The sequence below is a fragment of the Platalea leucorodia genome, assembly GCF_965183815.1.
Source record: "Platalea leucorodia genome assembly, chromosome: 14".
NCBI lineage: Eukaryota > Metazoa > Chordata > Aves > Pelecaniformes > Threskiornithidae > Platalea > Platalea leucorodia.
In genome coordinates, this window is record NC_138836.1 from 11429473 (window position 1) to 11501561 (window position 72089).

Here is a 72089-nt window from a genome sequence, read left to right on the forward strand (position 1 = left end):
TATCCTCTGAAAGGATTATGATGGTTTAATCTTCTTGGGAGAAATGAAACTCCAACTGGAAATGCCCTGAATGAATGGTCCAGGACCCAGGAATTGTGTGTCCAAGCGCAGAGCTCTTCTGTGCACAACTGCCTTTTAAAGAAACACCCAGCTATTGTGGTCTGGTGCGCAGAGCCCACTCCTTTTCTCATGAGTTAGACACACTGCGCAAATGCCTCGTGGATTAAGTTCCCCTGGCACGGGAACTTGGAATTTGTGGGTCCTGTCGCAGGTTATGTGCATGGTAGCCTTTCAGCTGCCTGGCCCTTCCACACTGGGGTTTTTGCTGCACAGGCAGGAGGACAAGTTTCAGGCTCTGTGGGGACATTATACTCACAAACTATAGTTTAGAAGCCCCTTAGGTTAAACTCCAACTAAAAGGGGTTTTCAAGATGGCAATTTTAGATTTAGAAGCCTGAACACCACCTACAATATGATTTTTTAATTGGGTCCAGATCCTCAACACCTCTGCAAACCCAGCCTTTAGCAATAAAAATCCAATTACCCAAGACTGGAAAAAATTTTTACACTTAAGCACACATATACTATAAAGCACACACTCCACCCTTTTGACTCAGTGGCACCTCAGTAGGTGCTTAGAGTTACAGTTGGGCATGTGATCTTCTAAACAAGCTAAATCTAGGGGTGCTTGAAGACTTGGCTGCACACAGTCCTGCATGCTGGCTGTCTCTCAGCTTCTTCCCCCTGGAAAATGCGCTGCTGTGTCAAAGCTCTAATCTATGTTGCCCTGGCAGTCATGAGGTCAGCATCTATCTCCAAGCACACGATAGCAATGCATTCAGACTGCTGCATTTCCCTCTCCTGCCAAATACTACCTTTTTTTGTTTTTCCTTCCTGCAACAGAAGGTGGAAGATGAAATGTAAGAGATGGGAGAAAAATTGAAAATTGCTAATCTCTAATTTCAGCTCGATAATTTGCTTTGGCCTTTGGGATATTAAAATTATAACACTTTCAGACGGTATTAAAAAAGGCATCAACTCTTTGACAACTTTCTTAATAACTTTTTTCTTTTCAGAAGGCATTTTATTCAGTTAATCTTTAAATGAAGTCAATTACGGCTTCTATCTTTAGGATCAAGTGCTCTCTTAATCATACAGGGGAGAAAAAGACCCCGTTTGTGTGTACTTTCTGTCCACGTTTGGTAATCAATGATACAAAACAGCAAGGAAGAACGTCATGCCTAATCACCCAAGACGCTGTGATCAAAACCTTTGGGCTACCTTTTCTTCATACAGCAAACCCCATACTGCCAACATGTTTCTTTAGTGAAAGACTTCAGAAGTTGCACAGACCAATCAGTCACGTTCGTATCGCAAAGGTTCCCTTTTCATTTCAAGTGACACAGTCAGGCTGCACAACCAGACCTCTGTCTGAAACGGTTTTCTTTGCTGTTGTAACAACTAACACCTACAATGCCTGCAGCTAAACAAGAGATTGCCGACACATGGAGTGCTCTCCACATTTTTTGTCTGCTTTCCATATGTGACAGGGCTTTGTACCAGCCACTTTCACTAGGGCTGTTTGAAGGATTTTCCTAGAGATTATTTTTTCTTCCAAGAAAGGGCTGATTTAATGAAATTAAGCCACTTTGCAAGACTATAAATTCACTTCACTTTTTGATGGGAAATCACCGAAGCATTTTGGTCTGATAAACTCAAAATGCCTTGTCTGGACTTTGATATCACAGCAAACAAAGTACACAGGAAGAACGAAATCCAGTTGTTTTTTTTAAAAAAACTGTATCAAAACTAAATGTTTTCACTACACTCAAATGAAATACCACAATACTGTAAAAACTCAGTAGCTCAAGAATATGTTGACTTTTTTTTTTTTTAAAAAAAAAAAAAGCCTGATCAAACAAAATTCCAGTTTTTCATCCCAGTTCAGGCCAAAATAAAATCTCACTATCCCTCAGGGAGCTGCTTGGCCTATACTAAGGCACTCCGAGAGGACTCTGAGCACCACTGATCTGGGAAGGCATCAAACCACAACTTCTCAATCCCTGAATGAGGGCTCAGCATTTATGGGCTGAGTCCAAGAAGCAACCATGCTAATGCACCTTTCCAAGACAGGAGCTGAATGGAGGTGAATTTTTTTGAAACCTGCTTTCAAGCAGCTCTCAGGCACAGGAAGAGTTTCTTCCAAGATCTTCCACTGAACACATGCCTGCTCTGAGATTAGCTCTCTCTTAGTTGTACCAAAGAAAACCTAACATCCTACCATGAGAGCTGTGCAAAAGGATTCTCACCAGGGCAAAGCAAAACCTTGGTTTGTTGGGACCAGTCATTTCCCACGCTCCCAAACTCCCTCCAAAGGTGGGTTGAGGCCACCGCCCCTCCCCAGAGCAACTTGTGAAGCAGAGCTCAGTAGCCAGCATCCCCCTCGACCCCCAGCATTTGCAGTCAATGCCGCAGGTGAAAGGATGAGGATCTGCAGCCATATCAATTTGCAATCAGACGCTTCAGCGCAGCCCCTCTCTGCGGCACTTTGTTTTACTTTCCAGTAATGGTATCTGATTGGGAACAGGCAGGGCAGCACCTAGGATTAAGGGGGCCCATATTAGCTGTTCCCTTCCCTGCTGTTTCAGTGGGGTTTGGAGCAGGTGCCTCATACTGCATTCCCGCAGGCTCTTGCCTGGCCGCCAGCCAGTCTGAGGACAGCTCGGAGCAGCTGTCCAGTCTGATGGGAGGGCCTGGACATTTGAGTGTGAGGCCACATGTCACCAGGAAGGGCAAACGCCACCATTGCCTTCACTCTAATCTGGGATAATTCCCCCTTAGAAACACGATCAGGCTTGTATACCCCTGGCGTCAAGATCCTGGGTGACCCCAGGTGGGGAAGGCTACTTTTTTTTCCTTTCTTTGTTAAATCATGATGGAGTGGGGTATGTTTTCTTTTCTTCTTCTTAGCTGCCAGGCTGGTAAGAAAACAGATGACAGAAGTCCATGAACTATTGCAGTCTGTTCTGTTTTCCCAGCACCTCACTTGAAGAAGCTTGAAAGCATCTGAGCACCTGGTGTGGACACTTGTGCATGCAAGTGCCACCTCCTGAGCAGAAACATGGACATGAGAGAAGAAACAAGCTTTTAAAGCACGTTCCTCAGTTCACTTGCATGAGGCTCATTTGTATCCTAACCACCTCTGTGGATACTGTTGGGAATTTTGCAGCTGATGAGAGGGGACAAGAGAAAACAACCAGACCTAAAGTCAAAATTTAACCTTCCTTGAAACTGCTGGAAGCTGATAGAAAGCCATTTGGTCTATTAGACGTGAAATTATGTTTGTACACACATGAACCTTTTTCCAGAGTGAGTTATCTAACTGCTGCACTAGAGCCATGGGATGGAGTTAACATTCAAGCATTACAATGCTTTTCATAGATTATGTGTAAAATAACTCCTTTAGTCTAACCACAAGTCAGGGACTGATGCAGGAATCAATAGCAAGATCCTGGTGTGTTATAAGGAAGGTCAAATTAGTTCACCGCAGTGGTCTTTTCAGCTTCAAATTCTATTAGAGAATGTGAAAGGGAAAACATGAGTAGCGATTACAGAGAGAAACAGAGCATTTATCCTACTTTTGCCTCTGCAAATGTGAAGAACAAAAAAAAAAAAAATCAGTTAGTGCACCAGTACAGCAACATTAAGTGCTAGCCATGTAAATATCGCTCCCTTTAGGAGACAAACTAGCTATGGTAGAAAAGCTGCGTAATTCATCTAAGGTCAAAAACAAGACTAGTGTCAAGATCTGAATCTATCAAAGCCCTTACAGCTACTCTCCTGTGACAGGATTGGGAAGAGAGCACAGGTTAAGAAGTTAAGGCAGGGAAAACCCAAGTCCTGTGTCCCATTTGTGAAATCCAGGACAAAATAGTATTACAAAGAAAGTTTTCAGGACGCAGGGAGGGGCCCTGTATTCCAGACATTACATTAGTTTGGCAGACTCCACTCAACAGTTTTTACTCCATACTCTGCAGATCACTTCTGACCAACAGGAGAACAGCTGCTTTCTTATTTTTGAAAATAAAACACCAAAAGGCCAATGCAGCTTTCCACGTAAGAAATTTTTGTAGCTGCTAACTTATGCCATTTGATGGCTGGAGAGGAGGAGTGCAATCATGGAGCTGAGTATTGTTCCTGAAAATTTCTCTGGTGAGATGTCAATGTTTGGAGAATGCTCAATCAAGAAAATAAAAGGCAGGCAGCATTCCTTCTGCACCTTTAAACTTTGACCCCAAAGACAGTGAAAGTCTGTCATTGCAGAACTAAAGAAATGCTGGTTGGAAGGTTTCTAGCCCAACCTCCCACTCAAAGCAAAACTAATGCCAACAGCAGAGCAGGCCAGCCATAGCCTCATGTACCCAGAGTCAAATCTTCAAGGGTGGATAGTCCACTACTTCTCTAAGTACCTGTTCTAGCCTGCACTACCCAGTTATTCCCCCCCGCAATATCTATTCTGACATTTGGAAGCATCGGTTTTTGGCATTACCCCTTGTCACATCATCTCCCATTCCTGAGTGAAGAGCTGCCCTCGCAGTAGTTGTAGACTGCTATTAGCTCGCCCTTCAGTAGTCACCAGTAGATCACTGGCGTATAAACATACACTGGTGTTACGTCCTGACTCGCATCAGAGTCCTGGTTCTCCAGTTGTTCACAATGACTACAAGCCAGTGAGCACCAGCGTTTCCCTCTGGTGTATGAGAATGGACTTTCTCGATGAGAGAATTACAGTAATGATCTGCATGTCACGAGCGCAAGCAGGATATGGATGGGTTTGGGTCCCAGTGTGCAAGAAGTCACTTTATGCTTTATGAGCCTCTGAAATTATTGCCTTGCTTTGGACACTAGAAGCAAACACCTGAGTTACACCAAAGCTGGCCTGGGATCCCAGGAAAAGGGACCTTGGGCCGGGGGCTACAACAGGCTGCCTCCCAAGCCAGCTCTGGTGGGCTAAAGCTTTTCACCTTCCTGAGTCGGGGGAGATGAGGTCTCTATACCTAATATCTCTGCAATAGAAACCATTACAACAGCCCACAGGGAGTGATCGTATTTCCTCCTCCTTCTCCAGATCACCTTCCTAGCGACCTGATCCATTTATGCCTTCCTTCTTTTCACATGCCAATCCTCCCTCCCCTTCCTTTCTTCCCATATCGTAAGTTATTTGTTTACCTGCCTCTGCATAGCACCTTTCTCACATCAAGCAGCCTTACTGCATTTATTACATTTTTGGGGTGCAAGGGAGGAGTTGTGCTGTGTGGTGTGGTAGCCTGGAAGATGGCAGTAAAAAAAAAATAAAAAATCAGGGTACCATAAAGTTATCAACATCAACAAATTGAAGAGCTAAAAAACAGCAGCAATTTTCCAGCCTCCTCCAATGGTGTTCATTATGTATTCACCACACAGAAATTTTCACAAACTTTCTTTCAAATGGACCTGTTTAAATGTATAAAATGTGTAGCGGATTAGGTGATTCTTTAACCAAGCTCCCAATGGGACTTACTTAAGTGGAAACAGCTCTTTAGAGGAACATCCTGAAATTTGTTTTGACTTATCTCCTGAGCTGTCTAGAGATTTAAATCGTCACTCTTAGATGTGGTCTCCTAACTGTGCCTGCAGCTTAAAATAGCGTAGGAAATGGGTTTCTAAAAGGCTGTTAAATAACAGAAATGCTGGCAAAAAAAATAATGTTAATTTTTCTATTCCTCTCCAAATGGGGGAAAATGTTATTGACCTGTTCAAACTCAAAAGAAATTTTCTCACAAGTTTAAAGGACTTGTTGTTTGAGCAGATTACATTACCCAAATTGTCTCCTGTGGGAGACCTGATCATTTATTGTCTTTTATGAGAGCTGTTCTTTTTCCAGTATGTGCTCATGTCACCTCCTTTGAAACTGCAATAGAATAACTAAGGCCATCCCAAAAAAGTTCTATTTCCCAGAAAACTGGGCTTCAGGACAACAACAAATATTTAGTAAGAAAATGCAAGGGTTTTTTTGAAGTAATTTCTTTAAAAAATGGAATGCTCCCAACCAAAAATAAGGCTTATTTTTCATCCTAAGGCCCAAAGATTTCTCTTTTGAAATGCTATTGCACTCGTTCACAAAAGGAAACATTCAAGCACCTCCTATGTTTTGGGCTAGTTCTGTGGTCATGTGTCATGCCTTAAAATGCATTTTCGTGATGATGCCTTCCCTCACCAAAAGACTCTGATGCAATATGGGAGATGTAGTTCAAACTCTACCTGGTCTATAAAGAAGAAAGAGAGTATGAAGCGGCTAGAATGCACTTCCCGTAAAGTACCGTGGGAGCCCAGACTGTTAACAGGGGTAATGGAGGTGATGGATTTTCTTACCAGACCTAGCTACTGATAACCACCAGAATAATTAGCAAGCACCAAGGAGACTAGAGGGGCCTGACTAAATATAAGTCAGATTCAGTCTAGGTCATTTCCCCATCTGTAACATTAGGTTGGCCGTATCGCTTTTTCCTAACTTTTCTCTGCTTTGTCTCCTTAGACACCGATTCTTCAGGCTGTCTGCCAGGTGCAGGGGCAGGGTGCACATCCCTAGGGTCTATTGCCCTTGAGGTGCTCCCCATAGACATGAAATTGGTAGAAGTAGAGAGTAATGCTGTGAATTTTGACTCTATGAAATACCTCAATGAGGAATGGCTTGTAGCAGACCAGCTACAAGGGTCAAAGATCCAAATTAATCTTAATCTGTGTCAGAGGCACAATGCCTCCTGGAGACCCCCTGACAAGCTGGAAGAGAGGCACCAAGGCTGAACCTTACACCTTCACCCGCTTAGCTGAGGTGTAGCCTCAGATCCCTCCTCCTTCCCTCCCCTTACACTGGTTGACTTGTACCCAACTCTTAATGGTCTGGAGCCCCAACTCCCAGCTGTGCCCAGAGCATCTCCCCCTTCACAGTTCAGTTTTGCAGTATGGACACAGTCCTCACACCCTCGGAAGAAACACTGCCACCTCCCATGTCAGGCCTTTGTGTGGCCTTTGTGATCAGCTTCCTAGACAGAAATAATTTAGAGAAGACTTTGGCTCTCTCCCCACACCGTTGTGCACTGGGGCAGATCACAAGTGTATACTCTTTCCATCGTATTAATCATCCGTGTGCATTGCTGCCAAGGCAATAGCACAATGCACAGTCACCCATCTCATTCAGGACCCTCACGAGCTTGTCCCTGGTACCCAGAGTCTCACTGTCCACATGACACCAGCTGCCAGCTCCCATAGACCCCTTACGATAGCCACCTCCTTCAGAGACCACATCTGCCCAAGGGTGGGCACAGGGCCCTCCAAAATCTGCCGGTGTCAGAGTGAAAGCTGTAGCAAGGATAAATCACATGAAGAAGGGTCTTCAAACCATCTCAGCAATTCAGAGTCTGTTACCTGTTTTCAGACAGGGCTGAAGCACATAAGATGATTTTCAACAGACACAACTTCAGTTATCAAAAGCTGCATCTATATGGACAAGTTGGTATAATGGGGCAGACTGGAGCATCTGCACACCCGGAACTGCCGCTGGACCATCTACTCTATATGCATCTTGGGGGGATTGATTTTGCATAACGTTTAGTCTGGTCCCCCAGAATAAACATCCTGACCATGCTTGTGGTTCAGAGCTGTTGGAAAAATCAGTCTTTGATTTGGACCATTACATCTCCATCAAGGGATGGAGAGCATCTGGAGCACACCTGGAGACAAACTGGGGATTTGCTTCAAAATTGCACTCCTCCTCTGAACCAAAATACTCATCTATTCACAGGCAAAAAACTAGGCATCTAATCTAAAGCAGTTGCCAAGGTGCCATTTATAGTCACTGGAGAGAGAAGGCTTTCACAGGGTGACATTAAGAAAGCTTACTTTTTAAAAGGGTACTTCAATGCTTCAGTAAAGCTGCCTGGAAGTTTTTTGAAGATTTGATTAGAAAATGCCAATTAATCTGTTTCATCAAAAAACAACTTTTCCTGGGAAAGCATCTGTTTTGATGTTGAGTCTTCTGTTGTTTGGGTTGTTTTTTTTTTTTAATTTAAAAAAAAGAGACAAGTTATAAGCAAAAAAAGAATCCAGTTTTCTGGTTTTACATTACTTTGAAATTTAAACTAATTGGAGTAAAATAAATCTTTTAAAAATAAGAAACATTCAAAACCAAAATGAAACATGACCTTTGTGGGGATTTGCATCTTCAGAAGAAAAAGTGCACTTTCTGAGCTGTCATCTACACTGTGGGTAAAAATAAAAAAATAGGAGCTGTACTTTTTTTAATATTCTTAGTAAAATAGTAACAATCCATGGACTCTATTTGATGGCTCTTTGGCATCCCCAAGCCCCTTTAGGGGGAATATCAGGCTCTGACTGAATCATCTAGAGCTCAGCCCCATGCGTGGCGAGCACCCAACGGACTCCGTTATCTCAGATGTCCGTGGGAGATGCCTGCCCGCGTCTTGTAACGCGGTGCCTTTGCAGAACCCAACTCCCAAAGTTCCCAGCAACATCCTGGAATATCTCTGCTCGAGTTCAGATATTCAATATAAACAAACAGATAAATAAACACAAAACGACCCCATGTCGTGCTGCTGTCTCCCGTTCCCGCAGCCATCCGCACACCCTCCGAATGCTGCTCCACAGAGATAAGCCCCTGGCATTTTCCCTCCCAGCCTCCAATAAGCCATTATCATAAGAAAGTGCAAAGCATCTATCAGCCGCGCAGCCCAGTGATTTATGTTCAAAGTTAGGATTATCTATTCTGCTCAAATCCCTTCAAACAGGAAACCGGATAAAAGAGAATCGCGCTCTGCAGATAAAATTGGAATATAGGGTCATGCAACAGAATGACAGGCAGGTTTTTATCTCAGAATGGTTCCAACCACCTCATTTTGTCAGGAATTGTTCGTTATCTGCAGCCAGGGACTCACGGCATGACCTTAATGACATTCTTGCATCTTTCCCCCGCTGCACTGTGCATGGGGCACGGTTTGCAGAGCTCCTTACCAGGGAAGGGGTAATAACCCAGCAATAACGCGGGAGCTAAAGCATGAAACCAAGCCTCCTGGGGCATGGTGCCAGGTAGAGGAGCTCCCTCTGGACCATCCGTTCTCCTCGGCTGCGCAGCGATATGCACTTCTACCCCTTATAATGACCAATTGATCTTGTCATTACTCTGCCTCCGCCCCAATGTCCACAGTTTTGCTTTATTCATTAAGAAGAGTGGGGAAAAAAAAAATATCTGTTGAGGCAGTGCACAAATAAATACCAACCCGAGTTGGTTAATTTATCAAAAAGAAAAACAAGTTTCCATTGTCGGCTCTTTTTGACTACATCTTTTCCAGCATACCCGGACGCAGGACTCAGTAATTTATTACCTCTGTTTGACAAATAACTTCTCTATCCTGTAACCATTACGCTTCATCTCTCTTTATTCTGCTTAATTAGGCACTATTATTGCTGGCACAGTAATGAGACTTTTGCAAGCAGGATCACAACGGGCTAAGGTAGAATGCTTTCTTAATACAGTAGAAACCTTTCTGACAAGACACCCATTCATTACAACTGCAAAGCGAGGCACAAAGGCACTTTGTTGGGCTTTTAATTGATTGCCACTTTTTCTGCCTCGCTTGGACTACCTAGTTTTATTCATAAGTAACACTGGGTGGTTTAAGAAGTAGCAGAAAGCGAGGGAAGAGCAGATGACCGCTCTGAACAGAAACAAGGGATAGGAGGAGGAGAAAGCCCACTGAAAGCATCCTTTGGGGTGACAGCTGAGATGGGGGGGTCCTGCAGCCTGCACAACAACATGGCTGGTTTCCCACCACCCGCTGAGACAGGAGCAGGCAGAAGAGATGGGTTAATGATTGGACGCCTGATGAGCCCAGATGACTTTCAAGTCACGTGAGGTTACATTTCTCCTTCCTCCAGACACAGCTCAGGCATTGAAGAACCATGATTCTGTCAAAAAAATTTACACAATTTGAGTGTCTACATTTTTTTTTTATATTTTTGAGAATGCCCCAATTAACCACCTCCTGCCTTGTTTTCCCTTCTGGAAAACAGACCCAAGTAAGGATAAATCCTTCTGACAATTGAGAAGGCACTCAGACTCTGTAGGGATATGAAGGTACCATGGCCAAAATGGGTTCTGGCAGCTGATGTGTCTTTTTGTGGAGGACTGGAGGCCCATTAGGAGAGGGGACTGAGAAAACTCCAGGCTGATGCTAGCACTGTTTTCAGCAAAGAAGGAAGACTAGCTGCTGTGATCCTGGACCAGACAGACATACGAGAACACTGTGAAAACTCTTTCAAAAGAGGTGTTCATGAAAAAGGTAGGGTGATCATCAGCCAGACATGGGCCTGGACCCATCCTGGAACAGGGGGACAGACCAGCCAGTCCCCTCTGGTCCCACAGATGACTGCCTCCCTGCTCCTCTGCAGCACTGCCAGAGGGAGGAACGGTGGTGATGAAGAAGGGATGGTTTGCAAGAGATGTCACCGGACTTGGTGAGGGACATGCTGAGACGGTGACAGAAGTGGAGGTAGAGGACCTGAATCACCAGGAAGTCAGGCAGCAAAACCCTGTTTGGCAAAGCCAGGACAGCATACAGGGACTGGAGACCCTCTGTGAAGCCAGTGTCTGCAGAGCCAGCTCAGATCCATCACAAACCTCTCAGCTAGCACACAGCTCCTAACACAGAAGGCTGAGGTGCTGCTGGTATATGACGACTGGACAAATCCTAGCACCTTGGAGGTTTGGGACTGAAGAGGTGTCTCTCGGTGCAGTGTCCCACGCCTATCTGGTGTCCCCATGGATCTGTGTCACTGCATCTGTGTGCTCCTCCAGCCGATCCGAACCTTCCCTTGTCCCCTGGCTTAGACTGTAGGTATTCTTGGCGCAGAAAGATCCTTCTGATCTGCTTGCACAGCACCTAGCAGAACAGAGCCCAGGTCCATTCTTGGGTCTCCTAGTTATGACCACAGTAGAAATCAAATAGTCACAGTATGGCAGATTCTAGCAGCTGTGTCTCCTCCCACCTAAAAACAGTTTGTGACTCTTTTTCCTAGCTATATCTGTCAGTCTCATGACAGATATAAGCCTTACCTCTAGACCTCCTTAGATACTTCCAACTACAACTGTACTTTTCCTCCTCTCATACACTTTTCAAAGTTGGAACTAGAACTTAAAGTCTTCAAAACATAGGGAATCAGGAAAAATCTATTTCCCTCTTATCCTGGGTAAGTGAAAGAAGTCCACATCTGTTTATATTATTTTTAATAATATTTTAAATATTAATAACATTAATGTTATTCTTTAGCATTTGAGGTATTCAAGACAAGATTATGTTGAGTGAGGCTGTGAGACAGCCAGCTTTGAGTGAACAAAGCTGAAAGGACAAGTTCAGGGCAACGCAGTGTTATAAGTTATGTTGCACTACTTTACAGTGGGGAAGAAGCAAATCTGGATCCAAAGCAGAGCTGTCTGCAGCTGGGACTGTTTCTCATTTACTCCAGGATGAGGAGCCCATCAGGATGAAAGAAAGAAAGAAAGGGCCACGAAGACCTTTCGTTACCTTTCCTCATTTACTCAGAGGCTTCGTCTAAATATTCACAAAGGGCAGGAGATTAATTGTACCAGCTGCCATCTCTGTTGCGTATAACCACAGACTTAGGACCTTTCAGCTCTTTCTCTCTGGTGCCTGACACAGCTTTGGGAGATTTGTAGTCTGCCAGCCCTGGGCATCTTGAGGTTTTGTTCTCCCTGACCCTCTCTCAATGGCCTCCCCCTCATCTTGGGTCTGATTCCTACTTTAGATACCTCTTTGTTCATTTTATCCGAGAACTGCCCATTTTCTACCCTAAAAGTCTCACAAGCTGTGTCCAGACACCGCTTACTCTGCTCCTGGCCTCTCCATCAGGACAGTGCTGGTGGGTCCCCTTGGTCCCAGAGCAAGCTCCCCAGCCTTGGGCACATAGACAGGAGCCAGTGCGCAGACCCCAGAGCTGGGGAGCACCCTCTGCCCCACAATTTAGATACACAGGCTGTGTCAGAGCAGAGTTGAATATACAGCTCAAGCCCCAGAGCTCCCTGAGCTCAACTGGCCACCCTTGCACTTCCAGAAATTGAAGGGGAGATGAGATTGCCCAGACCACTTGGTGGGTGGGGGCATGGCCAGAGTGGCAGACTGGGTCTAAGCCAGAGCAGTGCCCCTGTGACTCTCCTGCATTCCCTGGCAGCAGCTGCTGCACCACATCCTTGGGTCTCTGGAAAGACATGGTTGTCCCAAAGGTCTCTCCTATCCTGGGAAATTCCTACTGAGCAGAATCACATTCTCTTCAGGGCTCCCTATCCATTGCCCCAGCACCGGTCCTCCATCCCTGCTCCTCCCAAGCAGGTTGTGGACATGCCCGGGACCGGCTGCACAACCCGTACAGCCTCCCAGGGGAAGGATGTGACCATTTAGCACAAGTCCCTGGCCCGGGGCATCAGGGGACTGACCTGCCTGCCACATGCCTGGGAATGCATGAGGACAGCACAAGAAACGGCTGCTGCTGGGCTGGCAGACCTTGGTGCAGGTACAGTAGACCCTGGCTGTCCCAGCTACGACAAATTGTTGTTTCACAAAGTTGAGGCAGGGACAAGTTTTCTTGCTCTTGGGTTAGACAAACAACTCACATGAAGTCTGGTTTCAGGGCATTAAAAAAAAAAAAAAAAAAAAAAGGGAGAAAGGAGAAAGGACGATTCTTAAGCTTTGCAGCAGGCTTTCTCCTGGTGCAAAAAACTCTTGATCTTGGGTGCCGTCACAGAGAGGAAAGCATCAGAGAAAGGAATCATCTAGTCTAATACACAGCTTTATTCTGTTGTTAATCTGAGCTGCAGTGACTTGTCTGGACCCAATCTATGACTCTCTTGGGTAAACAACCATTGCTCTGAACCAGCCCTGAGGAGAAACAGGAGCTCTGGTGCGGAGGTGCTACACATTGCAGCTTGTGAAGGCAGCGATGACCCGCTCAACTAAGTTTTGGTACCAGCCCTGGAGACAGCACCCTCAACACAGAGCTGCATTCAACCCAGTGTGGGTACATCCCCTGGAGCTGCAGCCACTGCAGTGGAGATATACCCTCAGTGCCATTAGACAAAGTGATCAAACTCCCAGCTCTCTGCTGCTGCTCCTGCTCCTTTCTCTGGCATCCCACACCACAGCCATGCAAGAATACATCCCAGAGCTGCAGCAGAGCAGGCCAGGAGTCTGGCAGGAGCAAACTGCCAGTGCAGCTTCAGCACCAAAGTTCGTGCATGTCGGCATGGTCAAATGCAGGTATTTCTGCAATGTCTGCGCTTTCATGGGATCTGGTTTTGAAGCTAACAGGTCTGCCATCATGCCATGGTGCAGACAAATGGTGAACCTGTCTGATGTAGACGTCAGATGTGAAAGCTTGCTGATGTCTGCCAGGAAGAGTTTTATATATTAAACCTTCACAAGACAAATGAGGATTGTATTAAGAGACTGACTTAAAACCATAAGAGACAGTGAAAAAAAAAAATCAGGTGAAAAAAATCATGACTCACATTTCTCACCGTAATTCACAGTGCTGGCAATATCAAATGAGCCATGGGAGTGAAGACCAGAGTTGTAAACTGGGATTCCTGTAGTAAATCTGAATTTCCAGTTTATGCTATTTTTACATCTCTACCTAATCCATCTCCATCTCACCATATCATAACTATCTCAGCAGCCTCTAATAGCTTCCCACTCCTCCAGCCATTACAGCTATCATGTATCATTTCATTTCTTTAGCATTCATTAACACATATTCAGGCCTGCCCTGGAGCAACACGTACACAGTGAAATCAGTGACGTTACCCTGCTGTGAACGGGAGCAGCCACAGTGTTTCTAGGAGTATTCAAGCCAGGCTGACCCAGCTCCGATGCAAACCTCTTCCTAAAACACCTAATCAATGTCTTGATTACAGTCATTTAGTTTTTTTATTAGGACATCACAGAAAACAGAGCCAAAAAGGAGGGTCCCAAAACAGGATCAAACCAAACCACTCAAAAAAGGTTGATCTGATCTCCTAAAAAGCTCCAGCTGTGCAGACTCTTGTGCCCCCCCCAGGCAATTTATCCCACTGACAGAAAACCAAAGTATAATACAGTTTATCCACAGTGGTTTAAACTCCTTGGGACAAATTGTGTCCCATCACCTCCTTCATGGGTGCCTATTGCTTCTCTGCAAAAACACCCCAAGGATCGGCAGGGCCAGCTGGGGAGGGGGGAATTCTCCCAGCGTCCCAGCCCCCCGCTGCACCATCAGTCCCAGCATCTCAAATATTTCTAAATCTGGGTTTGTCTTTACACCAGGGGTTTGCATGCCCACCTGCTTGTGGCATGGAGCCCAGAGCCGCACAGAGACCAGGTGGCCATGCAGAAGCAGGTCCGTGGGTTTGCTGACAGCTGCTTTCCAAATTACTAGTGGATCTAAGTCTTCTTTGTATTATTGTGGGACCACAAAATGGCCTTTAAAGAGGATTATGTTGTACTTCCCTGAAGCTATCTTGCACTATAGGAGAGATGCAAATCGATTTAAGGCTGAAGCCCTGAGCACCCAAAAGACTGTGGTCTCAGGGGTTGAAGTAGGATGCCACCCCCAGCAGCTTGAAGAACTGCCCTTGGAAACCCACACTGGGCAATAACGAAAGCTCTCCGATTTCTGACCACCCCATTCCAGCCTCTCCCAGGCTGGTTCTCCACTACTTGTTCACCATCGGTCCAGTTCACAGGGCAAGCTCGGACCCCTGAACACGCAGCAGTGCTCAGCTCTGTGGCTGAGATGGCTCCGTGCTCCTGTGGGGAACCGTACCGCAGCTCTCCCCCAGGACCTTCAGGTACGGATGAACAGTCTGGTCTGGTCTGGTCACAGACCCAGCGCTTGGACAAAATCAACACAGCAACATAGACAGCCTTGCAGTGAGCTGCCCCTGGTTGGTACCAATTCTGTGTGCATGCCCTGCCAGTGAGTACAGGATTTTAGCTGCCGAGTCTTGGTCCTAACAGCTTGCTTTGTGTCAGGGACAATGCACGCAGGGAGGCAGAAGACCAAAGCCTCTGGGCTCTTGTTCTTTTGCATGAAACAAGGCTTCTGAGCTATGTCAAAATGCTGAATGAATTGTTTTGGCAAGACTTTCTGGTGTCCCGGGATGTGAAGTATTCCAGTGGGGCAAAGCATTGCTGCTAGTAGAAATGCCAACATCAAAGTCTTTCTCTGCAATGGGCTGAAGTCCTGATTTGAAAATATTTCCAAAACATGTTTTGCATCTGGAGAAACCCAGTATTCTAGAAATAAGTGTGAGAGCATTCCTCTGCAAAATAACGTTTGCAAATATGCTAGCAAAATAGGTAAGAGTTCTTTGGAGACACAAGATTGGAAAAATCTCCCTGACCTTAACTCTACAAAAGCCATTTTCAGTAATGGAAAGAAAGGAAACAAACCCCATTTCCCTTCTGGAACATCAAACAGAATTTTAATGTTGCATTACTCCCCATATTCCATCCTCATCAATCCAATAACTTTTCCTACAGTGCTTTTCTGTACCTCAGTTGTTTATTTGATATTTTTTTTCCCCAGTAAAAACATTATTTATAAATCCCTGAACCTTTACGTTTGCCCTCGTAGGGGCAGACCATATCCTTGGCAGCCAGGAGCCCAGAAGGCTTTTACAGGTTCTTTGGTCAGAGTTCCTGAAACATTTTAACCACATTATAGCTCATCCACATCTTCCCCTTTATTGTACAGTCCCCAGTATATTTAGAAGCAGTTAATCATACATCTGAAATGAGAGATAAGCATTTTACATTTATTGCCACTCTCAGGTGCTGTATCGTTTTTATCCCTTTGGCTATTATCTGATGCATTTGATCTTTCTGTTTAATGCCTACTTCCCCCATTAACTTCTTAACTTCCGTAGGCTACTGTGCCTAACATAATAGGGAATAGCTTTGATAAGAGCACACATCAGTCACATTCCCTTACTTCAAGCTTTCACTTGAAAGGGACACAGCTAAGGTGTTTGCCATAATGTTTAAAGTACGTTCCCCGCCCCATCAATCTGTGTTTGCAATAAGCCTTTGAAAGCCAGCAACTGAGATCGCTTTCCTTAGCAGAAACTTTTCCACCAACTTGCACACTACGCTGTGAAGAGAAGGCGGCCAGACCGTGGTTAGAGCAGGAAACAGCGAGGCAAGCGTTCTGCTTTCTATTTCCAGCCCTGCCGCACAATGTGCTGAACCAGTCCTTTCAGATCTGTATGACTCAATTTCCCCATCCATAACTGATCGCTATCACATATCCCTGCAGAATTGTCAGGAGGCTGGATTAATTAATAGTTGTAGGATACTCCAAGATCCTTGAAAGGGGAAAAAAAAAAAAATAAATCTGTCTTGTGGCTAATGCGATATGACTACACAGTTTCTTCTAAATGTGTTGGTATTTATTTAATTAGAAGGAATAAGAGAGGCGGAAACCACTGGGGGATATTCGCCGTTATTAAGGAATCCCATATGCTGAAACAGAAGCCACCAGGCGAGAGCCCACACACCGTACATTTCTAGCTAAGTTTGCCCAGGAGGGCTGGGTGCTCGCACGGTGCCCGCTCACCGGCCGGGCAGCCCTGTCCTCAGCAGCTCATGGTGGGGCATCCCAGAAGCACTGGTACCCTCCCTACACTCCACTTCCAAACATGTAGAGCTTATCCTGCAGTCAGGGATTGCTGGGATGGGTGCAGAGGGCAGAAAACGGTATCCCAAGAGCATCGGGAATGAGACCATGGCTCAAAAGGCACAACCCCCTCCCAGCCACACTCCCTGTCCACTGGAACCCCCGGGGTTACCCTGGCCCCCGCACTGGCACTTAGGCCACATACAGAGGTATACACATTAAAGACTTGCTAATGGAAATGAGTCTTCTGCCTTTGGCAATTACTCACATTTCAAGGGTCAGAGGCCTCATCCAGTCCCCCTTGCCAGGTGTGATGCACCCTGCTCTTGGTCTGTTCCCTACTCACCCCTCCAAGGCAGACCATTTTGGCCAAAATTACCTTCTTTCTGTAGCAAGAAACTAACATAAAGTGCATGAAGGGTCTCAGCCCCTTCCCCAAGGAATGGGTCAACCAGGGCTGAAATTCCCAACATCCTCCTGCCCAACACATCTCCCTCCTTCCTGCACCATTCACCCCGCTAAGATTCCCAGTGACAGAACAGGTTTCTCCCTCCTGAGTAAAAGGAAGTTTCTATAGCTCATTTCAGAGCAGAAACCACTAGGCTCCCTGCCACAGGAAAATCCAAGAGATGAGATTGAATCCTCTTCATCTGGACACTGTGCCAGCTGCCCCACGAGGTGCTGTTACAGGTGATCCAGATGCAGACTTCAACCTGCACGCTCCCCTCACCTCCATCTCCCCTGCTCAAAGAGCCCGCTAGCTGCATGCTTATTATTTCCCTGCAAAGTGCTATGAATTTTGCTGTAGAAAGGGGAAACCAAGGCATAAGGCACCTTTAGCTAATCAAGAAGTCTCCTGTATAATGGAGAGAAGTTGAGTCTCCCACATCCCAATGGAATCCACATTCCCATCAAATACCCTCTGATGCTTTCTTACGAGTTTGCTTTTGCTCCTTCTTTTGAAGACATTCCTCTAATATCTTCCTTGCTGCTTGAAGTTTATGGAGGCCTCTCAACGTTGTAAAAGCTTTGAGGAGTGGGCTGGGAACTGCTCCATGCGTGTTGCCAGACAATGCAAGGAAACGCAAGATATTTATCCAGTCTGGCCATAATATTCCACCTTGAAGAAAACACCATTTCCCCAGTAAAACCGTGGCCTAGGCTCATACTGCTGCCAGATTATATGGAGAAGAGGTCGTGTTAAGTTATTGATGTGTATTTAAGGGAGGGAAGTTTCAGATTGGTGCTGGTTAGGATTCATCTGGAAGCAACAAAATACCATGATGGAGATAAATCTGTCCATCATGCAAGTCACCAACAGAATTTACTAAGACTTAACACCCCTGGGTCACAGTAAAACTCTGTATCTGTTTCACAAAACAAAATGGGTTGTTATTTTCTTTCTGACCTCCTGTAAGCTGGACTAAGTAATAAATTCTTGTGTCATATAAGCTTGGCATATCTAATCTGGGGACAGCTTCCCATTTCCCCCTTCCCCTGGTGATTCTGCATCGGATCTGAGCCCACTGAACTTCATTTGGCGACAGGGGGCAGGCAGCATGAGCAACTTGTCTTGACAGCTAATTATTTTCCAGCATATCGATCTTTCAGGGGATAATATCACTTGGAAACAGGCTTCTTTTTACTTTATTTGGGCATTCTGCAGAGCAAAGAGACCAACAGAGCTGGGGTTCTCCAGAGGGGGGATATATACTCCTTTTTATTAAAACCCCAGAGAAGTTGCTACATTAACAACAAGTGACATAATTCCATGACCTTGACAGGTCTCCTCCTTTCTCTTCCTTCAGTGAAGCTGATGCCAAAAATCACCCTTTGGAGGATGGCACAAGAAGCCCTGAACCAGAAGCACATGTAGTTACTCAAGTGACCCCCAGGCTGCAAAGGGGATGAGGAAGGTGTTGCTGGCACATGTAGCATCCCAGGTTTCACAGGGCGTTTCTCACTATCGGTACAAAACATTCACAGACAGGCCAATATCCATGCTCCAGGAGAGACTTTGTCCATGCTGTATGAAGCACAGGCAAGGTCAAAGCTGGGGTTTTGTTACAGGGTGGTTTGCAGCAAGTTGCAGTGTGTGAACAAAGCAAACATCAACGGAGGTGTGGAGAAACACAATGGTTGCTCAAGGGGTGAGCGCAGAAGCAGAGGCTCTGACCAAAACTTCTCTTCAAAACTTCAGTCTGAAAAAAGCCCACCCTACAGAGCAACATCTTGGAGACAAGAATCTGCTCGCATTCAAAAGTGTCATTAATTCAAAAAAAGATAATCAGGATAAGGATTTTTCATTACAAAAATGTCATTTTCCATTTTCCAGTGTCATAACCTTCTGTGAAGGTGAGAGGAGTGATTTATTGACCCATTTTAAGGGACAGCAGTGCTCAGGGAGGCTCTGTAGCCCAGCCACAGCCAACCATTGAGTTCTCCCAGTGCCATGGCAGGAAAAAATAAATCCAAAGGGACCCACTTAGAGGACCACATGAAAGAGATGATAGTGTGAAGGCACGAGGGATGCTGCCTGGGAAGTGGATCAACAAATCCAGATGTAATGATTTGTGAAGCCTTAGTAAGCACACAGGGCTTTCTGAAGATGCTGACTTCAGGATGTGGGGGAGAGAGAGGGATTAAGATTGGCATCACGCCATCTCCTCGTAATTGCTATTTATAAAATTCTGCACCTGCAGGACGAGGTGATTGATTAACATGCTTCATAAATCTCAGGCAGTGGAACAGCTACGACGTGGTTACAATTTTCTTCATAAAGTTCTAGCCATGGAAAATAAAACGGGTTTCCAAGGGAACCCAGGAGTTTCCACAAACATAGTTGATTTGGTTGAATTCTTTTTTTAATGAAAACTTTCAAAATGAAACAAAATGATAAACGTTCATTTTGAAAGGCGTCATTTTGGTTTTGTTCTCCAAATCTGGAAGGACTCTGGCTTTCCATTCCTTTCTTTCTCCCTTCTTTTTCTTCCGCTTTAAAGTTTTCTTCTTTTTCAAAATTTGGAAAAAAAAATCCACAGAACTTTCCCTGATATTTTTCCCTTCTTAACTTCTCTCATTCTTGCAAGCAGAAAATAAAATTAAAAACAAACCAAGAACAAAAAGAAAGAAGTCTAAATAAAACTTCAAATAAAAGTAAAACCTGCCTTCCATGGGATATATAATTAAACTCATCATCTTCTTCTAAGTATTTCACTTAAAATAAATGGCATTTCCCAAACAGACCTACTTTCTGTGCTTACTGCATTGTGTGACATTGGATCTCAAAGGGAATTGAGAAGATGTGCATGACTGTATCCACCTTAAAAAGGGAGATAATCAAGGTACAGGGCTGTGAAATTATTGCTGAGCGGGGGATTCACCTACATTCAGGTGAGAAGAGGTGCACTATAGAGATGACTACTAAAAACAGGGCTCCTGGTGATAGACTCTGATATAAACACTTCCAATTCAGCATGGGAATCCGATCTTTGCTGACAAGAACTCAGTGATAAGGCAGGAACTTTAAATAACAGATACTATCTCCAAGTCCACTAAGAATTTGGGGCAATAGATATTACAACAAACAGTCCAAATAGAAAGAAAGCCCAAAGTAGTCTCCACACCATTTCCATGCTCCAGAGACCTTTGTCCAGCAGGACTTTCGGCTGTGCCCAAATATATCTAGAGGATTTTTTTTTTTTAACATGAAAAACCTGTTCTACCAAAAAAAAACCAAAACAAACCAAAACAACACAAAAATCAAAATCCTCCCTTTTCCCCCCCTCTGTGAAAGTGTCTCCCTCAAGACAAATATTTTAGTTGCTCACATTCATGTTTAAGGGTCCCAAAGAAGCTGTAGGATAACAGTAAATAATACATCTTATAACTCAATATTAGCTTAATCCTTGCAGAAGACTTTCACCAGTGCAAAACAGCTGCTTTTGCACAGCACCTAAGGTAACACATCACGCATCTGGATAGCAGAGGACCGTACAGCCTGCATCCCCCTTCCCGTCCCCCAGCACTAGCCGCGAGCCACCTTCAGCAATGCCTCTCCCGGCTCCACCACTTTGCCCATTTTGTTGCATATCTCTCACCACAGAGACACTGTCATCATTGTGCCATTGCAGGAATATATCAGAAAATACCAGTTGCCATATGCCACCTAATATTTCAGAGCAGATGAATGAATGCAGCTTGGCAGAGAACTTCCTAGTTTGATCAAATTGGCCCCATCTGTCTGTCCCTTATGGAAATAACGAAGCCGCCAATGAAAAATTCTGTGTGCACTCTATGATTTTCCCTCTCTTTCCATTTTTATGGGTGCAATTGTGCAATCAATGCTATTTTTATGTTGCTGTACAAAGGCTTCATGCCCACATCAGAGCTTTTACACTTCATTCCTGGTGCCCACATTCTCCCATCGCTCAGTAAGAGAGGAAGCTTTCAGGGGAGATGATAATTTCAAGCAGCAGGAGCTAAAAGGGAGTTATTAGAGGCCAGTTCACCCAGAAAGGCTGCACACCAAGGAAGCAAAGCTCTGGTTAGCTACCCTGTAGCCCAAGGAAGCATGTCTGCTGCTTCTAGGTCCCAGCACAGGGAGCAGTTAAGTCTCAAATTCTGACTGCAGTCATTGCTGCAGCACCGCAGAACGATAGGGTGTTCGATGAACAGACCTTCTGCTGGGCAGAAGATCAGCCCTTCCATGCTAACACCGGTGCCTGGGCATTGCACAAGCACATGCATACGGAGAGAGGAAGGGCATGGTGAATGCTCTAAAGAAGAGAGGAGAGAGAGAGAGAGAGAGAGAAAGAAAAAAAAAAAAAGAAAAAAATCATTTTCCCCTCTGCTTTTGGGGGGACATTGATTTTATTCCCTGCTTTGAAGTACCTCTTGCTTTTTCCTTCTGCACATATATTGGATGAGAATTTTCAGCTGAAATGGAAATGTTATTCAGGAGTAATTTCTTTTTCTATTATTATTTGTGGCTAACTTCATTGGCTTTGCGAGGACTGCGCATTTCAGGCAGGCAAAGTTCCTTTTTCCAGCATCTGAGGCTTCAACCTTTCCCTGACCTCTTGCTCTGAAGGTTAACATGAGGTTAACACTGGAAAGGCAAATCAAAGCCAAAATGACACCAGTTACCTGTTCCGGTTTGTGTTGCTTTATGGCTCCGGGGACCACATGCCTGACCGCCTGCCATCTCCCCCGGGGGGCTATGAAGTAATAATGTCTCTTTATTTCCTGCCTGGGAGCACATTTCAACTCGTGCCTTTAAAAACAACTAAATAAATTTCTCTCTTTCAAGCTTTCATTGTGAACAGAGAAAATGAGAAGTGGAGATGATGATAACCTAATCACTGGACTCTTTTAATAAGTGGAATTTCCTCTGAAGTAACTGGTTTGAATATCTGCCAAACAACAAAGCTCCCAACATTTCTAATACCCAGCCAGCGTATCATGAAAGCAAATATGATGAATTGCTCTGGATTTGGTTCTTGCATGAAATGAAAGCACCAGTTGGTCATTAAACAGAAGGGTCACGTTCTCATCTCATTTGCACTCATGGAAATGTGGTGCAACTCTATGGAGATGCTGAGCTTTTGCTTGGAAGAAGTGACACGAAGTTAAAACCAGGAGCAAGCTAGCGAAAGAGGAAAATCTGGTGAGGTCAGAGTCTGATCTGCACCAGGAATATGTCTGCGTGGATGCTATATCTGGAGAGGTTTAGGGGACTTGCCCAAGGGTACAGAGGGAGTCTGTGGAGAGCAGGGTTTTACTCAGGACCTCCTGGATGCCAAGACAGTGCCTTTGGCAGCCAGACATCAGGTCAAGTTACATGTCTAAATACAGACTTAAGTGCCCTGCTTTGTGCACATTTGATGATCTGATATATAATCCCCAAAGAGAAATAATAAGAACCATAGGAAGCCGATTTCTCCGCGCAGCTCCGTGCAGCCAGCCTCTTGATCCATTTGCTTTCATCTCAACCAGAGGAATTTTTCATCTCCCATTTTATGATCTCTTTTTCACGACAATAGGTTGGGGCTGGGCAGCAGGGCTGCATGTTATCGTTATAATGGGAACAATCAGAGTAGAGCAGTTATTAATCACCCAGTCATATGATCCATTAAAACAAATTCTTATTAACCACAAGACATATGTTTTTCTCCTGAACTCCAGAGATAATGTCTGAAAGCAGATGGAAGAACTGCACTCACAAATTAAATTTGATGGGGCTTTTAAAAATAAATTAAGTCTGGCAGACCTCTCCTCCTTTAATTAAGCTGCTATGTAACTTTGAGAATATACTTGTTGCTTGCTACAGGTGTTGCTGAGGGGTCTATTTTCTACCTGTTTCTTCACTGCTGGTTGCTTCAAAGACCATGAGCTAAATCCTCAACTGTTGTAAAGCAATGTGACCAGGGAAGCAGGGAAACCTCTGGTGAGCCGCTGCAGCTGATCTGGACTCTTTGACTTCCAGCCAAATATCTGAGCATTTTATTGCCACTAATGCCTATAGACTCAATTCTGACATATTTGCTAGCTCCAAGTCTCACCATATTTCTCCATGGAGTAATTCAGGGTGACTGTTGTGCAGTGGTACACTCTTGCCCCTGGTTAAGAGCATCTTCATGTGCATGCTCCCGCGCCTACAGCAATACAACTTTAAGGAATAACAACCTGCTAGGGGGATTAAGTTATTCTCAGCCAATATCAACACAATCACAGGATACAATTGATTCTGGAAATACCTTGTGGGTATACATATACCAGCCCCCTGGGACTGAAGGGACCAGCCCTACCTCATCCCTAATATCACTGGGGAGCATCAGGACATCAGAAGTGACATAAGGCTTTGATGAAAACAGATAAACAGAAAGTCCTGTGGGCAATCCAGTTGTCCACAGAAGGTCATGTCTACGGAATTTGCCCTCCCAAAGCCCTGCAAATTCCATGAGCTTTTTTTTTTTTAAACAGCAGTAATAAAGGGCTGGATTTCACCCATGTCACTCCAGCTCCTAAGGTTAGGAAAGCCAGTAAAATAGTCAGCAATACACCTCACCAAATTTGAGGTTTCTCATCATTATGCATGGGTTTTATGTGCCTAAACAAGTACCTAGCTACATTTTAAGTTTCCCAAAGTATCCCTCTCCTAGTGGCCAAAAGGGAGGCGTACATCTCTTCTGTAAAGGCACAAATCTCCCGGAGTAATTGCATCTCCCAGCTCGTTACATACACCTTGCATATGATATTGTGTCTAAAATGGCACCGGACACCTATCTTTAGACACCTGAATCAGTCCTTGGGTGTCTAATCTCATTAATCATTTAGACTCCTCCTGGTCAGTGGAAAGAGTCAGGCACCTTCAGGGGCTGACTGATTCCTACAACACAGACAAATTGGGATGTGCTCCTTCAGCAGCATTGACTGCAGAAGCCTGAACAACTGGCTTACTACTAGATGCCTAATTTTTGGTAGCTAAATTTAAATGAAATGCATTGCTTTGCCTGTGTATTGTTCCCTAGACGAACACAGCAGGGGCCCAAACTAGCCCAAATGGTTTCTATAAAGATTCAAATCCATGCTCTTAGATTGATTTTTTTTTTTTTTTAATATATAGCATTTTCCCCATTTCTGCCAAGCACAACTCAGGAAGAAAGTATATTTTCACATAGAAAGGCAAGGTAAAATATTTTTTAAGAGTGTAAACTTAGGAGGTAGATTCACTTACATGCTACAGGGGAAATTTAAAGTCAAGACAAGGAGAAGAAAATGCCTCAGGAACAGCGAGTGATATATCAAAGGATTTCTATGCTACTTTCATATCCTCTTTTCATCCACAACCTTCACTATTTCCATTACCTAAGAGGCCTTTTCTGCCCTTAGAAAGTAGAACATGAATTGCTCAAGTATTTGGGAGGGCTATTTATAGAACATACTACACTTAGTTAGGGCAGGTTTAAATACAAGGAATCCACCCCTCCTTTAACCCTAGCAGAGTATACGTATGCAGAGTTAACCTATAGTAATGACATGTTTAAACAGGGGAGTTATTTGAACACATTTGTTCAATATGCCTGGGAGTATTTAAGGTGTGTACACAAGTATTTCTCAAGGGTGCCAAAACATAGCCAGAATGAACAGTTTTGGCAATGGATATCTGTTTTCCCTTGCTCCCAGAAGCTACGGAGGTATTCCCTCTGTCAACCCAGGCAGTAGCCGCATGTTAAAGTTAGATTGACAACTCTTCCCCTCTGTTTCTCCATTTGTAAGAATCATCTTTATTATTTGGATATAGTAGTGTTTCTTCAGTGTAATGGCAACTGTGGAACATTGTGAAGAGGGCGCTAACTCTCACTATGGATTATTTTGCGTTAACTGTCTGTATCCCAGCTAGGGCACCCTAATGTGCAAGCATTACTGAGCGCTGGGGGGAGAAGACAGCCTAAGGTCCCACAGATGAACAGAGGACTTCGGTCTCCAGCAGTCAGCACCAAATATTCTGCCAAGGATTTGTGGACACAAAGAGACAGCATACTTATTAGAAGTTCCTCAGCTTTGTAAAGAGCCTCCTAACATATTTTAAGCCTTCCATGTGTATTTAGTTCAAGACTGCCTGGAAGCAGGTGACCTCGTCTCAAACAGCACTCCACAAAAATATTTCACCAAACCACTGTCCAGGCAATCCATAGCTGGCCTGAATGCAAGGCAGCACATAAATACAGTGGAAAACCATAGCAGCCTGGCAGGAATCTACCCAGGTGACAGGGTAACGCTCCATGAGTTCCTCTTGTCCTAGAAGGATGCCCTAGCAGCAAGGAACCATCACATCACTATAAATAGAGCACAAATGGCCCCAAATGGATATTGGCATTCTGAGCAGGGACTTAATTTATCACTGAAACACCATTTTAATATCAAAACAGAAAGGCACTAATCACTCTCCAAGTACTTTATGCCTATTAACAAGCAGCCTTCATGCCCTGCTTTATGGCGATTCTTGTATTTTTTTTTCCTTCTACGCTTTGAATAACAAGGCCTTTCCAAACCAGAGTCCCAGTCAAGCACCAAAATAAAATCTGCCCAATCAAAGGGCAAGTAAATTATCAAGAGACAGTAAAGATCAAGAAGAGTTTAATTATCTATTATTTATTTAAAACGGAGAAGACAACGTAGCACTTGGCAGACAAATTCCTCCCTCTTAAATATTATGGTGTCAAGGCAAAGTATCTATTGGCTTGCTTACTACTGTAATGGATAATGAAGAATGTTACTGATCTACTAATGAGCCTGAATCTCCTCTAGAGTATATAGGAAATGGATGGTATCATTTAAATACAATCAATAGACCCCATGGGACCTCAGAAGCTATACTGTCCTATGTAGTTAGGTAAACTTCTATTTATTACACTCAACAGTGCCAACACTTCATCATTAAGTTCTGCTGATTTTTCATTGGGACTGGAACAGCAAAAGCACATCTGTTTTCCATGTTTCTTATGTCAGACTCCAGATCTCCAGGTCTGCTCTAGCTTATAGCACACGTTGGTAAGTGGAAACCATGGCAGGATCCAGGCTGTTATATTCCAGGACAGGAGAATTTTGCAGTGGATACAGATGTAATTTCCCAGAGATGGGTAGCTAGCTCAAAAATTCACTGCACCTCCATGTCCTCCTCTTAAGCCAAAACTTGTGTGTATGGGGAAAACTCACACAATTTTTGCTCAGTTGTTAAGACACCACAATTTTCAGACTCGGTTATTCACAGGGCATGAAACAGAAACGGGGATTTCTGCAGCCACACCTGAGCAGTGCTAGAGTATGTCAGACACTCTAAAAAGCCAGCCTCTTATATCATTACCTCTTGACCCACTGCAACCGCAGCTCAACAACTGTATCGATGACCATTGCATCACTAGAAACATGTGTTTGTCACAGGCCTGCACACCATAGAAATCCATCTCTAGGAGCTGACAGCGTGGGGTTTCTCCTGTTTTTTGAAATGTCAGCAGACACCCAGACTTGCTACTGCAAAAAACCTGCACATGTGGTGGCAGCCATGGGGGAAAAATATAGGAGAAATAGTCTTGTGATCAAAGCAAGGTGGAGAAACTGTGACTGCAGCAGCTGTCTGTGCCTTGAGCTGCTGAACTGCTCCTCCTCTGTCGTGGAGAGGTGCATAGCCAGGGCAGACCATGGGCACACAACTGGCCAACCGCACATTTTCCAGAGGAGAGAAGGCAGCTGCCAGCTTGACGAAGAGGCGAGCATGACAAGTGCAATGTGTGCAAGACGGCTTTCAGGCTTCAGAAGAATCACCAGCACTTGAGCTGCTACTGTTGGGGAATGTATTGCAGCAAAGTGACGTGTGCTCAAGGATGAGGCGCACTGAGGAACTCCAAGGCTGAGCCAGTTGCTGCAGAAGCCCCTGAGAAGTTTGCTCTTGGTTTAACAGGGACCTGAGCTGGAGCCCCGTGGTATAAACCTCCAAAGGGCTCAGATCTTTCTGAAAGGAATGAAAAAACAGACTTGGGGACCAAGGGTGAGCTGGTCTGGGGGAACAGCCAGGGCACGACAAGGTCCCAAAGCACTGGGACCTCATCAGGTGAGAGCAGCTCTTTAGGCTGGGTACCAAAGGCAAGTTTGGATTGGAGGAGGCAAAGGCCTGTGCCTCCACCATGCAGCCCCCAAATCAGCACCAGCCCTAAACCATGAACTGCCCAAAGCAGAAGGTGCTGCCCCTCAGCCCAGCAATGGTTTTGTCCCACTGCACAACACTGGGGCCTAAAACTCCCATCAGGAGGAGGTGAGGTATTCAGCACTGCCAGGACAGAGATGCACATTAAGTTTGCAACTTGAAAAAAGTAAGTTTGAGGTGATGACAGATACTGATGGTTACGGATAAACTGCATAGGGGATCTCTATGCTCCACGCACTGCAGCAATCCCTGCACCTCTCGCTATGCTCCGTGGGAGTCAAGAAAATATGAAATTTATGCTATCTTTATGAGACGGGATGACCTTGTCACACCCGTAACTCTGAACAAGCAACATAATGGCATTATTAGATGCAGTCCAGATCCTCTGTAAACTTATAACACATTTGATTTACCATCCACAAGCAGAGGTCTGCAATGAAATGCAAAGCCAAGGTAAACTTGCCCAGACACAGGTCCTGCTGCCAAGCTAAAACCAAGGCCGGGCTCTGCAAAGGTTTGATTAATAACAGGCAAAGTGCCAAGCAAGCCTAGTGCAAACTGTAATGCAAATCAAGGTTTCACACTCAAACCAAGCAGACATTGGAGGTTTGGCTTGAATTTCCACGGCCGAAACCTCTCTATCAGGAGTGCTTCGAATGCTACCGTGAGCTTCTGCGGACCCGTGGCTGTGCAAGCAGGGATATCTGCTCCCGCCGCAGATGCTTCTTGCTTTCCTTCAGCCCCTCTCCCCTCCAGCTCCAGGCTCGCCTGCTCCCAGGGATCCTTCCACCAGCACATTCACATGACACACACTTCTGAGATATGTCCAGCAGAAAAAAGCCACTATAGGAAGAGCAGCAGCAAACTCCCTTTTCATCAACTGAAGCATTTCCACCGAGGCATCACACAGCTGCGCTGCTGGGACTCCCAAAGGCCAGAGGGGAAATGTCAAAAGACACATCTGTAATGTCACCTTCTCACTCACTAGCCAGAAGGAGCCTGTATCTGGCAAACATCGAGACACATCCTCTCTGCTGTTCGCTCAAATACAACCTTCCATACCAAGCGCCTGCTTTTAACACAGGAATCCCAGAAAATAGAACCCAGTAGCCACTACCTGACTCGTCCACCCTGAAAAAGTTTCTCTACCCCCAGCTCGGAGAGAAGGTTCACCAGGTGAAATCCTGGCTTCCCCAGGCCTTGGGGAATTTTTCCTTTGCTCACACAGGAGCAGAAGGACACTTGCAGATTTTAAGGACCTAAAGGAGCACTGCACTCCCATAGCCTGTCATCCCACATCCCCAAGCCCGAGAGCACTACTTAGCAATTCCTGCACTGGTGTTATTCCCACCACGCAAACAAATGGTACCAAGCTGCAAGCCAGGCTGATGAAATGAGATTAGGAAAGAAAGGCACTACGCAGGAATATTTTCCTTCTGACTTCACAGCAGAGGCAGGATCAGCCACTGCTGCAGTGCAAGCCCAGCCTTCTCCTGCCTGTTAAAGCAGGCAAAACCAGCCCCCAGGAGCACACATTTCTCCGCTGGTGCTGTGAGCATGTGCGAATTGGAGGCTTCCATGGGCAGGGGCTGGCAGAGCCCTGGCAATGCTGCACAAGGGCCCACTGCAACTCACGGGAGAAAGAAGAGAACTTGGCAATTCATCTTCCAGTCTGCTTCTGCAGCATCTCTCATTTGTACCAATCAGCCACATTGCTGCATTTGGGAGCATTAGAGATCTTTTTTTAATCCATCTTTTCATCTTCGTCTATGGCTTCCTTTAAGTTTTCAGCTGATGTGATCTTTACTGCCCCTTTCTTTGTTCAGAGTACAATAATTTGTCATTTGTGTGCAGACAGTTTCTTAACTACTCCTGTGTTAGAAATAACCTTTGAAGTAGTATTGGTTCTTTCATCTCCAGAGTCCTGCAAAGCACAGAGCTATTGAATGGCAAGGCATTAAGGATGCAAAGAAACCCCCATAAGGCAACACATTAAATGTGAGCTCTCTTGCTATGGAAATGGGAGGATTGTACAGTACAATTGCTCAAATCCAGCCTGGGTTAGGAATAAAACCCTGCTTGAAAAAAGTTCATGGCACCAGAGCTGTTTTATCATCTGTAGCCTTAATTTTGGAGGCTGGAAAAGTACTGTAATAGTTTTATTTTATTGACAATTCAGGCATATTCACTCATTCTTTTGCATTTTCTTTCCCTCAGCAGTCATTCATGGAGTCGTACACTTCAAGGCCAGACAGGAGTACAATTGGGATGATCTAGTGTTAGTTGCTGTATAACAGAGGAGAATGAGAGATAACACCATGAAGCCACATCAAATCTATTGGCACTATGTAGTTACTCCCAAGAGTCTCAAAAGACCTGACTGGGGAACTCTGGACCTGTGATTTTTATTTCTAGCTTTTCAAGACTTCAAGAAGTCCCAAGGGGTTAGATAGCAGTAACATAATTCCAACATTTAAAAGAGCAAAACAAGCAACCTGCAGAACTATAGCACAATTAGCCCTGATGCCAGCGCAGAAGAATAGTACATTTAAGACTACCCAGGAATTACAGGCTAGCGCACAAAGAGTGCAAGTCACTGTAAACCCTGCTTTTGGTGAAGTTGTCAAATCAAGCTATCCTTTTTTGACAAGATTATAGGCTCACTGGATAAGCCAACTCTGCTGAGAGTGTGCGCTTGGGTTTCTCAAAGGCATTCAGTTTAGCATCACGTGATGGCTTTATTTAAAAATATGCATCATAGGCAGTAAGTAGAGCACACATTACATTAGAAGCTGCCTGGCACATTTTAAATGTAGCTGTTACAGGAAGATATTTGGGGTCAAGGTGACGGGTTCCCCTGGGGACCTGCTCTTAGGAAAAATTTGCCCCTCCTTTTTGGAGATGCAGACATGGAAAATAAGAGTTATTCCCAAAGCAAAATCCCTTCTTTCTCATTAGCACATCACTTATCAACATATTAGTCACAGCTTCTTTTTCATTGCAGGCACAAGTTTTCCTAGGAGGGCAGGGGCATCTCCCAAGCAACACCCAGTATTGGCGCACACACGTGGCTACAGACACACAAGGCAGCCCTGAACCACAGACTTCTCCCCGGTCACAGCACGGATAATTTCCCACCCAGCTGGGATCCCACTCCCATTTACCCAGGAGACTAAGGCCAGGTATTCAGTTAAACTGGTTATCAATGGAGGTTTGAAACTCTCATCGCTGAAATCCTGTAAGAATAAGTTACACAAAAATCTCAGGATGAGAAAAGTGGAGCTGATCCCACATGGATTAGGGGCTGGACTAGATAACCTCTTGAAAGCCCTTTAAACTCCACTTTCTACAGTTCCTTTGACATGCAAATCTTAGGTCCAATTTTAAGAAAAATAGCTCTTAATTTTTGCACATGCACAGCAAATAGAAGTGCCCACCGTTACTTATATAAATGCTACTTTGCAGGCATTGAATGTCCTCATTTAGGGATGCAATGGGACTGGTAGATATTAAGCATTACCCCATCTGACTTTATCTACAGCTGAGAGAAGACACTATAGTTTGAGCCCTAGCTAAGGTCACCTTGCCCAGGTCTCTCTTCAGTGCACCATAAATTTAACTCCTTAACCTGTCAGAGGGTTCCTGGATTCCTGGATTCCCTTAACCAGGTTTCTGCCCACAACACAGCTCCACATCTATAAACAGGGGACACCACCATCCTCCTCAGACCAGCTGATGGGCACGTTACAGCACAGCAGGGAATTACAGTTTATTTTGTACTCCAATGCATGGCATGCTCTGCTGTCTTGTTGTGATCTCTGGAGTTCTCCCTTAGTTTACACACAGCATGAAAAGCACCCAGGGAGAGCAACAGGCTCATCTCAGGATCCAAATACCATCATTTACCACTGGGGTTCAGCAAGATGCACACAGGCAGGCTCAGCTGGAGCTTCTCCCATACTGATGGGACACGGCCTGACCCCAAGCTTCTTTTCTCAAGGGAAAAGACAAACCACCTCAGAGGTGCAGCCCCACTTGCCCCAGCTACCAAAAGCAACAGATACCAAGGGCAATGAAAGTGGAGGAGAGCAAAATACACGTCTACTGCCACCATGATGCTCACCGAGTGTTAGTGCCAAGACTCAATGATATTGATAACATTGCATGCTCACTTCTTCCAAAACATCAACGCACAGGATGAGGAAAAATCTCCCCTCTCGGGTGAGCCCGCTTGCTCTCCACTCTGTCAAACCCAGGGGAAGATGGATGGCACTTAAAAGTCACTGGTCAGAGAAGGAAGAGGGTCAGAGCACAAAGGCCATCCGTTGCCATCTGAGAACATCAGCTGAACAAAGAGGGAGTGAGGACCAGGACCACGCTGGAAACCCCTGTGGAGCTATAACTTTCATCCATCAAACAGGGCAGAGCAGTGGCCATGGCAGCATCTGTCAGTCTCCAGCAAGAGTAGCAGGTCCCCAAATATGTGCAAAACATCACAGCAAAGGGATTTTTCCTCAAGTTGTGCTCTTGGAGGTGTACTACCTACCACTACTTGGAGATGCATGTGTATGTGCAGCGTATTGCCAAGAGCCTCGTGTTACAGGCCCATAGGAGCGATCACCAAGTCTTGCTGGCTGCTTCAGCTTTTTGGGCAGCCCACATGAATTACACAACACAAGTCCCAGGCAATGCAAAAGATATTTTGTGGTGTAAATACAGACAGCCATAGTCATCCCAGGCTTCAGCAACATTATATATAACCAAGGAGGAATGCAGGCAGCTCTGTCCATGCATGCCTAAGGAATTATTTTAAATATGTTCAGGGGATTTAGAGCCAGCATTTATGAAATAGTTGAGGCATGTGGTAAGAAGTGTAACAATTAAAATATTGATGAATAACAGGTTAGGTCCATGATATTTGCTGGAGGTTTGCCAGCACCAGGCCAGTAAAGGTGCAGATCGGTCACCTCATTGCAACCCGCAGCAGGGAGAGTTGTGAGCAAGGAGCAGATGCCACGAGGCCCCATTGATGGGTCCTTACGCCTGCCTGTGCTCAGCCTTACTGCTGCAGTTATTCTCCAGCCACCTGCACGAGCACTGGGCGAGTTTACTAGCAAGACCCTCTCTTCCGTGCCCTTCTAGAAAAGTTACAGCCCAGATGTTATTGGGCTCTTTCAGGGTCCACACACGCCCCAGGGCTATATCAGAAGCACTTCACTAGCAGAATTAGTAGGAAGCTAATGATTTCCATCAGGACTTCCCCTACCTACTTCAAATTGGCAGTAGGAGAGCAACCCACTGCTGGTATCTCTTTGCCCTCTCCCCATTGTCCTGTGGGCTCCATCTCACCTTCCTTCATCCCCGAGTGAACCCCAGTTTCCAGCAGACCTTCCAGCAATGCCTATAATCTCTGTGCAGAGTCCTCCGGGCAATTAATCAGCCAATTTGTCACAACTCTTCCCAGCCATAACACACCCAGCCTGCTGCACCACGACAGGGCTGTCCTGTACCTTCTTCCTCAGCACAGGAGGGCTGGAGGGACAGATATCTAGACTGCGAGGGAAGACACATCCTAGAAATGGGGGCACCCCATGGCAGCAAAACCCCTAACAGAAGATGTACCTGATATGCCCCAACTTCTAGTGGAGACCAATCCATAAGATCAGACTAGAAACATCTGAACATAAAAAGCCCTAAAAGGTAGGTAATATGAAATTCAGCTCCTCGGCACCAGGATTTTATCCCTACAGGTCGCTCCTATTGCGCCACGCTGCTGACTAGCACAGAGAGCCTTTGACTCACAGGATGCAACCGCAGGACACAAGGAAGGAGAAATCTGCTCACCTCTGCAGGAGCATCCATCAGCCTGGGACCAAGCGCCTGAGCCTGGAGTCTCTCCAGAAGAGTCTGCTGCTGCCACCCACAATCATTCATTTCCAAGGCTGGATAAACTTTGCCAGCATGTAAACTCCTGATGAAATAAAGCATTTCTAATCAATAACCAGTTTGGGAGACACTTGCGTTTTCCCCAGGATGAAGCCCTGCTGCAAACAGGCAGTGGGGGTGTTTTTCCTTGGCAGCTCATGGTTCAGTTTGTCAGTACAACATACTAATTTGTAGCAGAGGATTAAAAAAAAAAAAAAAAAGCTGCTAGAGATTTCTATTATTCCCACCAACATTTCACACATTAGAGCTCCCCAGCATCCTTCATTATCACAGCCTGAGTTGCAAATAATGGCTTTAGATCACTGTATTACCCTGCCTCCATTTAATGCTGGGTTTGATCCACACACTTTTTTTTTTTCTGCTTTTTTTTTTTTCCCCTCAGTATTTGCCACAACAGCATTCCCATCAACAAGTGGAAGCTGACACCACGCTTTTCTTCCAATTCAAGCTAAAGATTGACTTAAGTTTTAAAATAAAATTTACTGATGTTTAAGGACATTTTGATTGCCTACCCAGTCACTGGGGCTTTATGAACCACAACTTTCTTCAGCAAGCAGAAGCTAATAAATGGAATTACAATCATAGGAAAGGAGGGAATTTAAAATTTGGTGGTAGGCAGTTGTTTTTTTTTTTAGCTAGAGAAACCTTACACAGCCTAGTATTAAACAGCAAGCACCAAACCTGTGCAACTTTATACCACATTTCCCTGTAAGCAGCACTTAACCAGCCAGGTGTTCAACTTAATAGGAAAATAGTACCTGGGGACACTATCACCATCTCCAAACTCTCTCAGCACTCGTGCAAGGAGAATAAAATAACCAACTTCAGAATAAAATAACCAACCAGAAAAACCCTTTAGAACAGGCTGCCTCTCTAAGCTCATGGATTTGCACCCCCTTCCCAGGCAAACCCCCAGCACGTACACACCGCCTGATGCTCAGCCTTCTGCATGAGCCACCCACAGACCTTTTCAGCAGCTTTCTTGCAGGGCTGCCACAACACACCTCCCTCCACTCCCAAAAGCCCTCAGCTGGGGCTGCTTCCACCTTTATCTCCCTCCACCCTCCACACCAGGTGGAGCCAAGTAGCCCAGCTGGCTCCCTTGAAGGATCAGTAGCCCCCATGTTGGGACCTGGTGTGGCCAAGAAATGTTTCATGCTAGGACAGGCTGGATATCAATACCAGAAGCATCCAAACATATCCTGGCTGGTTCCCCTGGAAAGGTGGGAATTCAGTGCTGCTTTAGGCAGGGCAGCCAGTGTTACAGAGCTTCTTGCCATGCAGACTGCATTTTGCATTCCTGTTTTCTCTTACTTTGTTTGCTACCTAAAGATTTAGCATGCCATGTGCAGCTTTGTGTATCTTTCTACCTCTTGAAGTAAAGGATAATTTTATTTTTATCTATATATTTTGGCCTTTTTGGTCCTAGAACCTTCCAGCTGAGCCCACAGTGTGGTCACCATGTTACCCCCTCCTCTGAGTCAGGGATGCTGTATCCTACCCCATCTCCATAGGAAACTGCTCTGATCTGCTGGGGAAACAGGCCTAACACTAGAACAGGCTTCAGCTACACAGTGGAGATTTAAAGCCTGGATAGAGAGAAACCCCAGGGATTTCTATCCACAGGTTCATTTCAGGCCATCTATAGCCCTTAATGATGTTCCCTGGAGAAGAGGAGTCCATGCACGTAACAAAATGCGGGAGTGAAATCACATAATCAGCATGTCCCTTCAGTACAAAGAGAAGCAGCCAGTACATTTCGATGTTGCTATTTTCCCCCTCATTACGAAGATGGAGTTGTAAAGAGCAGAGCTGGTGCTCTTGAACCCAGTGGGTCTGCTTTGCAGGGCTTTTTTCAACCTCCGCACTCCCTGATTCCCGCATGGCAGAGCAGCATTACAGTCAAAATGAAGTAATCCTTTGATAAAGTGCAGTCATTTATTTGAAAAGTGTAGTCTCACCATTAAAATGCAAATGAAATGAGTGCTAATATATTAACTTGGGAGGGGAGTTGAAATGGCTTATGACAAGTGTGCTTTCATGTGGAATACAGTTAAGTGATAACAGTGGGTGTGTAAGAGAAAGTAATATTCAGATGTACGTGTTTGTTTATTGAAGATATTAATGAAGGGCGATACTTAAAGTGTATTATTATTTCCTCATCTTGTCTTTCTTTTGTCCCTCCTGAGTTCAAGTCTACTACTGAGAGGTCCCTCCCAAGGGGAGTTTGATCAAAAGTCATCTTTGATGGATGATCTGAGTCCACACAAAAGTCGACACGAAAGCTGAAATGTATTTAATGATCTCCTTTGAAGAGGAGCAGAAGGTCCCCCCAACAGATATCCCATGCGCTGCAGTTGGCGTGAGAGCTGATTCAGAAAAAAATGGAAAACTTTGAGCTCTTCCATTCATTTCCCAGGGATATCCCTTGGGAGCATGGCCTGTGTCAGGGTGGCTCTGGGTTTTCTCTCTGGAGCAAAACCTATCGTGGGATGTAGAGACAACACCAGGGAACTGGATGGAGCAGAGCAGCCTTTTTGCCACTATTCATGAGAATAACCTTCTGCACAGAGAAAAAACTCAACGGCCCTGAATGAGATAATGTGACACCTCTAACACAGGCCAGAGAAGCTCAGGCTTTCAATGCTGTGAGGTGAATACCCGTGGACAGACTCTGGCGTAACCTGGCAGCAGGCCTGTTTGTCCTCTTTCACAGGACATGAGCTGGATGATAATTTGTGACAACTCCCCATTTCTAAAATGATATGAGGTCTAAACAAGATGCTGCAAGTGTGGTAGTCACGTGCAAACACATCAACCTCCCCACAGCTTTTCCCTTCTGCACCCACTGCTGCCCCTTTGCAGGTCGATGACCTCAGGATCATTCCTAGCACCAACCCCAACCCCTTTCATCCTAACCAAAGTCCTTAGGAACAAAAGTACAAAACTCAGCCAGACAGGACATATTCCTTAAACTACCCTTTTCCAGATTTGGTGCCTTTACATTTTGCAGCAATTCCTTGGCTCTCCTCTGTGCCACAGACCTTCTGCACCTGTCTAACCATCTAACTCTGGCTTCTGAGTGAGACAGCCACAGTAGGGGTCTTGGGTCCCACCACAGTCAATGGAGGGAGCCTTAAGAGGGCAAGAGAGCCCATTTAGGCTCTATATCACCTATAGGAGGGGTCTACCTACAGAGGAGCCCAAAGCGAGCAGGGGCCCTGCTTGGCCTCCTAAGCCTCCTAAAACCATGGGCACAACCTCAGCCCCAGCTCAGACTCTTTCCCAGCACTTTTCAGCTCAGGGTGCAGTGGCAGAGCCTGAACCATCTGGAAAGTACTGCAGCCAGAGCCCCTGTTCACTAGCTCAGAGGGGAACTACAGTGATGGTGCTGGGAAGAAATGCAGCCATTTCTGTGCCTTGGGCTGGCACCAGCAGCATGTAAAGCCATTTCCAGAGCAGAACTGCTTCAGCTTAGCTTCTCATCCGTATGCAAAGCACTGCTAATCACACAGGACACTTGCTTTTCAGATTTGCTTATTTTTGCACTTTCTTGGCAGTTGTCAGCAAGAGCATGCTGTTTGCTGTGCTCTTCCCCCTGTGCCGTGTCCTGCACGCTCTCCAGTTGCTCCGACCTCCCCGGCGTGGTGGACACGTTGCACGTGGACATTCACAGGCAGCAGCAGAGCACTGGGAGAAGCAGCTGTGAGAAAACACCAATGCTGCAGAGAGAGTCACAGCACCAGGGCTGTGAGCTGTTCCGTCCAGGGGATGCTTCTTGCTCCATCTCTGTGTAAAGCTGAGGGTCTGCATTCAGGGAGGGCTCTGGTCAGTACTGGAACATAAACATCAAATAATATCAGTCTCACCAAGATCTTATCAAGCACCAGGACTTATATTTCATCCAAACAAGACTGATTTTTATCAACCTGGACCCCATTATGGTGCAAAATCAAGAGCTGGAGTTGTACTGAACAGCCAGTGCCTTGTGCTGTTTTCCTCCTTTTTCTTGCACAAAGGGAAACAAAGATGTTTCTGGAGCATTGGTTTTCTTTGCTAGGTGCTATTCACGCTTAACAGAAGTCACGTTTCCACCACAGCTGGGCTGTGAAAACAGAAGAGTCCAACCTGTTGGATTACGTAGCCTGCCTTCATATGACTCGCTATGTCAGCGAGTTTGCACTATGTACAAACAGCCTAAAAATCCAGATTTTTTTTTTTTTTAAAGAAGATAAAGCAGACTCGACTGTGGCATTTCAGGGCCCATGATCGCAGTAAGAGCAGAGATTTGGGCCCCTCATTGTCTTGCAAGGATGCCAGGGATGGCCTAAAGCTTTTCCTTTCCCCAGCAGCACTTTACTACCGCAGCCCCTGACAGCTCTTTAAACACATGGCCATGTGGCTTTTTCATTCACCTCTGTGCAATGAGCAGGGCTCACACAGAGAAATGCTCCCTGGCTTTCCTTCCTCTCGACATGAGCTGTGGGTAGAGAGGTGCAAATTTTGCCTTTGACCCTGTTATGAAGGCAGGTGCTTGCCAGCATCTCAAATAACTGCTTGACACTTTGAAATGAAATCCTCTTGCTATTGCCACCCCCTTCCCTATCTGCTATGTTTATGCACATACAGGTTTGTTATTGTAGGGTTGCTCATAAGTGCTCTGGCTTTGTCTCCATTACACAAAAGTTTTTTTCCATCAAAACAGCTAATTAAAGTTCATTCTCTTGCTGTGAGATCATTGTCTAGACAAAGAATTATAGATTTTGCCTAGATATACCTAGTCAAGATAAAGCCAGCCAGTCACATCTAGGTAACACTATCTTATCGCTGTTTGCAATGTACAGCAAGGTAGATATCTCCAGTTAATTATCTCCGTGTAAAAACACCTCTCCTTTTGTAGTGAAGACATAACATGTGATATACATGCTTGATCTGCCTGGATTTGGTTGTTATTATAACGTTGTCATAGACTTCACCTACATTCTGTTGTTACTTTACTGCCGTGAGCCAGGACAAGACTGCCAAAAATTATTTGCAGTTCTCGATTTGCATAAAGAAATGCAAACATATTCCAGCAGCATTGGGAATCGTTCGGTTCATTTTCGCAAACGTTCACAGGAGGAAAATGTTGTTTGCAAGGACATTTTTGGAAATGAGAGACTCATCAGGAGTGCTCGTGAAGAGGTATATTTGCAGGTGGCTCCATATTTGAATGGATGTTGGGGAGAGGATGGTGGCAGAGCAGTTAAAGGCTCTGTCCAAGAGAGGGGAGGGAAACCCACAAAAAAAGGCTGCTCCCAATTACCCCATCCATAAGTAAGCACCTTGTTAGTAAGCTCAGGATGTGCCTTCCACGCTGCAATCCCGCCTGCGGAAAACACCGCAGCTTACCCAGCCTGGGGCAGGCTGCAGTAACTCTGCAATCAGAATTGAACTTGTTCCTCCCGCCGATCACCCCGGCATTTCCCAATGCATGGTGCAATACTGGGATTACGATCTCATTTTGCTGTCTGTTGTATTTACATGCCTTTGAGCAGTTTCTGCTGGACAGACATTCGCGTGTTCTCTGGACAGATACGTTTCATGTTGCAAAGTGTGATGTGGCAAATACCTCTGGCAAGATGACCAAAATTTTTATGATGCAAACTGTGCTTTAGTTTAGGAAGGGGATTTTTAATTTCTTTACACTCAACTGTCTGCACTGAAGCCCTTGATGTTGCCAGACCCGTCCAGGGAGTGAAGGAGCTTTGAACTCGAAGACCTTTGCCACTGATCAACTAGATGATGCCAGGCACATCATTTAACTGCTTGCTGACTCAGATTCACAAATGCAGACATCAACTATAGAGAGAAAAAAACTCTCTGGAGTATTCCAAGGCATTTTTTTTGGTGAAGTACTTTATCATCTTTGGACAAAAGGTGCTACAAGCTAGTAATATATTTGTTACGATTACAGTGACAGCAAAGATCCCACAATTGCAGGTTAGCGTACCCGTACACCAGCTGGTTACCGCGCTTACATTTATTTCTGCCTGCTTTTGTTTTTGAAACCATGCAAGTCCATGACACCTGATCCATGCTAAAATTAATCCTATATCCTCTTTGGAGGAGATAATTTTCACAAAGTCTCCACATATCCTTGCATGGCCAAAAAAATATCTCCCTGAAGCTTCAATTAGCGTGCACATTGCGAGGTGCAGAAAGCAGAGAAAGCCTGGAAAAGCAGGCTAGAAAAGATCAGATCATCACAGGGCAATTCTCACGTAGCACATTCACACTGCAGCAGTCAGCCCTTTAGAAATGCTAAGGAGGTAAAACTCGTTGCTCTATTTAATCTCTAGCCAGAAATACCTAGAGATCATGTCAGCATTTTCTCTGGAAAGTACATACTGCTTTTGCTGTCTGCCACCTTGAACGAAGGCATCTTGCTGTCAGAGCGGGCTGGACCACCGAATGATTTTCTGGTTTGTGTGTGCTCCAGGGGCCACAGAGCTGTGACCGCTACCAGTAACTGCACTGGTCTGTCCTGTGCCACCAGTGCCGTGGGAGCAGCGGTGCCTGTCTGAAGTCAAGGGGCATCGCCCGCGGCATCCCGCGTGCCGTGGCATTAGGTCCTGTGAGAGACTGCGAAGGGTCGTGTTGTATGGCATTTCCATGCATAAGTGCAGAGTTTTCTGAAGTCCAGTAAACCTCATCTCTTTTCTCAGGAAAACAATAATTGAAAATTTCTGGTGTGACAGTGCCTGTGTGGGAAGCAGTGAACGGCAGAGAGGGAGGAAAATAGCAAAACTCTGCATTTCCCCATGGAAAATTCTGATTTTGCAAACAGGATGCTTTCCTTTAGATAATTATTCCAGTGGAAAAATCTCCAGCTAGCTCTAGTACTTACCACAGTCCTGGCACTTAATGATATGGCTTATGGCAGCAATCACTTGTAACACCGTGGCATGCTGTCGGAGGGGATTTTTATTGCAGTTTGTTATAGCATGAATTGCAGTGGAATAATATAATGTACTTTGAGCTAGTGCCCATTGCAGAAAAAGAGATCTCCCATTTGGGATCAAGGTACAACAATATAAAACCAGAATAACTCACATTTTGCAAAACATAAAGCTCCAGCAAGGCAGCAGAGATTTCTCCTGGTGTAAGACAGACTAGAGTCTTACCCTGCTTGAAAGAAACCCTGCTATGCATTTCGCAGAATAAGCTTTTCCTACCTTCGCCACCTGTTAGAAAACATTCCTTTTGGGCTTTTCTAAATGAAAACTATACATGTGCAATATCCAATATATACAAATAACCCTGCTTAACAGTGACCTGGCATTGAAGTCTAAGCAGAGCTCCCATTGGGTTACAAGCAGCATTGACTCTTCATGTGCTGTCTCTGGTCACGTTTAGACGCTGGAGCCAAAACAGCCTGAAAACCTTGTGGGAATTCGTTGCCCCCCTTGCCACTCCTTCCCCCTCCTCCGCTTTGGAAACCTCCCGGCTGGAGGCGTTTTGATGGAGCACAAGCGGGACTGACAGCCCCGCGCAGTTGTTCCAGCTGCTGGAACACACTCAGTAACCTTAGAAATGAGAGAAAACAAACCTGGGAGTCCCACAGAGCTGGTTTTAAGGTTCCCATTCATCCCCAAGCGTAAAACTCACAAAACGCACTTTAAAAAGCTCAGCCTCTCTTCCCTGCCCCCCACTTCCCCATCTGCCCAAATCGAGCTCTTTTGGGGCCAGATCCTGCAGGGTGCTTAGCATGGCCAAGCACCAGGCTCCTCTCTGCAGGGTGCTTGGCCATTGGGGAGGAGGTGCTGAGCCCCCCCCAGGATCAGGCCCTGCCAAAAGCGAGGGGGCAGAAGCGGTAGCACTAGCAACAGGGAGACAAAAGTCAATTGTTCACCAACAATTCGGAGGGAGGGAGCCCTGAAGTCCCTCCAAGCCACTTGATTTATGGCTTGCAATAATATGTGTTGGAGCACCACAACCCAGAGTGCTGTGCGGCGTGACCTGTAAAAATAAGTCTATTAACCCTAATCAATCTCCCATTATCCACCCTCATCCACAATTTAGTCAGCAAAGGAGTCACCAAGGCCTCTCAACTCGGTTTGAACTAATCCCATTGTCTTTCCTAATCAGGGGCCATGAAAGAGGAGCAGCTTCTTCGCTGTGCAAAATTATCACTCGGTGTTTAAAAAAAAACAAGGGGGGGGGGGGGGAAATGAAGGTTCTCCTCTTTCATCTTTTAATGAGAAAATGGAGAATTGTTTTCGTTCTGAATTGCCGGGGCTAATTGAAGCCCAGGGCTCCGGTCGGGATGTGGGTATCGGTTCCCAGGGCCTGCGAGGAGCACTGGGCGCAGCAGTAGGTAAACCGCTCTGACAAAACTTCCTGTTGCAATTAGTAAAAACATGTATTCGGATTAAGTGCTTTATTAGGGAAGCTAATTATTAAGTTTATCGGAGATGGGATGCGGCTTGGCTCAGCGCTGCGGCACCCCTCCCCATGCGAAAGGGGAGAGCTGCTCCAGCCTTTGGAGGACAAAAGGATCTGGCGCGTCGCTTGTATGGACTAATGGTAATGGATTCAGCAGAAAAATGTCACTTGAATCCAGACCAGGAAAACCAGGAATACAAAGCCTCTTTCTGACTGAGGCCTTTTCTTTCCTTCCCATCCCTTCCCCCGCAACCTTTAAAAAACCAAAAAACTGCAGGTCCTATCAAACTGGCAATGCCCAAAATAGCAGTAAATCAGGAAACCCTGCAATGTCCCCTGTTGGTCTCTCATACAGCAGGGTAATGCTCGGCAATCAAAATGTGCTCCATGCTGAAACACCCACTAAATTAGTCCAGTAGCAAGTTAATTTTCTTTTGCTCTTTTACGTTAATCAAAAAGGAAAAGACAAAGTAGGGACATTATCTTGCCAGAAATGAAAACAACCCTTGCAAAATTTCCCCCTTTCGGCATGAATTAGAGCAGAAGCAAACACACTGCAGGGTTCCAACAGATCTTTCAGGATTAATTATTATATTCAGTAGCAGTTCAGCATTTTCTTGTAAAATTAAATTTTTCAAAACCCTCTCCCATGCGCACACAAGGATATTGCCACCTTACAGTGTCCCCACGCGGCTGGAGGACGAGACCTCTTGTGGCTTCAGCGTGTTTCTCTTTCAAGGGCACACAAAAAACCTCAAGCAGCCTCAGAGCAGAGGGATGAACTTCCCAAATACCACCACTGTCAGCTGAAGGCATCTCCATAAAACCGAAGAGCTGGAGTCAAGGCAGAAACTGAGCCCCTTGAAGACACCGTCCCTGAGGAAGGGGCTGGGGAAGTTCTACCAGCCCCAAAGACCACGGCACCAGCCTCAAGTCTGCCCTTGCCCCAGCCTCAGCTCCGAGACAGGAGCAAGCTCCCTCCAAAGCCAGGATGAAATGATGCCCAGCCCGAGCATCCCCCTCTCTCCAGCACACCAGTGGATGGGTTTCATCATGGCTTTGGGCAAGCATGAATTATTGCATGGTGCAAGAGGGGGAAAACCTCCTGTGCACAAAAATACCCTCGTACAGCAGACACAGTTTGAAGTATGAAAGTTCCCAAATAGAAAGAGGGACAGATACCGCAATACTTGGTAGTGCTCTCTCTCTCTCTCCAAAAGGCACAAGCTTGAAGTGAGTCATCTGGGCTTCACAAGGTGTTAGAGGGCCCGCGTCAGCACACAATCATCTCCAGTTTGATCTGTGCATTTAGTGACAGGCCCTCAGGCAACAAGTCGGCGTGAGAAATTGTACCTATTAATGGAGCTGTGGGGACAGGGGCTCTCCTGGAGTGACAGAAAATATCAGGTCTGGCCCACATATACTCCGGCACCCTCTCCACAGCCCTGTGTGTACTTCAGACACTTGCACACACACGCTTTGCTTTATATAGGTGGGGAAGGTATGGATAATTGTATCTGTGACTATGTGATGCACTCAGCTTTTTCCTCAAAAGAGAGGAAAGCACTGACACCCTTTTTAGAAAGAGCATTGAAGATACTGTGTGTTATGGATTGGGTAAGCTATTAGATTTATTTAATGAATTAAGATCCTGACGTGTTATTTACAGGATGTCTTTGGAGACAGAGTTGTAACTCATGGCCTGCCATGGGAAATTCTCCGCACTGAGGCCTTGAGGAGAAAGCATTCTTTTTTTATGGTGTCTGTTGGGGAGCGAAATTAATGCTAAGAAGGCAGTGATAATTTGCTGCTTTATAGGACTGAATTATCACCCTGTCAGCACTGAGATGAAAACCCTGAGCCATGAACAAATATACCTTTGCACCTGAAGCTGGCTGGAGCAACTACCATGAGCTCACATCACTTCACGTCCGTTCTGTTGTTCCAGTAATTAATTCTGAAGGCTCCTGGATTGCACCTTGTCCTTTCATTTGCTGGGCATGCCTTAATTTGGCACTGTGGTATTCCATGCTCCTTCTCCAGGCTCATAAATCACACACAAACCCTTCCTGAAAATAAAAAGGGGATCTGTTCTCCTCTTGATGCACATGCACAACTTCCCGGAGAGTTCATGTGAGTTTGGCACGTGCATGGGAGAGGTGGCTCAACCCCATGGACCAAAAAGTCATTGACATGGGAAAACGATTGTAAGAGAAACAGTTGTCTGAAAAGCAGCAGTACTGTGACTTTGGATCAAATATGTTATGTCATATTATAAAATAGTTTTATTTAGCATTATCTGTTCTGTGTTTGCTGGAAGGTGGAGTCCTTACCTGTCGTCTACCTTTCCTTGCTCCATTTCTTAGTGTCCCTTCTCCCCACTGCACTTATTGACATGGGGAAAGGTACGGATATTTCTCTAATTGCTCCCAGATGTTGAATAAAGATCGTTTGTCCTGTAACCCCACTGAGGTCAAAGGGATGTGGAATGAGAGATGGGGTAGTAAAGGACTCCCATTGGTGAGGAGGTGGTTGTGGGCCTCAGTCTTCCTCTTCCTCAGGCTGAGCAGTCCCTACTGATGGGCTTGAACATCACCTGCAGGCTTCTGGACTTCTACTCTGGACGCCCAGCATGAAAAGGTGTGGATTTATCTTAGGAACAAAGGACATCCCTCTTTCCTCCAGAAAAAGCTACAGCCGCTGTTCTTTCCTCTGAAACACATGTGGCTCCTGGGCAAGAGCTTCTTCAATGCAGGCTCTAGGCTGCCTCCGACCTGGAAGATAGATGCAGATGGGTAAAAACAGAGCTAAAGTTGTACTGGAAGGCTGAGCTGGTAGTTAATCTACCAACGATTCAGAATACAGTTAAAGCACCCATGTACATGCTCTCAGCGCCCTCCCAATTATGTACAGTTACAGAGCTGCAAAGAAAAGCAATCAATTTTACTCTTCTGTCAAGAAGTGCCATATAATTAAATAACAACACACTCCCACACGGCACAGGGACTGTGCTGGAAGAGGACAAGGCACCCCTACACCGGCACGCATTTACCATTTTCTGTGTCCAGGTATAACCCCAGCAGCCCAGCCACCTGCCAGCGCATGGGATTTTCCAGATGTCGGTATTGGCCTGATGCTGCTCCCACAGCAGGTAAACAGTCAGGTCAGCGGTGTGTACTTTGGCCAATCACACCTTCAACAGCAAAGAGACATTCTACTTGAGCAGGCAGAGAATACAGCCCAGGATTGTTGCTCTGCTTGTTTTTCAGAACAGGAGAGGCTGGGATGTCTCTCTGTCACTTTGCTGTTCCGCAAAGCCAACGGCTCTGATAGAGCAAACCAGAGCTGATCAAACACTTTCTGATGACCCGAGTTGCACTTCTTCCCATCCCCAAAATGCTCATTCATCAAAAGTGCAAATTTTGCTAAACTGGGCCAGTTGCAACAAGCCAGGCAACATTCAAGAAAAGGACTGTTTTGACATTTTCAAATTGCAGGGTGCTTCACTCAACACAACTTAGTCTCAGACATCTCAGGCATTTCTACAGCAAATGGCTATGAAAAAAATAGGCTTAAAAAGTTTTTTTTTTTATGAGTTATTTTTCATGTTTCAGGATCTGAATTTTATGTGCCCATTTGGAATTGGAGTCTTTTTCAAACTCCTGGAAATTTTTGTATGTGGGGGAAAAAAGCCATCTCCCACCAAACCTTAACAGCAACAAGGGGGGATTTCAAAATGACCATGGAATTGGTGGAATGGCTACCCACTGCTCGGGGATGGGGGAACAATTGCGCTTCATTCATCAATATTTGCAAAAAGCTCTGGTATCTCTGGATTCATGCAGCTCTAGATGGGTCATGGGTAATTATTTGTATAAAAAGAACCAGTGGGACAATGTTGTTCAGCCCTGAAGTCATTGAAAGATGTTAGCGAGTTTGGCTTTGAGGGTGGTGGAGAGGAGAGGGAGTGTGAAAGCCGATTATCCAGCTTGGATTCTCCCTTGAGTAATTTCCATCGTTCCCATTTAGCTTTTATTTGTTCTCTAGGAAGCCTGATTATAAATCAGAACCAGGCTGCCTTCAAACACATTTTCAGACAACCTGCCTGCACTAACAGGACAAAACTCAGTAATTTATCTGTGTGGCTGGTAACCATGATATCATTTGCTATGTACAATCCTTTTCTCCATATTGTACCTGTAAAAGGGTCTTGCTTTAGAAGGATTACTGTACAGAACAGGCATTTCATAGCAAAAAACCCACCTACATAAACAGGCATTGCCCAGAACATGGGAGACTATCCCTTATATCAGTGCTAATCCACCCTCTGCCCTATCCCTGTGGAAAACCGAACAGCCATAGAAAACAGGCGTACATTAAATGCTAAAAAAAAAAAAATTAACAGCACAAGATTACATTACCCCTTTCTGCAATTTTTAGTCTCAATCAATAATTACTGCATTGACTGAATGTAATGCACGGAGGCAGACATAGCTATTCAGGGAGGCATTTCATTTAACATCTCAGCCCCTATGCAGTCACTGGTAAATTTTCTAAGAATTTCAACAGGGATAGTATTTATCGTTATCCTTATTTCAACGCAATACAAAAGCAGTCACATTGCTTTCATAGCTGCATCTGCAAGGCTGAAGGAAAACCCAGCTGGATCTCAGAGATGCAAGAAGCAAGCTGGATAAAACTGCCACTCCTCCACCATCACTTTTCTATTCATCATTTATTCCAGCAGTCAGATCTCACTGCACCACAGAACCAAGGGATTCCTATGTGTCCCAGCAGAAACTCAAGAAAAAGGGGAAAAGCAGTTGCCGCTCCATAAGAAGGTCAAGGTCTGACTACCCTTCAGCCACACGTCCCATTCATCATCTCTCCTTGCCCAGCACAACACACACGTTCTCTATCTGATCACCTCTCATGATGGAAAAAATAAAGCAGCATCCAGGAGAGCAAGGAAACGGTGATTGGAGGGGGTTATCCGGACAGCAAATACCGCATCCATCCATCACGAAGACGAGAATAACTCCGGCAGTCTGCATCACAGGGACTGCAGGCAGGAGGCTGCTGGGAGTTTTGGGGTTGCTCTGCAGAGCAGTGGCTGGCTACACAGCTGTGGCACCCAACACACATCCCTGCGCACAGCAATCTGCCCTTTCAGGTGCCAGCAGGGACCTGGTCCTCTGGCCTAAGTCTGAGCCAGGGCTTCCACGTGCTTTCTGTGGACTGCTTGAGCACTGACGTGTCTGTAACGCAGCAACACAATTAGCCCTTAAACTTATATTCTCTGTTTCACTGAAGGATTTTGAAAGCATTTGCGCTACTGACTGTCACAACGTTCTGCGGAGCTAATCTGCTTTTCACACATCGTCAGGATGGAGAAACCAAGGCACAGCTACGAGGCAGGCTTCCAAAGCACCTCACTATGTGCAACCCAGATGATCCCTCTCCATCCTGCAAGGGCCCAGCACTTCTTCAAATTTCTGGGCAAGTCCTTTCTCCGAGGCCCAGGGCTGCCTTTGAAATACAGTTTGCTCTGTGCTAGTGAAACAGTTCCCATTGAGCAGGAGATTGACTGGAAAATGGTCTGGGTTCAGGGTAACAACAGCCCTGAGCGTTGCTGCAACAGAATAATTCATCTCAGAGACATTTTTCCCTGTCAGAGTAAATGTAATTATGTACGTGACAAGAAGGAACAGCTCCCCAAGTGGAGAAACAAGTTAAACCTGACTTGCGTCCCCAAGGACAAGTTTCCCTGTGAAGTTTCTGGTGTCTAATAAAGACTGAGCCTCTTCTGGCTTTCTTCTAGTAGGGCCATTGCTAGTGGCTCTCTTCTGTCTACCTGCTTATTCTCACACAACAGAAAAATTCCGCATCTTTGGGTGTCCCACCTCTCTGACATATGTTACAAGGCAGACTATCATTGCCAATGGCTTCCAAAAATCCCGGGGGAAAGGATAGTGCTTTCTGTCCGAAATCCCTGGGGTGCTGCCATGCTTCCCTCCAACCCCATTCCCCCCAAAAAAAGAAAGAAAAAAAACAAAAAAACACATGAAGGGTAGTGCAGCAGATCAGTCTGCCTGCATCGAAGACACAGGGGATGCAGAAGACTTGTATTTTACTGTATTTTTCAATCTAAGACCCAGGATTTGGCTAGGACACAGGAAAACTTGCTGGAAAACAAACAGAAAGGGCTTCTGTCCAACAGGGCAGACTCTACATCAGGGCTGTCCAACTCCTTGGGCAAGGATCCCATTAGATTTTCAGCAAAGCAGCAAAAATCAATCAGTGCAAGACAAATTTTGCAGCCTTGTCCAGCCACGGCTAATGATACTTATTGAATATATGGACATTGAATGCCCTAATTGGCACCACTTCCCATGCTCGCACAACGTTCCCTCTCATTCCTTCCCATGCTTTTTTCTACTCTCATCCCCTGCAGGGCAGGACAGAGCGTGGAGAAATCACTTCTCTGAGCCTGAGGTGGATGGTTTGAGGAAGAGGATTATAGGAGATGCCTGCTCCTAATGGGCCATCAGCAGAGATGGGAAAGGGAAACCGCCTCCAGCCTGGTATGGCAGAGCCAGAAGTACCAAAAAATCACTGTGATGGGTACAAGCTCCCTTTGCAGCTTCTCCCATTACCAGCTACTCTGTATAGGTACTGGAGGAGAAAAGCATCCTATATGCTGGACTCCTGGTTCACACCTGCATGAATACTGTGGGAGCTGATACACCACAGTGTCCTATCCCAACAGAGAAGAAAATTGAGTGCATATAACCTCTAGTGGAGTGGGTTTCCTGAAATTTCCAGAAAAGAAAAATAACTCTTAGAAAGCTGATGAATATTTAGACAATAGAAAGTCCTCAGTGATTCCTTTTTACGTGTCATTGATTTCTGCAGATCTATGCCCAGATCTTCAGCCCTAGACAGAGCTAGGTCTCTGTGGGACCTGGCATCCTCCGTCCCAGCACAGGGCTCATCCCTCGCTGAGCAGGGGGGCCCACGGGGGTGGTGGGGGTGCAGGCAGCTGACTGCCAGATCAAAGCCTGAGTGAGAGCACTGTGTGGTATGAGGCTGTCTAGCCAGCTGATGCTAACCACATGTGTAAATCCCAGCAAAAATGCCTATGACAATAACCTATTTGCTATAACTTGCTTCTCTGAACTTTGAATTCTCCTTTGTTGCTTTGTTTTGGTTTTGCAGCTTGGCCTGACAGCTTGGGTGACTGCCTCAAAGCCTGCCTTTGGGCTGCGTTTTCTTTCACTGAAATCCCACCTACCTTGTCTCATGCATTCCTCCCTCCTGCTTTGCCCTTCTTTAGAAGGGTCAGTTCTTTGTGGGTTAAGGGATTCACTGGGACGTGCTTGTTCAAAATGCAAACCAAGAATTATGAGAATTGCAGTTCTTGCACACTAGAATGTTAATATGATCCTAAACCTTAGCCAGGTTGGCTACAACATTTTTGTACTTGGCTCTTGTTTTTCCCATTAGACCAAATTACCTGAAAGGAGGAAAGCAGAGCGAGTCCCTGTCAGCACCTCTCAGTCAGAGCTTGGATCCTGGGGAGTCCTCAAGGTGGCCACATGCCCCCTGCCAGAGATGGTGATGTCTCTGTCTGCCGTGAGCAGCCCGAGGTGGGGCAGCAGGCAAGAACACTCTTCCCAAAGCTCTTCCCAGCCTCCTGTGGCTCGAGTCTAAGAAAAGAATCACATTCTAGCCACAAACGGTAAAAATTACCTCCCAGCACAACGCAACTTTCAGATGGAGTACTGGAGATACAATGCACCGTAATGCTGCATGCACATTACCAGCCTTCCTGGTACCAAGCCACGGAAGATCTGAGCTGCAACAGCACATCTTCCTAACATCTTTAATTTCTGCTTTTAGCTCTAAGGTGCACGATGCCACTCAACAGGGGACAACAATCACAGTGATACTGAGGATACCAACAGGAGGAATGCTGCCCTTCCAAAGAGCACAGCCTAGTGAGGTTTGCACCTGGTGTTACATATTTCTGGGAACGGTCAAACATCTCCAGTGACATTATAGTTTGATGGATACAGCACTTAATAGCTAACCTCCTACATGAACAGTGAGTCACCTTTCTGCATGACCCACAGCAGCACTTCTAGCTCTAGATGCAGCCCTGCTCACGGCCAGGACCAGTCAGGCTGCCTCATTGCACCAGTGACATGGTGGCCACGTTAGGAAGCCAAGTGTTTCTTTCTCCAGTCACTGCTGGGTATCTACAACACTTATGAATCAATGAGTCCAAAAAACCCAAACTGGGCCCAGCCTTCAGCTGGTGTAAATCAGTGTGTACAGTATAAATCACTACAGAGCAACACTACATGCTTATCTGGTAACCTTAATTACCAGGGTGGGATTTCATTAGCAGAAATGAAAGGCATGTACCACTAGGTCCTTCTGGCTTCTGAATCCATCAACATCATCATGCATACATTGATTTTAGGCATAGATACAGAGGCCAAAACTTCTCCACCAGATGTCTGATGGGCATTATTTTTCTATTAAATAATGATATGTTTTAGGGATGGACCCACTGTGCAGCATTACCATGTCCAGATCCTTTGGGATGCAGGGACTCAGTGAAGATTCAATTAGGGCACCTTTGTGGGTCTGGGAATACTTACCACTGATCTGCCACAGACTACTCTAATTGTCCTGTTCGTGCCAAAAAATTCACCAGTTCTGCTCGTTAACACAGCAATTGCACCTTTTACCTTCCTATGGGAGAAAGCACAGGGAACAGAGACATCCTAACCAATTGCATTCACCCTGGAGCATTTGAGTTAGGCGGCTCCTCTGGGTGCGTCAGCGAGCACCTGATCCAAAGCACATGGAAGGAAATGAGAATTTTTCTGGAGATACCAAGGGACTGACACAAGGTCCCAAGGCAACAGTCCACATTAACCTGGTTTTGCATGAACTGTCTGCAGCTTGAAGCTGGAAAGGCTACGTTTGGCTCTTCCTTTTCCTGCATCTTTGGACTCTCTCTTTTCCAAAGCAAGCTTGCATTGACTGAACTATCCAGAGGCTCTACGAGTTTTTCTGACAGCTATACAGGCCAAGATACCTACACAGACCCCTGAGGTCCTGGAATACAGTCCATATTCTTCAGAAGTGCCTGGTAGCATCAAAGCTAAACCAGCAATATTATTCCTGCTAAAAAAGCGACTAACAAATGGCATCTACCAAAACAAGCCAAAATTAATTGCAATCTAATGATAATGAAGAAGCTGGATTAGTTTTCCACAATAGCCCTGTGTTAGCTTCACTGTGCCATCCATCTGCAGAGCTCTCATGCACGTGTCCTGCTGGACAGCACTGCTACTTGGAGCTGGCAGGAACAGAGACATCCTTCAGAATTAAAAGATCTGACCTACCACAAAAAGATGTGTTTTCATTTTTGACAGTCAAAACCAAGACAAAAACATTGGCACAAATTTACTGAAAACCAGGTCTAAAACGTTTCAGGCAAATACTTATTTTGCTTATTAGCTGTTCTGCTTCCAGTCATCTTTTACAAGGCAGGGGGGGGGAGGAAAAAAAAAAAAAAAAGAAAAAAGCCAAAAGCCTAAGTCCCACTCAATTTCCAGGAAAAATCTTAGTTTCTTAGTCAGAACTTTCCACCATAAAAAAAGTTTCAGGCACTTTTCATGTGAAAACATGTGAATCATGGGCATAACCTCTCGGATCACCCAAACAGCTTCCCTAAACGCATCTGATTCACGATGCTTCCACTTCTAAACTCTATCCATTACTCTGAGTCTGGCAGCTTCCTTCCATGGGAAGCAAATGAGGGCATCACCTTGCTTGTGTCTTCGGTGCTGTGATGGAGGGGTCAGAGGACAGTAATGGCTCAGGGCACCACTCGGTTACCACAGCCAGTGGAAGGGACAGCCTCAAAACACAATGGGCTCTTCTTAAGGGAAAAGAGTAAATTATGTCATGGAGAAGAGTCAACATCTCCTCCAGGACATGGAACACCAAACCTTTGACCCTCCAGGTCACTTTTCAAAGCCTTGGGCCAGGAGCCGCTGAATGCCATTACCAGGAGCCATCTCCATGCATGGGGTGAATGGTGACCACTCTCTAGCTCGTAGCTGCACTGGTGATCATGTTCAAGGATGACTTTGATGGTGGAGACTGGCCCATTCACACCCGATGCTGCAATGTTAGCGAACAGGCCCTGCCACTGGGCACCTGGAGAATGGCTGTGTCCAGATGGACAGTGTCCTTCATGGACACTGAACAGAAAAAAACCAAAGGGGCATTTTACTTTCTTCTTTCCTAACAATATGTCTGTATGCACCCACCCACAAACAAAGTCAGGGTCTGTCAGAGCTGTTGACAAATACTGATCCCACTCTGATTTAGGTCCTTGGCAGTTTTAAGGAAGCTCCTTGGGCAACTTTAGGTTCCTGAATGTCATTTCAAAACAAAGACAACTGGAAGATTTCCAGAGGTAACTGTGCCACGTAGACGTCTGATTACTACTGAAAGACTATGGAATTTGGGCACATTACCATCTCTAGTGTCCATGAATGCTTCCTGCTTAGCAGCCTGCAGGGACCTGCTTTAAAACACATGGCTTTTCAGGCATCTCAGGCCTCACTGAAAAACCAACAGGAGTTTGGTACCTTTTTGCTTCCAGCTCTCTGAGCATCAGCAATGCTCAGTCCCTTCATAGTCAGCTTTGGTGAGACAGCTGTTGAAAACCCTAAGGCCATTTTCAAATCACTCTTGCAAATCCCAAAAGGCATCTCTTTGCATCATTGGCCTCCCAAATCTGTTTGCCGCTAGTTAAATCACTTTATAATGAGACTGAGAACATAGGAAGAGATTCTTCCTTTCTCCTCTCCCGCAGTCCCAGAGCATTTCTTTCCCCCACATCAGCTCTGCTGGTAAAGACAGCGTTTGTCCTCCTGCCCTGCAAACTGATAACCAGCAGCCGTCACATCATATTTCTGAAATTGTTGTTTACTACTGCCACCATGGACTGAAACATGGAGGAAGCAGAAGAAAGTTCAGAAGAGGCCAGAAAGTAAAGAATAATTTAGAATATTGTGGAGATGAAAAAAAATCCAATTGGTTTAAAACCAGATGAGCTGCAAAGGGGAAATATTAACTGGCTAAACAGGGAGTATGTGAGGGCTGGGAGGAGGTGGAAGACGTCCCTGCTTAATATTGGAGGTGATTTAAATGAAACAAGAAGGCAGCAGAGGCTGAGAGAGAAAAACATATCTCTGAGCTGGACCCTTTAAGAACAGTTGCAATTGAAGTGAAAGAATTAAGAGCACAGCAGCTGAGGGCTGGAATAAGATTGATTTAAGTCTAGATACAATTTAAAGGCAAGGCAGAGGTGGAAGCAGAGGCTGGAATGAAATCAGTTTACACCAAGATGTGATTTAAACTGAAGAACTCAGGATGTGAGTTCAGAATTGGAGCTGGGGGGAAGGGAAAAGAGGGATGGAGAGTCAGCAGCTTCAGGAGCGATGTAGTATGAACCTGCTGCTAAGGTGCTGGGGAGGGAACCGGTGGGTCTGGGTGCTGCTTTTGCTGGAGAACAAAGGACTGGTCCTGAAAACCTGCACAGAGCCAAAATTTGGTATGCAGGAGACAACCTGCAAGGGCTATCTGCCCTCATGAACTTGAATAGGCACAAAAAGATGGTGTTTAACTGATCCCAGCTGGCCTGGTGATGCCTAAAGTATTCCTTATCCTAAACTAGGATTATCATTTAATAGTGATACAGGACTCTAAACACATTGATGTGTGCGAGATGGGTGAACTTGGGCAAGCAACCAAGAGAGCTGTCGCTCAAGGAGCCCAGCACCTAACAGGGCAGGTCACAGCTTTGTTCTTTTCTAAAACCAGGGGGTTTGTTTGGACCTTGCTCAATTGTTCTTAAATTAGGACTCAGCTGAACATGTTTGCAAGGACCTAATTTTGAGGCTCCTTTAAAAACAAATAAGTGTGCATTCACTATGAAGGGACTAAGTTTTGCCACTTATTTCTGCTCGCTGTTGCCATTCCCATGCCAAAGTTTGTCCACATAGAGGAAAGTGCTAGAATGACTGAATTCAATCAATATTTAGTGGGTTTCCAGGCAAGCTGAAAAAAACCAGCAATTCAACAAGAGGATCAACCATATGTTTTCCAGGCTGCTGAGAGATGGCTTCTGCAGGTACCTGGCTGCATTCTTGCTTCAAGGTTGCCAGTTGCTTTTCAGGAGTTGTGGGGCATCCAGTCCTATCTGCACCAGCAAGTCCCACCTCTGGACCATTCCCAGCTCACCACCCCTGGGTGGGATGCATAATGGGTGCCTGCTCTTGGTACTTTCTGGGCACCTGCAGCAGGTTTAGCAGAGAATTGCACCACAGGTAGAAACTCAGGGAGTGGGTCTGGGTGCAGCACTGGAGCACATCCACACTACTGCTTCACCTGCTTGTTCCCAGGTGGGAGCACAGGCTGGGGCTTTCCTTGGGTGATAGAGGCTGGGTGCTGTGGGCTCATAACTGATGTGTAAGAAGGTGGTCTCCAAATCCCTGGCATGGGTAGAAAGCCGTCAAACAAGGGGGCAGCTTGTGTCTGCAACTGCCTGAACCCCTAGAGGCTTTTGCATTATGTGAATCAAAATACATTCAGAAATACCAGTGGATTTGCAAGGGAACACGGGAGGCAGGATTAGGGCCATGGTTGCACCACATTAAACAGCTTTGCTTAAAAATTCAAGCCAGCCTCCTGCACCACCATAAATCAGGAAAGGGCCATTGGAATCTGCATTGGTGCGGAGATGTAAAGGAGCCTGGCTAGACACAGGTACCGCATGTGGAACAGCAAAAGGCAGCCTGGGATGAGATGACTGTAGATCCAGAGGGTACAGGGAGAGACCCCCATTCTGCCCTTCCCATGGCACCTCCCAGGGCTTCCCACCTGGCTGAAAATAATAGCTAAAAAGCCTGATCTTCCTCTTACTTTCATAGGGGTAAATCAGGAGCATCTTCACCTTCAAGCCAAAGAACAAGGAGACTTAGAAACTAGACCGTGCCTACCCTTTCTTGCCAGGATGTTTCTGGATTAGTCCTTTCATCTCCTGCTCCCATTAACAGAGGGGGGGAAAAAGGAAGAATATGTGCTTCCACATTTATCTCCCACGGTGATATTTTTCTTTTTATATATGCACTCCACACTTCTTCTTTCTAGTTACTATTGATTTTCTCAGGTTGGGTTTTTTTGGGGTGTTTTTTTTTGTTTGTGGTTTTGGGGTTTTTTTTTGTTTTGTTTTGTTTTGTTTTTTGTTGGGGCTATAACAGCTCCAGGGTGGCAAAAGGGGAGCTATGTATGACAGAATAATTGCGGTGCTTTAGAAGGTCCCTCTGCAGAGCGTGTCTGCAAGCAGGAAGCAGCGTGGGTGTGCAATGTACAGGACATGCCCTGCAAATAAAGCAGGGGATTGCCTGGAGGAAGAACAGGGAACAACAAAGGCTGCGCAGAACAAAGTGACTGTGGAACATAACGTGCTAAACCTGAAACTCAGCAGAGAAGGGACTGGATGTGAAAAAAAAATAAAGACAAAGAAACCCTAATACCTTAGGGAAGGGAGATGTTTACATTGCTAAGTCATTTATGGAAACAGAAAAATTTATTTTAAGTCAAGGCAGGAATAATTACTGGTCCATCTAAATGCTCACTGGGCAATCTGGATGTAGTTCAGGAAGAGCAGCGGATGCTGTGTATTATTCTTGTCAAGATATAAATTTATTCCCTTTATGTGCATTTCAACCAACAATGCTGCAATTAAATGAGTGGCTTGGTGGCAGTGTGTGGGGGGACATATTGGTCTTTCCACAGAGAGGCAAATGTAAGTACTGTATGTTATAAACTTTATCCCTCAGATCACTGGAAGTTTTTGGACCCTGGTAATAACAGACATCATCTGTTACCTCCGTATTATTCATTGTGATTTGATTCTGCAAACGGGCCAGACAGCTTCTAGGCCAACACGAAATATGGTGATGAGCTGTAGAGGGACAGCAGTACCACCCCGATGGCACCGTGACTGGCTCCGAGGGATGATGTTGATCTACAACCCTGGGTCCCAGGGGATGAAGCGCATATCACATAACTGACATGTGGGAGTTGGGCACTGGCATGTGAGAAAGGGAAGATCTGTCTCATGCAGGAAAGCCCAGCTATGGTCAAGGCCAGCTTGCATGCAGGGTGCCAAGTGAGGAGCAAAGGGAAATCAACAGGGAGAGAAGATCTGGGTAGCTCAGAAGAGCTACAAGAGTGGTGTTCAAGTTGGAGTTCCCATATCACCTTGATATTTAGGGACCTCCTTGAGATGCCTCAATTGGAGCCTGGCACCTGAGATTGCTTTTTTAGTCAGCTAAAAGTCACCTAATATTACCTTCTCTGCAACTTTCTGCTGAGGAATGAGAACACAGCTGGATACGTCCTGTTTGTCCATGGCAATGTAATTGGGCTCTTAAGTGTCTTAGCAGATGACATGGATGGAAACAAAATCCAAGACAGTGCAAGTACCATTTCTTTGGCATTGCAGTGTGTCAGCTGAGAAATAGAGCCTCTCCCTATGCAGACCCCACAACTCGGGTCTTTAACGAGCAGTAAACATTTCCTGGAGAAGGCAGAAAGACAACCACGTTAGCAGTGGAAGGGACTAGTTGGTGACCTTGGCCTCTTCAAGTCCACTGTTGCAAAGCCCAGAGGCCATGCAACAGACATCGAGAAAGCTTCTCCCAACCAGCTTCCGAAGGGTAGAGAATAGATTCGCTCTAAAAAGCTCCCGTGCCTCAACCTCCCCAAAAAGCTATTTCATGTCTTTGCAGGGAGAGGGGCAATAAAGGTAAGACAGCAGTTTGCACAGGGCTCAGCCACCGTGCCTGAAATACGCTCGCTGGGGACTGTGGGTGCGTCAGCACACGTGCATAAATACCCGCTGCTTGCCATATCCCAACTCCAGTAAATCTATCACCAATCCATGAAGTTGCCGCGCCACTAAGTCTAATAGTCTAGACTAAACAGAAAAAAACACGGAGGAGTTTAGCCCTACACACTTCCCAAAGGATTAGCTGACTCCACAGCGGGTAGGTTTGAGCTAATGCAGATATATGGAGTGTAGCACGAACAACTGGTGTCAGCCAGCAAAGCGTCGATGTGGAGAGAGAGCACTGCCAGCTTCCCAGCCCAGACACTCCCTATGGGATGGTGTTTGAGCATATTCCCGAGATCACAGGCTTGCTTTCATGGATGCTGCGAACATCCCTGTGCATGGGTGTGCACCCTTGTCCCATCACCCAGGCCGGGAAAGGCAGTCACCATTGCACAGCTCATGGGGCAGCTGCATATAAACCTAGATGACAGGTTTTGCATTGAACTGTTTCAATACTGCCTGCACCCCTCCCCAGCATCCCATAAATAAAAAAGAACCTTTTTTTTCAGCACTTTCAAAATAAAATGCTTTGATTTTTTTAGTCCATCAGCTTTTTGTTGCCACATCTACTCTTCTTGCCTTTAAAAAGGTATTTAGCAAATTCAACAGTGACATACAAGTCTGTCTCTCTAGCCAGGTAGATTCAGACCAAGCACTTGCTGCTAAAGGTGAATCCTTCAAATTCTTGTAAAAAAAGATGAAAGCATAGGAATTACCTTACTCAGTAGGAAACAAGAATCAGTTTTCTCCTCTCTAACAGGTTTAACCAGCTGCTCTCCCCTTCTTCTCAAACCATCACACTCCCTAGGACTCCCTAAAGTAGGATCTTCTCATCAAGGTTGCCATGGTCCACAGGTGACCACACGTGGTGGTAGATAGCCTGCAGCTGCTCCCTAGCAGCCTACCCCCATCTGGGTGTTTTCACTTAGTATCGTGATGAAGAGAGTGCAAAGTTGTCTGCAAGAAATGCTGGCAGCTGACAATATTAGGAGATTTCAGGTGTTCCCCACCTTTGCTGGCAATTAGCAGATCAAACATTTAATACCAAACTGCAGAGAGGGGCCAAAAAGGCCCAGGAACATCTGGAAATGGTGGAGCTCCAGCTTTGGGCTGTCCCTGCCTGTCTTTGTGTATGCTGAGTGTCTTGGGGGAGCTGGTACTTGTTAGCACCTGGCTGGTTTTGGGTCCTTACCATGAACCATGTCTGGGTCACTGTATTTCCTCAAGTCCATCTCATTTTCTTTTCAGGACTTGCCTCAAGCATCCACTCAGCTTTCAACGCATTTTAAACTCACCCTAAAATGATCACTCTTGTGGAGACCAATCACAAAACATAGGTCTAACATGTAAAGAAACCACCTCTGTCCCTCCACAGCAATCCAACACAGTTGCTCAAGAATTCCTATCCACAAGCGAGCATCAGCAGCGTGCGACGGAGTCCTTCTCCTTCACGTCCCTTTTCTCAGCTTGTGAATGCAAAGCACTTTTCTTGTCCTGTGTTGTTAGCTTGATTTTAAACAGGCTGAAAATGAAAGAAAACCAGACATTTCCAGTACTTTTAAGCCCCATTTGGTCTGATTAAAGAAGTCTTTAAAAAAAGAGAAAGGAGGGGGAAAGCAATAACTTTTTAAAACTTGTCCTGAATGCAAAGGAAAATGGAGTCCACTGTATGAGTAATTCAGGATTAATTGTAGAATTATGTTAGTCATGCAATGCTGGTTGAGGGAAAGACTAAGCACTCTTGAAGTCATTAAAGAAAATCCCAGTAAAATATTACTTAGCTGATGTGTGTAGTCTTATTGGCCCTTAAGGGAATGCGTGCGGCAGAAATGTCCAATTTATAGCTCAGAGTCTGTCTATAAATATGTAGTCCAAAACTACCTCTCTTTGTAGATCCAAGGAGGGAGAAAAATGTTTATCTGCAGGATATTATGGCTGACCTAAGATGGTGTTTCAGGAAAGCATCGCTACTCAGGAAAGCATGGGGTACATAATTAATTTAAAGTCACTGAGATTGAATTGAGGCTTCAGACCACAAGCAGTTTCTTTCTTCTCCAGTGATTGCTTATTTGCCTGTGTGATATGTGAATTCAGGCCTAGTTTTTTCCACAAAAGTGATGTAAAGATGTCTGAAAGTCGCCCTGCTGTGAGCATGACTACGGGGGCAGCATCATTGCACTGACACACCTTCCCTCCTGGACCTTCTGCCTGCAGCAACAGTGGGGTTTTCTCAGTCAGGTCACATCATTTGGGCACAGAGAAGGGAATTCTGATCTGCAGTAAAACTGGAAAGTGGTTTGACTGTGTACAGGGCAGATTTCATCACAAGCAAGAAGAGCCTGGGGAGGTAGATGAAGGCAGATGTGCCCAGCCATGCTGCTGGTGCGGTCCCTGGATCCCAGGGGACCAGGCTGCTGCTGAGCAGGGCAAGGGCTGGGTGATGCTTCTGCTGGGATGGAGCTTGCCCCAGGGGCAGAAATTGCAGCCTCTGCTTCAGTAGGAACAGCAGTTCCCATCCTCCAGCCTTACCTGCACCCTCCACTCCTCTCTTCATGTGGCAGCGGGTCCTTGTCCAGTTTTGTGGGGAAAAGGTCTGGTTTTGGCTACTCTCCTCCTATTTCTCCTTACATTTGTCATCTGTGGTTTTTCCTCCTGATAGTTCCCAACACAGAGTTGTTGCCATATAAATAAATAGAAAAAGAAAATGGGAAATAGAAAAAGACAACGCTTGCAGTACTATCAAGCAGAAATGACATTTAATCGTAACCCTGGGATGAAATCAAAAGCATTTATCCCAACATGTCCCAGCGTCAGCAATTGTGCAAACAAGATCCCGAAATCAAATGGTTGCAGTAGCTGCAGACCTAGCTTCGTGTGTTTTGGCAGAGATGGGTGATGGCCGGAGGAGCTCCCAGAGCTGCGGCTCTGGACCGATGGGCACTGGCAGAGTGTGCAGGAGACCAGCCAGCCCTGCAGCCCCAGGACACGTGCGGGTAGTGCAGGGTGGGGGGCACGGCATCTGCCTGACCGCGAGCGAGAAGAAAATTCCCATGCAATTGGCCAGTCTCTTTTCAGTCCCAATGTATCTTGACAAATTTGAGCATATTGAAAATATATTATGTCATGGTATGGAATGGATTTTAAATGCACCAATTGGCTCACTCCGTAACATTTTAAATACCTGTTAGAGTGCTGCCACATGGCCCGGCAGGGTGTAACTGTGGGTAATGAGATGAAATTGAGCAAAGGAAAATTAAGCCCAAATAACAGGAGCAAATTCCTCGAGAATGAGATCTCCCGTTCCCAGACCACATCCAGGCTGGAGAGCCAGACTGGGACAGCTGAACGGCAGGGAGGGCATTTCAGTGTGCCCCGGTGCAGAGCACGCCCGTCCCACCACAGCATCCACAGCCCCACATGCACTGCGGGGGCCTAACGTGGAAAGTCAGCAGGGCCCCTGCACGAGCCTGAGCTGGCTGAGCACAGCACTGCGTGCGGCACCCCAGGATAAGCTGTATCACTGGGACCCCATTACGTTACTGGAAACTCCCTCAAGTCCCAGTTTCTTCCTGCAAACCAGAGGCCAGGAGAACTGGATGCTTTTTCTTCAAGAAAGCCCTTCAACAGAGCATTTTGCAACTAACAGTGGTGCTGTGCGAGGGCTGGGGAGGACTGAGGAAGATCAATGGTCTGTCTGAATAGAAAGTAACCCAAAGGGAGAGGCAGAAATGCCAGCAAACGAGTTATAGGGCCTCACTTCTCTTTACCAGTACTTCTAGGACCATCTGACTGCGAGGAGCGACCCACATCGCATCCTGCAGTCTGGACTTCCATCCTCACCCAGAGCCATGGAGAAGGTGTTTAGACCTGATGGGTCCGACCCTCAGGATTCAGCAACGAACAGCAAATTTAAGGTCACAGATCAAAAGCTGTAAAAGCAGCATGCTACACCCAGGCAGGCATATGCACTATATGGGCAACTTTCAGGTCCTATCACATTATCCTCTGACTTCTCCTGTACCCCCCTCAGCCGTAGCCCCGCAGTTCCCCTTCACCCAATATCCACCACCACAGCAGGCAAAATTTCTTACTTGTGAGTCAGGGACCCTGATGGAGCATTTCTGTCCTTCCTCTGACTTCACACCCTTTTCTGCCAAAGCTTGTTTGTGCTTTCCCAGGCGTATGAGGGAACAGCCCATACCTAATTTCCATTTGAGACTGACTCATGGAGTCAATTTTAACAAATCTGGACACTTTTGCCAGACTGCCATGCTACAGCCACAAAGCGTGACGGCAGCTGGAGAGGAGACCTGTGTCCTGCAGAGACGGGGCAGGTAGAGCTGTCCTGGGGTTTGCATCTCATCTAGTGATGCCGGAGTGAAACACACGCAAGCTGCACAGGGCTTTTTTGGAGTGGGAACATTGCCTCCAAGCCTGGACGGTGCTGAGTGGTTTCATCACCTGTTAAGCCCCTCTCGAAGCCCGGCCGTGTGTTCTAATGAGCGTTCCAGTTGTGCTATAGAAAACCTTTGTAAAACACTGGCCCGCTGCCTAGAAAATGACTGAATGAGAAACCTCTGTTTTCTGGCTGTGGAGTCATCGGTTACCTGGCTATCTTCGACTGCTCCACTGCATGTCATCGAAGGACAATTCATTCATTCATTCATTCACAGCAAACTCCATTAACCTCCTACACGAGCCAAAAGGGTTCTGAATCTTGAAGATGCCCCATGAGTCTCTCCATGACACCAGATAATTATCTCCTCATTAACAACAACATTAGCATTCCATTTGATATATACAAGTTAATTTGTTAATTGCACTTTAATTACAAAGTTATTAAGAGCTCGGAGGCGTTCAACAGAAGATTGCAATTAACACAAGCTGCAAAATTGCTCCCAGCAATTTGGAGATGTTATCGGAAACTGATTCTCTCTGTTCAACGGAAGATGGAAAAGAGACAGGAGATTTATGGGCTGACATCATGAATTCCCTCTGCTCCATCCGAAGATGCTTTCATTCTCACCCTGGGAAGCACCAGGAGCTGCCATGTTGAGATACCCTTCATGTAACTGATTCCTCTGGCTCGTGTTTCCAGAAGCTCCGCTCCTTGCTGTGCACCCAGCAGAGGAGGGAGCGAGGAAGGAGCGAAGGAGGCATCCAGGGGCTGAGTGCACTCGATAACTCACATGAAGCATTTGGCATCTCGCAGGCCTGCACATAGACACAAACCTGCAGGTACCACCTTCTGTCGTGGAGAGCCCATAGTAAGATCTTACTCCTCTCCAGTGTTGAATCATGCCTGCACATTACATCGTCTATCACCCGCACTGCTGAGGATGCTGAGCACCTCCTAGCCATCAGTTCAGCAGAGTGACTCACGTCTGCTCCATGCGGCTTCCTCACTCATCCTCCTGTGTTGGGGAAGGCTTTGTTTTGTCTTATTAAATGTCCACAGGGGTCGTATCTTGCACTGAGCATCGGGGTGAAAGGTGGGGACTACAGCTCTCCCACCAAGCAGCTCCACTGTGACTGCAGGGGGGTCTCCCAGCGATGCGGCTACACCTTGGCCATGCTCCCTCCCAACCCCACGTGCACCGGGATCTCTTAGATAGGTTGCCTCCAAACCACTGAACTCTCAATGACTGAGACCAAGATCTCCAACCCTTCCAGCTACAACAATTAAAAAGAAAATAATCTGGTGTAACCAGGCGTCACGCACCATATAAAATTAAGGCTTTGTTTGCTCCTTCCCAGCGTGCTGGTGTTCATGACTAGCACCACGATCTGCCCTGTGCCTCCTGAAGAAAACCAGGCAGTGGAGGCTCCCCTGGGCTTGATGAGATTTCCCGTTCTCTTTTTCTTTCTTTCCATTTATCTGAAGTGTCTTACTGCAACGTCATTCTTTAGATTAGCTGTCAGATCTGCTGGAAAAATGCACCGGTGAATATGGCCATTATCCACCCAGCCAGGCAGACCAGAGCCCTGTCACTCCTGCATAAAAGGGGCACTGTGAACGGGAAAAAGCAGGACACTGACCGTCGTGCATGCCAAAGCCAGAAATAAATGATAAATAAGGAGGATTTACAAATGTATTTAAAATAAAATTTCACTCTCCTGCTGGCTTTACTAATCGTGAATTTCTTAAATGCTTTCATTTCATACCTTATGAAACACTGTGAGTTATGAAATGCCAATGGCACTTTATTAAAAAGGCCCCAAAGAAATTTTCTAACTTCTTTGAAAAAGAACTTGTAGAGAATAATGACCAGCCCAAGAATTAGGACATCCTAAAGAATGGGGGGAAAAAAGCGAATTACATCCTTGCTAGAGAATTCTATAAAATAGTATTCAGAAACCATGCAGATACAGAAAGGAATTTATTCCCTATAAATTATATATATGTAGGCTCATTTCTACAGATCCGTATTATGCTCATTTCAGCTGGCCTCTATTCCTTTCATCCCGGTTTGGTTTTATTGCCCCGTTACCTATGGGAATCCATCCCACTTTTGCAATATAAAACACATCTCTGGAAGTACCGAGTTTTCCCTGCTCAGACAGCCCCTGTCGTTACCCTGGATCTGAGTGGTTTTCCTGTTACACTGCTGTCACCCCTTTGTGTTCACTCTCTCTGCCTTCACCTTAACTATGCCGACACGCGCCCGCTGAACACTGGCTCAGTGATAGTTGTGTCGCATCAGGATAATTCACTTGATTTCATCCAACCTTACATTTCATAGCCATCATCATCACTTTTCTCCTCAAGGTGACTCTCACCCACTTTTTGCAGGGGGAAAACTTAGGAGGACTTTGGGAATGACATGGCAAGTAAGGAGATAAAAAGCATTCTAGGTTTTTTTGGTCTGTCTTTCCAGATATCTGTTACAGCAGTTTCCTAACAACCAGATCAAAACTTAGCTAAGTGTGATGGAAATTCAGCAGCCTGAACAGCGATTCCTGGGGAGAAATGTGCCAGTCTTGAAAACACCATTTTCCACCTCATATTCCCCTCTTATACCTCTTTTAATGCACTGTTTGGCTTTGTCAGAGCAAGAGCAGGCTATTATGGGGTTTGTGTGCCAGCCAAGGAGGCAAAGCACACACCCTGCGCGCAGGAGCTCCACGAACTCCCCGTGCAGCGCTACAGCAATCACGGCGATGCACCATGGCACGCCAGCTAGATAAGATTTAATGGCAGAATGATTCGAACTGAAGTACTTCAGTTTGAGTTTCCTAGCAGCAAATCAAAATGTGTCAGCAAGAGTCACCTCCCTAAATTAATTTTGCACAAATTGCAGAATTAAAAAGTGATTCCTCCATTTTGGCCCATGTTTAGAGCAGGAATAAAACAAATTATAAATACAACTTAGATAGCTCATAAGCAAAACCTTAAAGAAGAAAGAGTCCTCTTACTCATTTAAGTGAAGCCACAGCTCCTCAGATTTCTGATGCTAAAGCACTCGTGGGCAAAGCAGAGGGAAAGCAGCTCCCAGAGGGGAGGGCTCAGTTAATTTTGCTTTTAATTTTGCTGTGCTAAAGGAATCTCAATCCAACTAGTTTGTAGTTATCAAATCTGGAAATAATATAGGAGAAATTGTAATAATAATTATTATTACTGCTTTGAAAAAGAGCTAATTCCAGCAGAAAAGTGTCTTTGATGAACTAAAAGCTGTTCTTGCACTCATCAAATATTTCTGTCGGAAGGTGGGAGGGAAATATTCCTAAAATTATGATGTTTCAAAGAAGCATCTAGGCCTCCTTGAACAGGTGCTCACTGATTTTGATGAACATTGGGGGAAAATATAAGGAAACAGAGGCCAGAGGGGTTCCTGGACCTCTGCTCAGTAAAGCTATAACCATCATCTGCTGAGGACGCTCTGTTCCTGTGCCATGGAAAGGTCTCCCTGCAGGCAGCCTGCACACGTGCTGAATAGAACAGAACAGAACAGAACAGAACAGAATATTTTGGTTAGAGGGGACCTACAATGAGCATCTAGACCAACTGCCTGACCACTTCAGGGCAAATACTAATAGAAAAGACACTGAAGAAAATTCAAAACAGTAGGGAAAAAAAGAAATAATGGCATGGTGGGAAAAGGGAGGATGCCAAAAGCCTCTGGCGTGGAGAGGACAAAAGTCTGAGGACATAAGGAAGATAAGGGACCAGCGTGCAGGAAGGGGTGGGAAGATGCTGGGGGGCCAGGCTGGCACGCATGGAGGTAGATGGGGGAGCAAGTCTTTGGGCTCAGCATCCTGGGAAAATTCATTTCTTTAATTAGTGTATTCAGCAGGAAATTGAGAGCAGCCCTTTTGTGTTGGCATCTCCGCAAGCCCGGGACCCCTCACCCTTGTCCATACCTGGGTGTCTCTCTGCAAAGCGCCATAGCGCAGCGGCCCAAAGGTGTTGCTCCCACACCTCCCCTTCAGTTTTGCAATGGGTGAACAGAGCTGTCAGACACCAGGACTCTATTCACACTAAATATTAAGTGTGAATATTAAGTGCCCCAGACTTCCCATGCACTGGCTGGGAAAAATAGTGCCAGTGTTAAATTGTTTGGCACCACCTCTGAGGGCTGCATTTGAGGCTCCAGCAAAAAAAAAAAAAAAAAAAAAAAGAAAACCACCCTTGAAACTGGCAAAACTTGCCTGTTTTCAGGGGAGATTTAAACACAACCTCAGCTGCCTGAGGTACACAAGCTGTTCTCAGGGAAAAGGCATGGGATTGAGCAAACCTGAGAGAAGTCAGGATTTCAAGCAATAATGTGAAACTCAGTGCCCAGTCCGTCAGCTGGAGCTAGTCAAAACTTTCAAGACAAGACATTTTTAAACCAGACTCATTTGACCCAATAGAAATGCTCATCCTGATGATATTCTGAGGTTTTTCTATCAAAGCACAAATCTTTCAGGACTTCGACAGCTGAAAAATGAAATATGCCTACCAATCAAAGGAAAAACTCAGCAAAACCTATTTATTTAGACCATGCAGCTAATTCTCTTCTGTTTGAATTGCCAAAGAATGGCTTGAAATGTTTAACTTGTCAGCTGCCAAAACCCAGGAATATTTGGTCTCTAGCGTTTAGACAAAACTCAACTAATTTTATTTACAATTGATCAACTTTTTTCCCTCAGAAATTGTCTTCATGTCATCTATTCTGAATTGAGTGGGGGTGACTGCATCTGCTTGAGACTGCAAAGGTTTTAATATTTATTATTTGCAGAGGACAGCAGCTAGCATGGAGCAGATCCTTCCCACACACCCTGGGACACCCAAGTAGACAGAAATGTATTTGCAACATGACCGTGTTCATAGCAAAAAGCAGGATAAAAGCAGCTCTTTCAGGTGAATGGCATTGACAGGACATCAGCCATGGACACGTGCTTAGGGGGGTTGTGCCCAGGAAACTGAGAGCAAGGACCCCCTCTCTGCCGGTGCTTGGAACCTGGGTAGGATGGCTGAACAGATAAGGATGGTTTGCTGATTTTCAGCACAAAGATGAAACTACTGACCTTGCTGCTCTCTGGCCCAAATAAAAATCAAATTATCAGCATCACATGAAATGCCACCAGAGCGTAAGCAATAGGGGCAAGCATTTGCAGCACTGACTCAGTGTTGAGAGACCCAGGATCAAGCCCACAGATCAAACCAAGCAAAGGAGGAGCTGAGTTTACCCACTCAGATCCCAGAAGGTGCCCCACGTGTTCAGCCCCAGGGAGGTCTCTTTTGCTATTCAAGCAAAAGAGCTTGAAAATTTTTTTCAAGTTTTTCAAGACCAACTAAATTCTCGTTACTGTTTCCACTTCAGTGAAAAAGCAAGCTTGCAATCTCCATCCTGGGCCTCTTCAGCAAAACATGCCCATGCTTTTGCCCCCAGGTCCTTTGGAGTCAGCAGGAGCCTTCACCTGCCTAAGGACAGGACCACATTGGGCTGATGGAGACCATCAAGGCCAGATTGCTCACCATGGAGGCTTTTGGGGTGGTCTGCTGTAAAAATGCAGACAATGACTTCTTGCCTCCTCCAAACAAGCTCTGCAACGGCCAGCCAGCCCCGCTGCTTTTACTTCGGCTGAGCCAGCTTTCTAAAATTTGGCCATGCAAGCGTCTTGTCTCAGCAGCAAGACCCTCTCCTGCATCCAAAGCTGCCCTGCTCTTTCACTCCCATCTTCTCCTCCAGCAGAAGGAGGGGGGACGGTTCAGCCTAATGAGGCAGCTGCTTTTTGGCCAACGTGAGCTGGTTCCCGGGGACGGGAGCGACTCGGAGCTCGCCCGAGCTCCCCATGCAGAGCTTGCGGAGGAATGTGGTCGAAAGCCAAGGAGTTGTCAGGCTCTCTCCCACTGCAGATTTGCCAGGAGGTCTATAAAAATGTCATTGTCTCTCAGCTGCTGGTGATTATATTCCCCTTTACTATGGCTGCTGGTAATATGTATGTGTATATATAAGGGGGAATATCATTTCTGCACAGTGCTGGCCTCCCCCTGGCCTTTTTCAAACAATAATAGACTAAATATAAAGAGACAGAAGCCGTTACTTGGCTCTTTAACTGGTGCCAAGGAAAATGAATAATTAAGAGCATATTACTTGCAATGAATTTATACTGATGCTTTTAAGTTAGGACTGTTGTGGTTTAACCTGGCAGGCAGCTAAACACCACACAGAACCTTTTTTAAAATACATCATTCCCCCTTCATCTTTCATACAGAGTTCATATTCCAACCTAATACTTTATAGCAGCTACTGTTTAGATCTGAGTTAAGAGAAAGGCAGGCTTTAGGTTTCCATTACATGCCAGAAAAGAGCTTGGGTATAAAGGAACGAGGCAGCTAATCTGTTTTGTCTGTATTTTACCTGCCTGCAACTTCACATCTCATCAGCCAGAAAAGATCACTTTGGGATCTTCAGTGCAAGTTGCTGGGAATGTGGTCCCAAAGAGAGAAAGAATTGAAACCCTCACTAGCAAAGCTCACTTACATTGACGCTGGTCCCAAATACGAAGGTGCTGGGCAGCAACTGGTCCCAGGGGAGCACACAGAAACTATAAGCTCAACTGATGTCTTTTTTTTTTGTTGTTTTCTTTTTTTGGGAGCATCTCAGTGTGAATTCAGCAGATGATACCCAATTCAGTGTTTTTTTTTAAAGAATGGGTATATCACTGTCCTCTTCTGATGCCTGGTCATGGTTAGTACTGGCAGCAAACCTGCCAGGGAGTAGCCTGGCCACAGAGGGAGACTGTGCCTGTGCCTTTTCTGCTGTAAGACCAAGATTGCAGCATGCCAGTCCAGCAGCCTGGAAAAGGGTTTGATGGCTGGGGAACCCCAGGGGACCTTGTTTAGTGGAGGGTTGCAGTCTTTGGGGCCACCCATTTGGAACCAACACAGAATTAATTTCTCAAGGGGAGAAATTGGTACTATGTATAAAGGAAAAAAAATAACACCCTCTGCTACCTTCCACTAATTGCATGGCCAGATGAGGATTTGGTAGGCAGCTGCCCGGTGTGGGAAGCTTTGTGATGTGAAACAGAGATGACAGCAAAGGACCAACAGCAAGAGGTTTAGGATGTTCTATTTACTGAGCTTATTCAGGAAAAGACCAGAGAAGTGACTTGATCACAAAACCTCCAGAGAAGGCTCTAAAACCAAGAGGCAAAGATGCAGCAAGGTTTTGTGGCTGTCAACCAAAAGTTAAACAAAACTGCCTAGAAATAAGTGCAAATTCAGAAATCTTGGCTGTCTCTACACATGCTCAGTCCTGCATGAGCACCTTAACACAGAAATAATTTGTGGGAATCTCGGATCTGAATTATGCAGAAGGTCAGACTGGATCATCCCTGGGGTCCGTTCTGGCCTTGCACGGTGGGTTTTCACAAAAGGCACCCGATTAGGTTTATTTCGAATGTGAGAACCCAGCTGTAAGGTCTCCAATCAGTGACAAAAACACAAAGCAAATACATACAAGTCAGTGGCAATGTAAAGCCATGGCCTACACCTCCGTTCAGTTGACTACTCAGCACGAATGATATGCCAGTAAGAATATCCAACCATTTTGAAAGGAAGCGCCTTTCAGCTGGCTGCACGCCTCCTCAAACTCATATGTTTGCCCAGGCCATTGAAAGTATGGAAAAATGCTGTAGGAAGTGCAAAAAGGACAGAAAAGTCCCTTTTTCACAGGCAGTTCAGCAGCAGCCCCTCGTGATTGGTGCACTGCAGTGCAGTTATAAACATGTAACTGCCATTAATTACGAGCCCTTTGTGGTATTTCTCCGGGTAACTCCCTTGCAATGCTCTGAGAAAGTACATGTAAATAGCCATCGTTTGAGGAAGCCACAGAAAGCTGTAAAGTTACGGTGGATTTGTGCTGACAATCCACAAGATCTGAGATAATACATTTTCACGGGATCCAAAAATCCTTCCAAAGTTTTCCCTTTGAAGTCTACCACAAGGCTAATGAAGAGACCACTCTGCTACTGAGATTTGTACTTTCAAATGTGTGGTGACTTAGCTTACATAAATGGTAGACAAAATACAAATTACAGCAGCCCTTCCAGAACAGCAATAAAATTGTTCCAAATTACATTTGTTTTCATTTGAAGAAACATTTGTGGAGCATCGTAGGTGACCACCAGAGATCTCCCACTCACAGCTGCTTTTTGGCAGCTCTGTTACAGCAGCCAGCAAGCCCGTACATTTAATGGATCTATGAGTCCAGCAGGTCTCATGAATCAAAGGTTTCTCATGAATCAGAGTCTTGCTGGAAAACACAAGTTCATTAAGCCCCCAAATGTTTTGTTTAAAACACCTCCCCTTTGAAAGGCCTCTCATTGAGGTTTCTTTCCTTCCATTCAGCTCTATCTTTCTTTCATCTCCATTCAGCCCCAACCAGAGTGATGCTTCCCAGGATATTGAGTGGGTAGGTCTAACCTAGATCATTTTTACTTGTTGCCAGCATCCCAAGGAGAACCTGTCACGTGAGGGACTGGACAAACAGGGGTGTTCTGCTACCCTGGGCCACTGGTAAGGGCAGGGGACTGAAAGGGACACATCTGGGTTTGATACTAGCTCAATGCTGTTAAATAATGTTGATCTCCCTGTAGCTCAGTTTCCCCTGATGAAAATGAAGTTGAAAACAGCAAAAACTTCAGCCAAATTCTCCTGCAGCCTGAACTGCTCTGAAGGTATTTGCTCTTCAGGCCCCACAAACATCTGAGGTATCCTCTGTGCCCAGGAGGCATGCGGAGACTGGCTCTACCTCCCAAGAAAGTGGTGCTGAGCACAAATTAACCCCCCCTCATCCCCAAGACAGGCGATCTTGTGGATCTTGACCTCCCCTGGCATCAGCAGGGTAACTCAGGGAAAGCAAACCCCTTGCTGCTCAGAGACCCCCAAATCTACCAAGGGGAAAGCACGCCCAGGGTGTAAACACCACACTGCTGAGCTCCAGCAGTTGCAAATTTTTTTTTTCTTTTTTTTTCCCCCAAAGCAACTTTATAATAAATAAGGTCTTAAACTGAAATTGCTCTTTAGAGAAAGGAATTTCCACTGGGTGGGTTGAACACACAGGAGCAGTATTTGCAAGCACTCAATGGCTCTGATCCCAGAGGCGTTAACCTCACCGCTCGTACCCAGGCAATTTTAAATTTCTGCTTGAATATTCCTACAAGTGCCACTCCTGAGTTGATTTAACACCATGGCTGTGGTGTCTAATAGCTCTCCAGTGATTAATAACAGCCATTTGTTCAAAGCTAACAGCCCCAGTGTGACAGTAACAGATAAATTAGCAACATTAAAAATATGCTAAAGAAAACATTTATGTACTGGATCAGTGTAGTATGTGATAGTAATACACATCAGCTGTGCCAATAACAAGCTATTAATGATGAGTGCTATATGTTTAACCAATTTTTGCCCAGTTCTCTTGTAATCGTTCTGACATTGTTCATATTTAGCTTGATGAGATGGGCCAGTTCTTATGGACATTCATGGTTTTTATGTGCTCAGGCATGAATATTGCAAGCAGATGGTGGGAGGAGCAAGAAGGTATGCCATTGTATCCCTATCAGTTCCGTTTGTCACGGAGGAGCCAGTGTGCCAAGTAATATTTGGGCATAAATTACAAGGCTGTTAACCAAATTACATCCCCAGCATTAGATGTCGTGAAAAACATTTTAATAATGTAAATCAAAATTCTTCTGTTCAACAGATCCCAAGACGCTACGCTTGCCTACCAGAAATCACTACAACACACTGCTGTCCCCAGGGACGACCAGCAGCCGGCTGAGGGGAGCCAAGCCCACACCCTGCATCGCGGCCCTACTCCCAGTCATATTCCAGCCCAGACAAAAGCTATTTAACCTATATTTGGCCTGAGCCATGTCCTCAGGGCAGGCGGAGAAGAGCAATCGGACACATCTCCACTTGATCATCTGGAGCCTGAGGAAATAATCCCAAGACATCATAGCACCCATCATATAAAGAAAGAGCCAACCCAGAGGGGTGCACCCTTGCATTTTGCTCTTACTGTCTGCTCATGATACTAAAGGAAAACATCAGACTATCATGCTCTGTTCAGCTGTTGAGGCAAGAAAGGAAGGTCCTTTTGTTGAAATTATATATTGCAATACCAAGCCCCTGTAGAGATTTGTGTATTATTAGGATGGATTGACCTTTCTTTTTTTTCCACCACTGATATTCAGGTGCATGCCATGAAACAGCATGATCTGCAGTTTTCCCTGTACATGTAATTCACAGCATGGAATAGATGCTGCCAGTTGCCTTGGTTTTGGTGCAAACAAAACCGAGTGCTGTTTGGGTGACAATATTCCTGAGCAAATCTTACTAGACAAGCATAAAACCTGAAATTTAGGACTAAGCTGTAGAAAACTTGAAAACAGTCCAAACCCTGTTCCCAGATCTGTACATACAGGCTCCAACCAAGCGAGCAATGGCTGCTCATGTAGTCTGAGAGCAAAATCTACCTGCAATGTGCAATTCTGCATGGCCTCTCAGGAGACGCGTCTCCAAATGGCTCCAAGCATGGGACCGCGCTGTCAGCACACACACACGCCTGCGGAAGTTGGATGCCGAGGCCGTGCTGACAGATACATGATCTCATTGTTTTGAGCAAGCTGTTATACAGAGTTCAGCCCCCACTCAACAGGCCCATTGCAACCGAGATGATCAGGAACTATTTATCTCTCCTGTCAAAAAGTAATGGACCAGTATGATTAGGCTTGTTTAATTTC